The sequence below is a fragment of the Lactuca serriola genome, chromosome 5, assembly GCF_051521515.1.
Source record: "Lactuca serriola cultivar US96UC23 chromosome 5, Lser_US96UC23_V15, whole genome shotgun sequence".
Lineage (NCBI taxonomy): Eukaryota > Viridiplantae > Streptophyta > Magnoliopsida > Asterales > Asteraceae > Lactuca > Lactuca serriola.
The window spans coordinates 172,052,743-172,124,831 of record NC_136412.1 but is presented as its reverse complement, the minus strand read 5'-3'; the positions used below and the strand labels follow the sequence as shown (position 1 = coordinate 172,124,831).

Here is a 72,089-nt window from a genome sequence, read left to right as displayed (position 1 = left end):
GGGTAGGGTTAAGCATCTCCAGCATGCTAGGAGCATAGGGCTAAAAGATGATATTAGTTTTAGTAGTTAGATAAATTATGAAATTTGTAAAGTGTAATTGACATTTGATGATGAATAAAAGTTGTGTTTGTTTATGAGTAAAGTGTTACTATCTTTTGTCAATCGTTTACTATATTTCTTTTGCATGTTTTGACTTCCAGAATATTTATGTTGTTTTACATATTATTCAAAATTATCCACAGTCAGTCATATGTTGGAAGTAGATATGAAGTAAGACTATCATGAGTTGGTTGTAGAGGTCTAAGATGTTGGACATGGCCTCAACATCATGAGTGCTCATCAGTTCTGAGTATTGGATTCAACCCACGCTCGCTGGTATCACTTCATTGAATTTATCTCGAGTGATCGCGAGACGGTAATATCATATAAGTCTTAAAACCTAGAGATATTACTTGTTAACTATGAGTTAGTTATGCATTGAACGTACGAAACCGCATTGGTAACTTGATGTTATAAAACGTGCGTTTGTGTGTAATTTAACAAGTAGTAGAACAAGCATATGTGTCGAAGTTTATTTGTTCCTTCTTGGATTAGAAGCTGATATCTAGGCCCCTCGATGATTTTGTTTTGACCTATGTACCGGGCCCGGTCAGATCTAAGTTAATGTGTTCAATTAAGTTCTATGTCAAACAAATCAGAAATCGGGAAACAAACTGCTGGACAATAAGCGAGACTATGTCATGTGTTTGTCCGGCTGATATCTAGAACAGAGGATTATATGATCCCTTATCTGAAATGGCGTACCATCATCTTCTCAGTTCCGAGAAACCTTGAAAAGAGCTACGATTGTCGATCGGTTCCTGAAGTCATACTTGCAGTTATAGTTATTAGACTTATCCAAGTGGGAGACTGTTGGATAAGGTGTCTAAGTCCATAACTATTTATGTTACGTACTTGACCCGAATCGGCATGGTCCATTTGGGTTGCATGGCACCATGCAATTGGATAGAATAAATGAGAGAAATAACACTTGTGGTTTATTAATATATTATAAGTTCTAATATATTAATAATATTATTTAATTAGTTTGATCAAGAATTAATTTAGAATTAATTAAGTGATCAAAAGATAACTAATTAAATATATGGGTTGATTATGTAAATCATCCATAACTTATATAGTGGGCTAAGAGGCTCCATGGATAATCAAGTTGGGTTGAGCCCGTTGGATGGTCCATGGAGGCTCCATGGGAGTTACAAACCCATGGGTCATGGAAATGAAGAGTCATGACACATTAGGGTTTACATGGTGTAACCCTAGATGTGTCAACACTATATAAAGCTCATGTGTTCTCCCAAAATCGGTTAGACAAGAAACGAGAGGGCTAGAGCCGATTTTTAGAGTGTTATACTTTCTCTCAAAGTTTACTCCATAGCATTTGGTGTTGTGTGAAGCATTTGAGGCATCACACTTAGGGTGCAGGGCTCACAAGGTTTCAAGGATCAAAATCAACAACAAGGTATGTAGTTATATCTATTATTCAAGTTAAAATTGTTCCCCATGTATGCTAGATAGGATCATAGCCTTGGAATTCAACTTTGCATGATCCATTTGCATGTACACTTAGGAAGTGTTAGAATGCTCAAAACCCATCACCTTATATGTGTGCACATTCCCATCCACGCCGGTCTTCTTCTTGAAGATCCATTTGCACCCAAACGTCTTACGTCCGGGCACATTGTCAACCAAATTCCAAACTTGGTTGTCATACATGGACTGAATCTTGCTGTCCATTGCCTCTTTCCATTTAGCAGACTCCGGGCTTGCCATGGCTTCCTTATAGTTGTTAGGTTTATCTAGATTTACTAGTGTACTGTCACTAATATACGTGTCGCCTTCGGTAGTAATATGAAAACCATACAACTGGGTTTAAACTCTAACTCTTTCGGAACGTCTAAGAGGTAAGGATTGGTCAATCGGTTCAACCGGAGTTTCCTCCTCGGGTTGAGCGCCAGCATTAGAGGTTCCTTCATCGCTTGATTCTTGAATCTATTCAAGATCGATTTGCCTCCCACTGTCTCCTAGGCTTATGAGTTCTCGCTCTCGAAAAACCTCTCTCCTCGCAACGAAGACAACATTGTCACTCGATCTATTGAAGAGATATCCAAAGGATTTTTGTGGGTAGCTGATGAAAATACATTTCTCACTACGAGGTTCGAGCTTGTCGTGAGTCTCTCATCTTACGAAAACCTCACAACCCCAAACCTTGATATGTGCCAACGAGGGAGCTTTCCCTGTCCACATCTCGAGAGGTGTTTTGGCAACCTTCTTTTTAGGGACTCGGTTAAGGATATGGGCGGAAATATCTAAGGCATACCACCATAATGAGATAGGCAGTGAAGCATGACTCATCATAGAACGGACCATGTCTAACAAGGTTCGATTACGCCTTTCTGACACTCCATTCAACTGCGGTGTCCTAGGTGGCGTCAATTGCGAAACTATTCCGCATTCCTTGAGATAGTCGTGGAATTCAAGGCTTATGTATTCTCCTCCTCAATCGGATTGAAGTATCTTGATTTTCCTGCCCAATTGATTCTCCACTTCATGTTTGAATTCTTTGAACTTTTCAAACGTTTATGACTTGTGCTTGATTAAGTAGATATACCCATATCTACTATAATCATTGGTAAAAGTCACATAGAAGTGGTTCCCATCCTTTGTGGTAGATCTAAAGGGCCCACATACATCGGTATGTATGAGATCCAATAATCCCTCACCCCTCTCACAAGTGCCAGTGAAGGGTGACTTGGTCATATTTCCAAGTAAACAAGATTCGCACGTGTCATATTCCCTAAGGTCGAATGACTCCAACACTCCATCCTTTTGGAGTTGGCCTATGCACTTCTTGTTGACATGTCCAAGACGACAATGCCACAAGGATGCTCTATCCATACTATTGGAAGAATCCATACACAACACATCATTTCCTAGGTTATCTACAACCATAACAGTTTCATAAATTCCATTACAAGGCATTGCTTCAAAATATAAAACACCATTTAGATAAGCATAAATCGAACCATTCTCATTATTAAACGAATATCTAAATCCTTGTCTAAATAAACCATGAAAAGAAATGATGTTTCTTGCCATATCTGGCGAGTAGCAACAATTATTTAAATCTAAATTCAATCCATTACTAAGCACTAAAGAATACACTCCAATCTTGATAACAGGCGACGATCTTCTGTTCCCCATTATTAGATTTATTCTTCCAAGCTCCACATCCATATTTCTTCCTAGTCCCTGCAAATCAGAACAAATGTGGTAACCACACCCTGTATCAAGAACCCAAGAAATAGCATGGGATGAATCATTAGATTTAATTGTGTATATACCTGCAAAAGATGGCTTGATCCTTCCATCCTTGATGGCTTGCAGAAATTCCGGGCAGCTTCTCTTCCAATGCCCTATTTTGTGGCAATGATGGCACTCTGCCTCTTTTGGGTTAGGGTTGGGCTTAGTAGGACCAACCTTGGTCCCACTAGAAGAGGAACCATCTTGGGACTTTCCCTTGCGGTGGTTCTTCGAAGAAGCCTTCCTCTTCTTGCCCCTTCCCTGCCCAATAGCCAAAACAGGAGCAACAGACGGATTGGGAGATGGTGCAACAGACTTGTCCTTAAGGTTGCTCTCAGCAGTCCTTAGGAGCCCTTGGAGTTTTCTTAGGGTGACCTCTTCCTTGTTCATGTGGTAGGTCACCCTAAATTGGTTGTAGCATGAGGGCAAGGAGTGGAGAACAATGTCGATAGCCAAATCTTCCCCAAAGTTGACATTCAACTTGCGAAGATGATCGACATACCTTTGCATCTTTTGCAAGTGCACGGTAAGAGATTCTCCGTTTCCCATTTTAGTAGTGATCATATTGGTTATGATCTCATAGCTCTCTTGCCTCGTGCTTTGGTGGTATCGCTCCATCAATTCTAGATGCATCTCATAAGGATACATGTCCTCATAGGACTTTTGGAATTCGGAGTCCATGGTGGCTATCATGATGCAATGGACTTTCGTTGCATCACCCTCATGTGTTTCATACACATCCATTTCTTCAGGAGTGGCAGTTTCTGGATTGATCTTCTCGAGCTTCTCATTGAGAACATACTCCTTGTCCTCGTAACGCGCGATCGTTCGAATGTATCTTATCCATTCGCTAAAGTTCGATCCATCGAACGTCACCTTTTGACAAAGGCTCGTTAGCATGAATGAGCTAGCAGCAGCGTTGTTTGCGTTAGACATCTATAAATAGAAAGGAACAAAGTTGATTAGAATTAAGTCCCTAATTAACACCCAAAATGAAAATTTAGGGCTTGGACCCAACAACATTATTTACATATTAGAAAAGGGATGCCGTGATCCAACATGCAAACAATTTGGAGGTAAGTGAATGACGATTCACTAATTCTTCACCATGAAAAAACATAAGCTTTAAGTTTTAAATGTATTGAGAATTCCTAGATTTTGAGATTCATTGAACTTTTCAATGGCATGTTTAAATCTCGATATGCCCCTCTAGTTTGTGAATGGGATACCGAGGATCACAAAGCGGGTGTGAATAACCATGCAAATCTACATGGTGCCTTCATTATTACAATCACCTATTCGATGTTCCGGTAAACAACAACGCTCCACCGAACTATGACAAACAATGAATCACCCTTCGCCACCTTTGCTTAGAACCAATTAGTGTGTCGGTTAACCACACACGCTCCACTAATATCTAAACAAGGGTGCAAAGTGTAATTTCATGGGATTGTATCAATTCACTTTTCCTAAAGTAACTAAGATTGGGAATTTTATAAAATAGTTTAGTTACTTTATATAGATTCATTATACTTATTAATGAGAAGAGGTTTGCCCTATCCTACCCGTTCGGCTAACGACCCTACACCAGTCAAGCAAGCAGTAGGTGTGAGTGTACACCCATTAAGCGCCATTTTATAGCCAGCAACCTTATACCCACCTTATAGACCGGCTTCGTGACCGAGGCCTACTAACGACAAAACTAGCATTTTAATTATACATATATATTCATTATGCTTGTGATAATATATTAGTATCGGGTTGAATTTTAAACTTGTAAAATTCTAGGGTTTGAAATTTAAATTATTCAAATTAAACTTTTAATCACAAAACTTAAATTTCAAAAACTTGATGTACAAGTTTTAAACTTTTCAAAACATAAGGATCAAATAGCAAATAATGCAAATCAACAATTAGATTATCTCAATTTGATCTTATTCAATATTACTTGCAAAACAATTCACCAATTCAATTCAAATAATCAATTATTATCACATAAGGAAATTATTATTTAACTAATTGGTAACTATCTTTTGTTTGGTCAAGAATATACTCATATATATTGTTAAAATCGGATTTTAATGACCCAAAACAGTTAAGGCAAGTTTCCTCAAGTAAAACAGCAAGAAATCCTGAAACTCCCTCTTTTTGATGCTCGAACTCGGCGAGTTCCCACTATGGACTCGCCGAGTCCACAATGGAACTCGCCGAGTTCATCAGGCAGAAGACTAAAAATCAAAATTTTCAAGTAACAAGCAATTAACCAATGCATCAATTCAATAGAAATCAATCAAAGCTCTGATACCACTGATGGGTTTGAGCCATAAGAACTTTCCTGTGTGCACATGCAAACGCTAATTGCTTGGATCTAGGTTTCTCTAATTGAAAATGCATGTATCCAAGACTTCCATTCATAGATCTAGTGTAAATAAACAATTCATAGCATATGAAAAATAGATCTAGAAGAATACCTTGAGTTGCTTGTTTGATACTTCTTCTTCTTGGAGCTTAGAGTCACAATTGTCACTGCTCTAATGGCTTACAAACACCAACTAGCAAGAAGATGATTTGAGAGAGAGGAAGGAGGGTGAGAAATCGGCCCTAGGGTTTCTTGCCTTGCATGAGTGCCGATTTCCCTCACCCTAGGGGTCTATTTATACTATGGGATACTAGGGTTTCACCTTTAACCCTAATTGAATAACTTAGGCCCTAAGCAATCCAAGATCCTCCTAGATGTTAGGCTTGGACGAATTTTAAGTTTCCCAAACCCTAAATTTCGTCCACCCCATTATCTATAAGGATACATAACCCAAAACACAACTATCACACATTTGACAGTTTATGCCCCTTTATTCAATTAACCTCCTTAAGTCACCCAATTAATTCTTAATTAATATATGACTTATATTAATCAAATAACATTATCAATCCTTTAATATATTATTATCATAATATATTAACAATAATATTTCTTCTCTCTTAACAAATCATCCTGTCAAGTTGCTATGGTGAAGGCAACCCAAAAGGACCATGCATAACCGAGTCAAGTACTTACCAAATATAGTTATAGCCTTAGACACTAATCCAACACAAAGATCAACAGGGAATCCTGCTCCATCAAACCAAGTATGTGGAGGATATGCTTGAGAAGTTTGGGTTTCGAGACGCTAAACTTGCCCTGACTCCAATGGCCGAGAGACCCCTGTTATCTCCATATATTGATGGTGAATCCGTAGATCAAACTCACTACAGATCGATGATCGGTTCACTAATGTATCTAACTACAAGCAGCCCCGACATTATGTTTGCAGTTTGTCAATGCGCACATTATTAGGCTAATTCTAAACTTTCACATCTTATTGATGTCAAAAGAATCTTTCGGTACCTCAAAGGAAACCCAAACTTGGGTCTTTGGTATCCGAAAAATTATGAATTTGATTTATATGCATTTGCTGACAGTAATTATGGAGGCTGTGAGCTTGACAGGAAATCTACTTCAGGAGGGTGTCAATTCCTTGGTGACCGGTTGGTGTCTTGGCAGTGCAAGAAAGAGCACACCGTCTCAACCTCAACAACAGAAGCATAATATGTTGCTTCCTCTGCCTGTTGCTGTCAAGTTATATGGATCCAACATCAGCTGTTGGATTACGGTTTGAATTATCAAGGAACCCCAATTTTTTGTGATAATGAGGCAGCAATTCAGATTGCTAAAATTCCAGTCCAACACTAAAAAACCAAGCACATTGACATCAAAATTCATTTTATCAGAGATTGTTATGAGCGTTCGCTCATTCGGCTGGAACAGGCCGCCACTGCTAATAATGTGGCCGATCTGTTCACAAAGCCATTTAACAAAACTTGATTCGATGTGCTTGTGAGCTTTCTGAAAATGATACGTTTTAAGGACTAAATTTTTGTTTTAGGTTAGTTTAAATTTGCGTATTTTAATTTCATTCTCACCGTTGCACAAATTTAGGGGGTCAAATAAACAAAAACCAAACAAAAAATTAAAAAAAAAAAATCCAAAAACATTATAAAATCAGAAAATTAAAAATATGTTGTTGATAGTTTCTGTTTGTAGGTGATGTGATGGGAAGTGATATAAAGAAAGTGATAACAGACAATTTGAATCTGTGTAAGGTACCAATGTCGAATTGTCTAAGCTCTGTGTTCGATGCATTGGTAGTCACGAAGAGTTTTCAAAATGGATTTGACTAGGATCAGATGAACTTAAGGAATCTAGAGACCTGACGAATCAATGACCTAGATAGTTCCATTTAGCCTGACAATATGACGCTTGGGTAGGTTGAGCAGAGAAATATACAAGAGAATCTATGGATACACTAAATGATCTGTATCTAGAACCGTGGATTAACTTCTTCTCGGTGTGCGAATTTTGTCCTTAATTTTGATATTGACGGGGCAACTGGGGAATTCCGATAAAATTAGGTCTGTAGAAAATTATTTTCTTTGTTTCTATATGTTAGTCATATGTTGCTTCCTCTACTGATTGGAAGATATCCGATCTAGAATGCAACATATGCAACTCTGTCTTTCTGCATCTTCTACTATGCTATTCCTCCTATCTGTTAGCCATATACTGTCTCCTTTGCGTGACTAACCATCCGAACTGGTACACAGCATATGCACCTTCTACTTCTCAATCCCTCTAAATTCTAGTTAGTCATATGTTTCACTCTCTGCATGATTGGAAGAGATCTGACCTAAGTGTACATCATATGCATTCTAAATCTGTCTTCCTATTTAATAATTGTCCGCTCATATAAAGTAAGGAGTATTCTGGAAGTCCTTGATTATTGGAGTATACCAGGAAGCGGAAAACACGTTCTGATACAATTAAAATTTGAAGACTTTATGGGTTGTTTGTAGATCTCGCTGCTCATTTTAGGTGGACAACAATCATCTTGGTTGTCGTCAGCTGAAAGGTCTTTTAGGAATATTATCTAAGTTCATAAGATCCAATGTCTTGTCACTTATAGTGTGTCCAAAATTTTTGTCAAAACCTTTCGTGCTTGAGTGGATCACAATACCACCGATCGACCAAACATGGACATGAAGACAGAAGTATCGATAAGTGGATTAAGGTTGTCTAACAACTTTGATCCCAATATCACAAAATTATTATCAGTGTTAGTAAGTGGTGAAATTAGTTCAAGTTCCTGTTAAAAAGTTTAATTTAATTTTATTTTTTACTTTTTATTTTTTATTTTTTATTTTTTCTTTTATAAAATTCTTAATAATTTTTAGTAGTAGTTTTAAATTTTATTTTTATGCTATTTTATTTTATTTTTTTTATTTTGTTATTTTATTTTTGTCCTCAAAATGTTTTTATTTTTATAGGTTTTGGGGTATTGGACTTCTTTTTAAGCATTGGGGATTGCGGCCGATTGCATTTGGACCTTGTATATAAAGACGAATAGTGGCCGAAAACCACTCCACCCTTCATTTTCATGTTCTCGGCCGCAAACTCATTTTCCTCTCTCTCTCTCTCTGTAAAAAAAATCGTGAAATTTTGTGAAATTGATCCGTTAACTTTGAAGGTATACCATTTCCGATCAAGAACATGTTATCCTCGCATCAAACCGACGTGTTTTGAGGGTATAATCGGCGAAAAATGAGTTTCGGCGTTTACGGCCAGCTGTTTACGACCGGGGTTAACGGCCATGGGTTTACGGCCGTAAACTCCTCGTTGAACGTAAACCCATTTTTGGTCAACCCGATTTTGACTTTACAATTGTTGATTCATTTAAAAGCCTAATTGAATTGTAAAATGAGAAAAACATCAATTTTAATTATTAAATACATTGTTTTCTTACTTGGCTTAGTTTAGTGCAAATTGAAATGGCAGAACTCAAGTTTCCTGACCGTCACAATCTGGCTATTCTCTTGGCTGATCCCCTATCGCTCACGGTGAATTCAAATCACTTATAGTGTGTCCAAAATTTCAAGGCCTAATAAAAGAATTATGGAGGTTAGTAGAAGTGAAGTAATAAAGTGATGGATCTGTTTCTGTTCAGGCTACAGTTAAAAATTGCAAAATCATCATCACGGAACAGTTCATCAAGAATGTTCTCAAAATTGATGATCAATCAACCTTTCCCTCTGAGATCGAGATCGCTCAAGTTGAAGAATTTCTTATCAAAATGGGATATGAAGGTGTCTTCCCTCCAACTATGAAGAAGTCGTTGCCACCGTTCTGGAGGTTCTTGGCATACGTCTTTGTGAATTGTATATTCGGAAGAAAGTCTGGAGCAAATGAAATTTCTTTGAGAAATACTGTTGCTATCATCTGTCTGGCTGCGGGTCTAAACTACAACTTTTCCAAATTTATTCTCGATGAGTTGATTGCAAACATCCAAGGAAAGACTATGGACAACTTCTTATTGTACCCTAGGTTCATTCAAGTCTTCATTAATGAACAATTTCCTGAGATGGTCAAAGATGGACAAACCCTCGATATGAAGTCTCTTGGGCCGAACACCGTCGGATTAATGAAGCAAAACAGAAAGGGACAAATCACTTTCCAAGGAAAGTATCCCTTGGTGAACTTCGTCTTGTTTGCTGATTCTTGTGAGGCTTCTGAGTCTCATGTATCATCTGACTGCATGACCTCTGAAGATTATATCATTTCTGAAGATGATGTTAATCCGGTTTCCAATCATGAAGATGATATTGTTAGACCTGCGACCTTGGTAGCTGAAGAACATGACTTACAGTTTGTACAAATTGAGAGTAAGTATCACGAGGGAACGACAGAGGATGCTACAGAGAACGATGGAGACGATGGTGATTCCTTTCTTGATTTGGATCTCACTGGTTTTGATAAGGATGATATCTCCTTGAACTTTAAAGGAAATGAAAATTTATTGTCTAATGAATACCTCGATACATTTTTTGACAGTATCCATGATGTTGCTCATCCAGCAACGTAGATACAGGAAACAAAAGATGCTTTCGAAATGTCGCCTCCTACCTCCAACATTATGGCTGAAACTACAACTCCAATGGAGACAGATTCAAGGATTCCTCCCCTTGATGATGTTCCTCCTACTACAGATCCAATTGTGAGCGAACCAATTACAGCTCGAACCTCCCAGCCTCTTTTAAATAGGAGAAGACGCGATCCAAGACAGGGTGTTTTTATTCCTGAACTATCACAAGGCCTTCCGACTCCACCGATAATTACTTCTTTTGCCGATGCTTCATCTATTCCATCTAATGAAGGACCGAGTACTACTTTTGATGTTGGTGGTTCTTCAGCTCCCCCAAAATCATCTCCTCCCAGGCCTTATTATGAAGCTGTCTCTGAGAGACTTGCTCTGCATCTGGCCCAAGAACAAAGCTCAGAGCCTTCCTCCCGAGCTAAAGGAATTTCTATTGAGGAAGGCCACTTAGGAGAAGATGATCCCACTATTCTTGGACTTCAAAAGGAGATCAATGTGCTTAACCCGAAGAATATAGAGCTTAATATCCGTATGGCTAGTCTTGAAACTGAAAAGGCCCAACTTAAAATTCATGTTGCAGATCTTGAGGCGGATAACACTTTGAAATCAAAACAAATTTATGATCTACAAACACACATGGGTACTTTGTTTGCCTATTATTTTGATCTGAAGAAGAAGTTGGCAGAGGAGCTTGGCGACAAGTTCAAATCATTTGTCCAATAATTCTCTGCCAGCCAGTCATCTGTTCAAGATCCCCCTGTTAGCCCGCCCACTGTTAGAAGAACTCAGGTCGTTGATCGTTTCAAGACCGAACTAGCTCAAGCACCAAATGTTGTTTCCCTTAAACGAGCCAAATTAGCATCATCTAACCAGAAAAAGCAACTATTGTTCAAAAGGAGTTCCCATCAAAATGCTACTGGTGATCAACCCAAAATCACCGTCACTGATCTTTAAGAGAGACGTTTTGGACACATATATGGTGATAGATCAGGAATTGTATCTTGGGGCTTTCATGATACTCTGAATATGTGGCTCGTGAGATGCAAGAGTGGTAACACGAAGTTCTATAAAGATTTTCATGATTTCAGGTCTTGGACCAGGGTTGATCTTTCAGAATTATAAAGTGCTCCTTTCGTAAATCCTTCTGGAGATCCAAAGGCAGCTAACTTCAAGCTTTATTTGGAGAACCAAGTACAGAAGCGATTTCCCACTATGAAGACTGCATAGTCCATTATTAAGAGAAATCCTTTTGTACTGGATCCCAAGACAAACCAGTCGTTCCAGACAATGATGTGGCCTCCAACTAATCAAGTGAAATAGATTCCCGTGCTACAGAATTTTCGTGATGAATCTCTAAAGAATATGCTTTATTGGGTTTTTGATGAAACCACAGCTTCTGCTGTCATAAAACTTCAAGATAATTGCATTCTCTTGTATGACAAGAGAGGTCTACTTCATATTGAAAGATGGGATATTCATCAGTTGTCTCTTCATCAGATCAAGGTTGTTGAAGATATTTTTGAGTGCTCAGCCAAAGAGTACACCTCAATGGTTGCTGAGATTATCAAGAAAAGAATGTGGTACGATGCTATGGGGGCTTCAGATGTACTTCTTGTTGACAAAGACTGAGTCAAAGCTATCCCCAAACCAAGGGGGAGACTGAAGGGTCTTATTAATGGTTTGGGCTAGGCTAAACAATGTATAGGTCTTATTAAGTCATTAGCATGTAATTGATATGTTTTTGGAGAGTTTATGGCCAGAGGTAGTTTACGGCCGTAAACATGTTTACATTCGTAAACCTATTTGCGGCCAAAATAGTTTTCCTATTTAAATGGAGTGTCTGAGTCTGTTGTCGGTTGTTGATGATCCACTGGTGTTTACGGTCATTATTGTGTGTCCAAGTTGTACTAGACTTTTTCTGATATAAATGTGTGCAAAGCTTGGTTTAATCTTCTTATACTCCATTCTTACATTGTTTGATTGTCAGATTGCTTGATCATTGGTTAAGATCTTGTTTCCAGGACCTTACATTCCTAAATCCTTAGTCCTAATCTAGCATGTTACTCTAATAAAGCTGATAATCATAGTATAGCATAAACTTGTATGGGTAATTTGGCAGTACTTACTTGAGCTCGTTTGATTGCATGCACCACACCCTTTTCTATTTTCAAGATTCTTATACTTTCCAAAAATTATTTTCTTTGCTCAAAATCCTTTTATAAACATGGTTTTTCTTTGAAAACTTTATACCACTTCCCTAGTTTGAGTTCAGACACACCCAAAAATGTGCTCGAATCCCTCAAACCAAGACTCTGATACCAACTTGAAACATCCCAAAATATGGTCCAAAAATTTCGTTTTCAAAATCAGTTAATAAACATAAACATCATCACCATAATATCAAATCATAACTCGTATGTCTAAAATGTCATAATATTTGTCATCATATCACTAATCTCATATGAAATATCATAGTAATCTCCCAGGCTAAAAAATTGTGGTGTGTGTCATGCCGTCAACCCGAGCCCTTACCCTTGCTAGTTGAAGTATCTGAAACCAAAACTGAAACTGTAAGCACGAAGCTTAGTGAGCCCCCCAAAAATACTGCATACCTTGCACTTAGCATATAACAAATAACATAACTCTGGGACTACTCCCAACTACATCGGGACGAATCCCGGCATCAGCTTACCCGACATCGGACTCCTGCCCTACATCGGGCTCACACCGGCATCCGACCACATCGGGCATCGGGCTCACCCCTGCATCGGGGTTGCCCTGTCATCAGGCTTACCCCGACACATACACAACATAACATATATCATAAACATATAAGACAATCACATAATCTGCATCGGGCTTGCCCCGACATCGGACCGAAGCCCGGAACACATAACATCTAAACTAGCATATATCGGGCTTGCCCCAGAACACATAATACATCGCATAATAACTAACATACTTCGGGCTTGCCCCGGAATCGGACTGATGCTTAGAACACATAACATATATCATATAACAAGCATGAATCATAAAGACATCACACATACTTAACTACTTATCGGGACCGCCCCGGCATCGGACCGAAGTCCGGAAACATATAAACTGCGTCGGGTTAACCCCGACATACTGCAACTACATAAACATGCCGACATTGGTGCCTTAGACCCGTTCCTACTGGAGGAAAACTCACATTGTGAAGCTGACTGTCTGCTGAAATCTGAACAAGAAATCCCTGTCTGGTGTTCCGGTGACTCCCCGACTATAAATTCAATAAGGACACTTAGTAAAAAATGGATAACTAATCTTAGGGTAAAATGACCATTTTACCTCTGGCCAAAGTCAACATCCAAGTCAAAGTCAACCTCCAGTTGACTTGACTCGCCGAGTTGGTCCACCAACTCGTCAAGTCCCTATCCTTTCGAAATGGCTCTATCCCTGACTCTACTCATCTAGTCCAGCAAGAAATCGATGAGTTCTCCTTCAACCACAACATCAGGACTATTTTCAACCGACTCGCCGAGTTCATCCTTGAACTCTTCGAGTTCATCATCATCATATGAATGTGTCTAGTCTATGACTCACCAAGTTATATGAACAACTCGTCGAGTCCGTCTTCATGGGTTGGGAGATTGCCTTGGACTCGCCGAGTTGCTCATACACTCGCCGAGTCCAATGATTTCCAGGTCCCTAGCTACGTCCATTTTGTTGACCCCCCCCTTCTAGAATCAACCAAATTCCTCAGAACAACAAAGGTTGGGGAACCAATCCCCGACTCGCCGAGTCCCCTAAAGTCCTTGTCCATAAACTCGATTTCTGTGGAGCTCATCTTATCCAAAGGGTAGATCTGGCCTCATAGGGTTGATATAACACGTAAAGTTAAGAACTTTACGTCCATGCATGGGTCCTTAAGCTCAAAAGACCCAAAAATGATGACTACAAGATGCATGGGGATACCAAGGCCATAAGGTTTGCATCTTTATGCCATATAACCCTCCCTAGAACCTAGATCTGAGATATGAATCACTTGGGGTGTCCCAACACTAAGGGCCATGGTTTTTGAGCCAAAACTTTCTTAATATGGAGACAAATAGATTTAAGAGAAATAAGATCAAGTTGGAAGCTTGATTACCCGAAAAGATGGAAAATTTGGTGTAGTTCCTGGATCTACTCCTTCTCCCTTGAGTCTTCTATCTTCCACTTCTTCCACTAGCTTCAAGATACACCAAATAACACTCAAAATAACCAAGAAAGCTCAAGTTCACTTATGGAGGATTAGGGTTTCAGGATCAATGCTCTGGAAGTAATGGAGGCTAGAATAGAAGCCCATAGTGTTACTTAAATAGGGTGCAAACTCTAAATATTTGGGTCTCACCCATCCCGGCCTACTCACCGAGTCTGGGATTTGACTCGTCGAGTAGCCTCATTAAAACTCGCGCTTTTCTTGGCTGCTACTCGACGAGTTAGGGCTACCAACTCATCGAGTAACTCCTATAAAATGGACCTTAATGAATTAAACACATACCAAGAACGAGGCGTTACCACAACCGTGATGCATACACTGAGCAACTACAGTAATGATCTCAATTTCATATAAGGAAAAACCGTAGGCTATCAGGCATCATATAATCAGACAATTCTATCATGCAATTTCTGAAGATCCCTATCCTAGTACTAGCATGCTGTTCTAACATATCATATAAATCAAATGATCTGTTAGGTATTTTGGGGTCTATCCACGAGCTCCGGCCGATCGTACACTTGCATCCTCCTTAAAAGTCAAAGTTAAGTCAAGGTCCACATTCCCGATCCCAAGCCAACAATCAAACAAGAAAATGACAAGAGATTGAGCCCATGCCCCTAACCCAACTCTTTTATTATGATTTATTTTTCAAGAACATTTTGCAAAAACTCTCAGATCCTAGTTTGACACAGGATTCACACAAGTGTCTATCCATTTCACTCAAATTAGGGCATTGATACCAACTTGTAACACCCATAAAACTCAAGTCAATTTAAAACATTTTAAACCATTAAGTTATTACAATTTCTTTTTAAAATAGTTTAAGCATCAGAGTATCCCCATAATCAAGTCATAAAATCAAGAAATATGAGGAGTTGTACGATCACGCCTTCGCCTTCCCATGATCATCAAAAGTACGTGAAACAATAATCGATTAACGTAAGCTCGAAGGCTTAGTGAGTTGCCCTCAAAATATCAACGTCATACATATATAACCATATCATATAAACATATAACCAAATGTAACGCCCAGGTTTCGGGGCTAAGCATTTTTAGACAATGTAATAGCCTAGGTCATCTATTGTAACTCTTTTTGAAATAATAAAAATGAAATATTTGAGTATTATGTGAATTATGTGTATTTATGTGCTTATTACTCATTTATAAATGTATAATAAATAAAGGATAAAAATAAGCGTCAAAATTAAAATGTGAGATAAACTCGATATCTTTATATAAAGTTGTAGTGATCCAAACAAAGATTCCGGAGATATAAAAAACGCCGAAATCCGAGTTGTAACGAAGAAGTTATGACCCGTCGAAGTTTCGTGATGGAACCGACACGATACCGGGAAGCGTAAATAGTGAATTTACGATAAAGCGAGTTTTAGCCTTAAAGGTCTAAACAAAAGTCGCAGAATACGTTAAACCTAGAGCGTCCATAAAAAGAACACCCAAATCTCACTTCGTATGAGGGAGTTATGATTTTTCGAAGTTTCGGCTTAGCAGTGTACAGCCTGAAACTCGAATTTTAGATCGAGCGGTTTTTGGCCTACGTGACCTAAATGAGGATTGAAGATCTCATTAATAGGAACTCAACGGTTAAAAGACAGACGAAAACAGAGTTTGTATGTAGAAGTTATGAATTTTACGCGGACATTTAATAGTATAATCTCCACGTACTGTTAAATTTAAGATCGATCGAGAATTAGCCAACGGAGTCAAAATGAAAGTTGTAGATCTTATTTTTACCTACACGTGGATACAAATAACGTCAGAAACGGAACTCGTATGTGAAAGTTACGGATTTTAGAAGTCGGAAGTGTACTGTGCGAAAATGGGTGACGTGGCACAATCTTGGCCATTGCTTTCTCTCCAAGGCTTGCCGCTAGATGGTGACATGTGGCACCAAGTTCAGCCACATTTCACCCTATAAATACCACCTCTCCCACCCTCATTTTCTTCACACCTTTACCATTCTTTCTTCTCTTTACTCTCTCTATAACCTCTCTCTATCCCCGAAATCCCCCGAAAAGCCTAGGGAACCTCCCTAGCACGAGGCGGAAGCCCCAGAGTGCTCGACGGCTCCGAGAAGAAGAGCTTTTTGGCTCGGGAACGCTGCTCCAAGCAAAGCCTGGTTTTCTATAAAACCCTTTGTAAGTGAGTTACGCCTACGCTATTTTTAATATAGTTTTTATTTAATTATAGTAACGTTATTAGGAACTTATAATAAATACTTGGGCTATTATTATGGGTTATATAAGTATTTTTTAACGCTTATATAATAGTAATAATAGCTAGACTATTAATTAGTGTCGACGAATAATAGACTAAACTCTAGTGGTAATAATACTAGGTTTCGTCGAAGGAAATTATTTTTAAGAAGCGAAGCGCTGTCTGAGTTCGGAATCACCACCTTTTCAAGTGAGTGCATAGTTACTTTCAGCTTACACATAGATATGAAGTATTTTATATAAATTATGTGTTGTGTGTGCATATTATCTGTATACTTGCTATCTATGCTGGATGAACGATTTTATACTTTTTTTTAAATGATATAAACTGTATATGTATTTTATATCTACAAAATGTGTTGGGTAAAACATGGGTAGATGTAATAGTTGTCGTGTGAAAAAATAAAATAATGAGAGGTCTCATTATAGATGTTATTAATGATCCAGTCATCTAGCGGAGTATAGATGACGACCACGGACTATTCTAGACAGTCCAGTGGAACGCTAGCAAGCTCGCAACCTGTAGGTGTTTATTTGAACTGTGTGCTCACCAGGTGTACTCCATCCCCCACATGGTTGCCTTAAGGACATTTATTGCTGAGGAATCCCCTTAGCAGTAGTGTCCATCCCGATGAAAGTCCTTAGACTAGGTCACTTGTGTTAGATGTTTTAGGGACGTAAAGTGAGGATAACGGGAACTGGTAATCGGGTTATTGTTGATTGGTGAAATTAATAAAATTATTTATTGTGGGTTGAAAACCCTATGTGCTCACCAGACTCCCAAGCCTGACCCACTCAGTTTCATGTATTACAGGTAGTGGCATTCGAGCATAGTTGTGATGTGTTGGGATGAGGGATTACGGATATAGGCCTGTAGATATGAAATAATGTAGTAAGGCTTATATTGTATTGTTTATACTTATGTACTGTATCGAACATGACATCCCGAGTCTTTAAATGAAATGCATATCTAAGGAAATGTTTTTGATAAATCTTTATCATATTATTGTTTTTGGACAAATTCCGCAATTTTTTTATTAAAAGGTTACTCTGATTTTGAAATAAAGTATAAACAAAACCAGTCTTTTCTGGCCGTGATTTTGGGGATGTCACACCAAAGAACATGCATAATGAGCCATCAGTCTGACTAGACCGACTCTCGGTCTTCAGTCTATCTGGACCACTCTCCGAGCCTTTGGCATGTCTGGACCACCTCTCGGGGCCTTCAGCCTATCCGTACTGCTCGTTGGGCCTTCGGCTTGACTAGATTTTCCCGGCCCGAGCTTGCAGTCTACCCGATCCGCCCAGGGTGTCTTGGCCTACTGCACACATTAGGACCTGCCTCAACCCTTTCCCCCAAACCAAAAAACATGTACACATACATATAAACAATTAAGCATGCATATATAACATATCACTAATCATGACAACCATCCTATACCCAGGATACCGATCTAACCGATCACGAACACAGAAACCATCCTATAACCAGGATGCTGATCTAACCAATCTCTAACATAGCAACCATCCTATAACCAGGATACATATCATAAAGCATAACGTACAATAACCTGGATACAGATTCGAAAAGGGCCGACATTGGTGTCTTCAATCCGGTTAGTATAATGAGGACAACTCATATGGTACTGCTGAAGTACCGCAGATGAAACTCCAACTATTGGTTGACAGATTACCGAACTGCCGACATCAAACAATACCCAATTAATAATTAGGTTCTGAGCCCAAGGTCCAACTCACACTCCAAAGGACCAATAGCCAAGTAATGGGCCAAAGCCCAACATATGGCCTAATTTTCCAAATTGGGCACAAACCTCTACATGGTCTTTCCTTAAGGCCCATCCAGTTATTCTAGTCCAAACTCTTGGTATTCCCATGGCCCAATATCACATAATCATCAAGGCCCAATTATGGCCCACCTATGGCTAATTTTCCAAATTAGGCCTAAGTCCTTCACATGGGCATTATCCTAAAGCCCATCTAATTATTTTGGTCCATTTACTCGTTCTTGGATAGCCCATCAATAGTCCAATCACCAAAGCCCAATAGGAAGTCCTAATTCAAGTCCCGAGCGAGATTAGGGTTTTCACATGAAATGATGATTAGGGTTAAGTGTTCCTACTTAACCCATTAATGACTTATTCCATTAAGGACTTAATCCCTTAAGTCCAATATTGCCTATGGTTAATTTGCACCTGATTATTAATTATTATTTTAGGTTTAATAAATAATTATCGTGCGGTCCCGATCAATCCCAAAATTAGGGTTTTCCAAACCCTAATTAGGGTTTCTAACCCAAATACTAGCCCGTTAATCAAATGGTTAGGCTTTTAGGTCAATTAGGACTTCATTGGGCCCACTAGGGTTTAACTGGGCTCATTAGGGTTTCATTGGGCCCACTTTTTCCAAGCATCCCCAAACGAGTCAAAATGCAAACAAGGCACACCGCCACCCAACACGGTGGTTGGTGGCGGCAGGAGGTGGCAACCACCACCTCACGGTGGTGGTTATGAGTTTCTTTTCATTATTCCTTTACCAATTAGAATATACAACACAAAAAGACCAATTAAACACACGCACACACAAACACACTAAATTAATCACACACACACACCGACAACCGCCCTGTGGCGACAGGCGGTGGTCAGAGGTGGCAGCCGATGCATGGGGACGAGTTTAATACCCGATCATCTCCAAATTTTCTTCAATGTACACCTTTGGCCCCTCCTTCCCAGTTGCTTTTCATTATAAGGCTATAATTTACAAATCAACCCCCATCATCCAAGATTCATAACAATTCAAGTCCTAAAAGTTACCATATAGCCCCTGAGTGACAAATTCTTTTCAACTTAGGTGTATAATTTACCTTTTTAACCTCAGCCATCCAAAATCCTTTCATATTAAATCCAATTGAGACCAAATACCCCTGGCTTCTAAAATCATTTGCAAAATAAACCCCAAAGGTATACTTTAACCCCCGGAACTTCAATTCTTGTCATTTGACTTCCCGAAACCAACACCCCGCTACATATTATTTGATTTTTGACAGTAATAACATAAAATAATAATAAAATTACATTTCCGGGTTTCGGATTTATTATTTAATTATTATAATTTAAATGGGATGTTACATTTGGAGTAGGTTCCAGACAGCTCAGATTCGGCATAAGAGTTATGCCGACAAGCGCCAGTCGGATTTGTAGTTTCAGGTGAGAGATATGGTTCTCCGGAAGGTGTCACCTTGGAAAGGTGTCATCCGGTTCATGAAGCAGGGAAAGATGGGCCCCAAATATATCGGTCCCTTCAGGGTTTTGGATTGGGTGGGCCGGGTTGCGTATCGTCTATATCTTACATCCGTGCCCAGCCAGATTCATAGCACATTTCATGTATCTCAGCTGCGGAATTGTTTGGTGGGTGATTCAGTCGTTGTACCCTTGGAGGATATTCAGGTGGAATACCGCCTGAATTATGTTGAGAAACCGGTGGCAATATTAGATCATAAGACAAAAACCTTGAGGGACAAGGTAGTGGAGCTAGTGAAGGTGGATTGGCTGCATCGTAAGGGGTCGAAGTGGACTTAGGATCCCGAGGAGGAGATGAGGGAGCATTACCCATGATTGTTCGAGACAACGGACTTCGAGGACGAAGTCTGATTCAAGTGGGAGAGAATGGTAACGCCTGGTTTCTGGTATGATTTTATTTGCATTTTTCCTAGAGAACTCGTCGAGTTGGAAGCCTCAAATCGACGTGTTGAAGTTGTTTTGGTCGCGGAGTTTAATGAGTCGACTCGACGAGTTGAGGTGCCTCGACTCGGCGAGTTGGTAGTAGGGGAGGAAACCTTAATTTTAGGATTTTGCACCCTATTTAAACACCTTAATCGCCAGGTGTTGGTCTCATTTCCAGCCTCCATAGTCCCTAACCCTAATCTCGAAACTCTAGATCCTCTTTGAGTGTTGTGAGCTTATTGTGGGTATGTTTTGGTGTGTTTTAAGCTCATTTAAGGAATATAAGTTTGGTGCAAGGTGGTGATTCAAGCAGGAGCCTTCAGATCTTGATTCTCTGCACCATTTCCTGTATATTTCGGGTATAAAGTTCTATCCTTGCTTAATATTTGATTAGATCTCTTTTTGGGTTAGTTTAGATCATTTTAGTCATGTCTGGGTGGTTGATGGAGTCGTAGGATGTCCAAAGTGCTATCGTTTCAGATATATGATCCTCATGAGCTCTTTTGGCATAAAAGTGCCAACTTTATGGCCTTAAGGGATCCATGCATTCATTAAGTCCATCTTATGGCTTCTTTTGAGCATTCGAGCTTCTTTTAAGCATGTTTGATGGTAAATATGGAAACTTTACCTGGCCTTTCAGCTTTTAGGGCTAGATCTACAGTTTGGGGTTATGCCTTAAGTGGCTAAGTGCTTAATGATTAAGTCCTTGCCCTTTTAAGCCCATGGTTTGGGTTTTGAACCCGTTTTGGTGGTTCTTAGGGGTAAAGTTGGAAACTTTACCTTTCTTGAGGCCATTTCAGTTAAAATCTAAGTTATGAAGCCCTTAGTTTCGTTAAGGACAACTTAATGGATTAATATATTGAAATTTTGGAGAACTCGACGAGTTTATCGAAGAACTAGGCGTGTTGGATCGGTTTCCTCCGACTTTGGAGACTGATAGATAAACTCGGTGAGTTTATGGATGAACTCGACGAGTTGAGTCAACTCGGATTGTTGACTTTGACTTTAATCTTTAACCAAGTTTGACTTAAAGGGCGTCTGGGCATTTTGTGCTTAACTTAAGGAAATCTTTTATGTTTTTGGGCTTGAGTAGAGTCGATATTCGGAGCCGGGATCCGTTCAACTACCTTTCTGTATTCGAGGTGAGTTTCCTTACCGATTTTAGCGGGTTGAAGGCACCAAGGTTGACCCATGTTTATATTATGTTGTTAGTATGCTAGTTGTCTCCCATAACTCTTGCGTGTGTTGTATTTATATATTTTTCCAGGTTAAGGCCCGATGTCGGGCGGAGCCTGATGGATATCTATATGATATGTATCTCTATGATTATTACATGTGTATGTGTTTATTTTGATATATGTTATTATATGTTGGGAGGGGCCCGTTTTAGCGAGCTCAGCTCGATGCTGGGCAGGGCCCGATGCCGAACGGGGACCACTATATGTTTATTGTATGTTTGGTATGTGGTATTTTGGGGGAACTCACTAAGCTTTATGCTTACGATTTTTAGTTTATGTTTCAGGTACTTCTGGTTGTAAACAGAAGAGCTCGGGTTGACTATATTGCACATATACACCATTGAGATTCTGCTATGATGTTTTAATCTGATTTATGATAACTTGATACATTGGTTTTATTCATGTGTTTGGATGTTATGGGAAAAATACTATTTTATTTATTATTAAATGGAAATATTTGGGACCATATTTTAGAATGTTTCACAAATCCTAAACCAACATAATGTTGGATAAGGTGTCTAAGTCCATAACTATTTCTGGTATATTTTATAATGTTTCACACTATATAAGCTTCATGTTCTTCACCAGAATCTGACACTAAGTAAGAAAGGTGAGGGCTAGCCGATTTCAAGAAGTGTTCCATTTCTCTCTAAGTTATTCCAAGTGCATTTGGTGTTGTGTGAGACATTTGAGGCATCACACTTGAGGTGCTAGGCTCACAAGGTTTTCAAGGAATCCAAACTACTACAAGGTATGTTTTCTTGCTTACTTTTATGTTTTAAAAGTTCCCCATGTATGTTAGATAGGATATAAACCTTGGAAATCAAATTTGCATGTATCATAGTAAAACATAGATTCAAGGTTTCTAGGGTTGCATGTACACCTTAGGAGTGTTAGAATGCTTAAAACCCTTCAGTGGTATTAGAGCCTAGGTTTGTTTGCTTGATATTTGATGCAAAATTGTGAAGAAAGTTGAAAATCTTGCTGTCTGGACAGTGGACTCACCGAGTCCATGGGGGGACTTGACGAGTCCAAGCACAAAATCATCCTACTCGTCGAGTAGGTTCCTGCACTCGACGAGTAGGAGCCTTTGACTGCATATTTTCGACTTTTGCTGCTGAAAATGGACTAGAAACATTACCATGTTAAAACTTGTTTTAGATGGTGTAATGGTTGTTCTAATCCATTTACAATGACTAATATCAAAATTTCAAGTTTTATATGGTTTATTTATGATTCTTGAATTTTTTTTATGCATGCTCATGAACTTATGAGATTAGAAGATCATAGGAATTATTTGTAACTTGCGTGTTAGTTTAATTCTTGATCATTATGTGTTTTAATGGAATTCATAATTTGTCTTCAAGTTATGGATTACCAAAAGTCTTTCTTTTAAAGTCCATTAAAGAAACACATAGGTTACATAAAAATAAAAGTCACTCATTTTATTACATCATTAACACATAAGTTATGAAAGATGAAAGGTTTTGTAAAGTTACAAAACTTTCCCTCAAGTTCTGGAACATGTAAAGTCACTTTAAAACTTTAGTTCCAAACCCTAGAATTTTAAAAGTTAAAATTCAACCCTTATACTTTATAATATTATAAGTTAATAATTATATATATATATATATATATATATATATATATAAGATCAAGTCATTTTACCGTTAGTAGGCCTCATTCACGAAGCTAGTCTATAAGGGGGGGGGGGGTATAAGGTTGTTGCCTATAAAATGGCAGCTTAATGGGTGTCCACTCTCACCCACCACTTCCTTGACTGGTGGAGGGTCGTTAGCCGAACGGGTAGGACAATGACTTTAAATTATCATTAAAAGTATAATGATACTAAAGTAACTAAATGTTTTTATAAATTCTCAATCTTAGTTACTTTAGGAAAATGTGAATAAGGCGCTAAACCATGAAATTACACTTTGCACTTTGTTTAAGTTGTTAGTGGAGTGTGTGTGGTTAACCGACACACTAACTTGGACTTAACAAGGTAGGCAAAGGGTAACTTAATGTCTATCATAGTATCGATGGAGTGCGTGTGGTTAACTGACACATCGATTGAGGGGTAAATATTAAGGGTACCAAGTAATTTGCATGGTTATTTCACACTTTGTTTTGTGATCATCGGCATCCTAGCCACAAAACTTGAAGGGTACACTCGAGATTGAAACATGCCATTGAAAAGTTCAATGAATCTCAAAGAATCTAGGAGTTTCAAAACCAATTAAAACATAATACTTTATTTCGTTTTTCATGGTGGAAATTGGTGAATTTTCATTCACCTACCTTCAAATATTTTATAGCCTGGATTACGACATCCCGCTTCTAAGTTATAAAATATTGTGTTGGGTCCTAGCCTTAATATTACATTTTGGTGTTTTATTAAGGACTATCTTTATATCTAATCTAAACTTGTCTTTTCTTTTTCAGATGTCTTCAAACAATGTTGCTTCTGGATCAAACTCTACCTACTCCTTCTCTCTCATGAACCTTTGTGGGAGAGTCATCTTCGATGGTTCCAACTTTATGGATTGGATCCAGAACATCAGGATGGTCACTCACTATGAGGACAAGGAATATGTCCTCGATAATGAGCTAAAGGAAATTGATGAGTCCACTGCTACTCCCCAGGAGATCGCTGACTTTAGGACTCATGAGAGAGATGGCACCAAAGTGGCTTGCATCCTGATGGCCACAATGACAGCTGAACTCCAGAAGTCCTTTGAGGACTATTACCCTTTTGAGATGCACCATGACTTGATGGACCGCTACCATCAAAGTGCTCGCCAAGAGAGGTATGACATCATCTGCTCCGTGATAACAAACCGAATGAAGGATGGTGAACCCATCACTGGCCACTTGCAGAAAATGCAAAGGTATGTGGACCGGTTGCTGAAGCTAAATGTAAACTTCCCCGAGGAGTTGGCAATTGACATCATTTTGCACTCCTTACCTTCTTGTTTTGACTAATTCCGAATGACATACCACATGAACAAGGAGGAAGTTACACTCAACAAACTTCAAGGACTCTTGAAGACCGCCGAAAGTGGTCTTAAGGGTAAGTTGGTTGTTACCACTCTTACTCCTACCGTTGACCCTGTCTTGGCAATCGGGCAAGGCAAAAGGAATGAGAGGAAGAGCCCTCCGAAAGGGCACTAAGGGAAATTCCCTTGATGGCTCCTCTTCAAGTGGAACCGAGAAAGGTTCCATCACTCCTTCTGTTAACCCTAAAGATGTTGAATGCTTCTATTGCCACGAAAAGTCGCACTGAAAGCGAAACTGCCCTAAGTATCTGCAAGATGTGAAGGATGGGAAAGTGAAATCCAACCATGCAGCTATTTACACTATATTGTCTGTTAACTCACCCCATTCTAACTCTTGGGTCATTGATATCGGTTGTGGTATTCATATTTGTTCTGGCTTGCAGGGACTAAGAAAAAGTGAGGATGTGGAACATGGGAAGATAACCTTAATCATGGGGAATAGTAAAGCATCACCTATCACCAATATTGGAGTTTATACTTTGTTGATAAGTAGTGGGTTAACATTAGACCTGAGTAAATGTTTTTACTCGTCTGATATGGAGAGGAATATTATTTCTTTTCATGCTTCGTATAAACAAGGGTTTACCTTTTCTTTTGATAATGAATATGGTAGTATTAATGCTTTCTTTAATAATGTTCTTTATTTTAAAGCATTACATTGTGATGGTGTGTATGAAGCTATGTATGTTGTAGATAACCTAGGAAATAATGTGTTGTGTATTGATTCTTCCATTAACTTGGATAAAGCATCATGATGGCATTGTCGTCTTGGACATGTAAGCAAGAAACGCATAGGCCAACTCCAAAAGGATGGATTCTTGGAGTCATTTGACCTAAAGTCAGATGATAGTTATGAATCTTGTCTACTTGGAAAATTGATAAAATTACCCTTCATTAGTTCTTGTGTTAGGGGTGAAGGTTTGTTGGATCTGGTACACATGGATGTGTGTGGACCCTTCAGAACCGCCACAAGGGATTCTAACAGCTTCTATGTGACTTTTACTGATGATTTTAGTAGATATGGGCATGTATTCTTAATCAAACATAAGTCAGAAACCTTTGAAAATTTCAAAGAGTTCAAGCAGGAAGTGGAGAATATTGGGCAGGAACACTAAGATGTTTCGATCCGATCGAGGTGGTGAGTATCTTAGTATAGATTTCCTTGACTATCTTAAGGAACATGGTATTGTCTCACAATTTATACCTCCCAGGACACCACAACTTAATGGTGTGGCTGAGAGGCGTAATCGAACGTTGTTGGACATGGTTCGTTCCATGATGATTTGAGCTTCGCTTCCCATATCATGTTGGGGGTATGCCTTATATACTTCCGCCCATATTCTTAATCTAGTCCCTACCAAAAAGGTTGCCAAAACACCTCATGAGATGTGGACCGGAAAAGTTCCAAATATGGACCATATCAAGATTTGGGGTTGTGAGGCTTTCGTGAGGCGTGAGACTCTCAATAAGCTCGAACCTCGAAGTGAGAGGTGTATTTTCATCAGGTACCCACATAAATCCTTTGGTTACCTATTCTACAGACCCAGTGATAATGTCGTCTTTGTAGCAAGGAGGGGAGTCTTTCGAGAGAGAGAGTTCATAAGCCAAGGAAACAGTAGGAGGCAAATTGACCTTGAAGAAATTCAAGATTCAAGTGGTGAAGGAACCTAAAACACTAGCAATCAACCTGAGGAGGAAACTCCTGTTGATCCGACCGACGAGTCTGTACCTCTGAGGCATTCCACGAGGGTTAGGAATGCACCTTAGCATTACTATAGTTTCCATATTACTGCGGAAGGTGATACACTTATCAGTGATAACACACTGATTGGTCTGGATGAAGCTAACAGCTACACGGAAGCCATGGCAGGCCCTGAGGCTGCTAAATGGAAAGAGGCTATGGACAGCGAGATACAGTCCACGTATGACAATCAAGTTTGAAACTTGGTTGACAATGTACCAGGTTGTAAAACAGTTGGGTGCAAATGGATCTCCAAGAAGAAGACCAACACTGATGGTAATGTACACACTTATAAAGCGTGACTGGTTGCAAAGGGCTTTTTTCAAACTTCGGGAGTTGACTATGATGAGACTTTTTCACCAGTAGCAAAGAGTAAGTCTATTAGCGTTATGTTAGCCATTGTTGCATTTCATAATTATGAGATATAGCAAATGGATGTCAAAACCGTTTTCCTTAATGGAAAGTTGGCTGAGGATGTTTACATGAGTCAGCCATAGGGTTTTGTCAGCACGGAATACCATAATAAAGTGTGTAAGCTTGAGAAATCCATTTATGGATTGAAACAAGCACCTCCCAGATGGAATCTTTGTTTCGATGAGAAAGTCAAAGAGTTTGGCTTTTCGAGGAACGAAGATGAATCTTGTGTATATGTCAAGGCTAGTGGGAGTATAGTTAGCTTTTTGGTACTGTATGTGGATGACATACTACTCATGGGAAATGACATCCCAACTTTGCAGGAAGTAAAGTCCTAGCTTGGGAAGTGTTTCGCTATGAAGGACGTTGGAGAAGCTGCCTATATCCTAGGGATAAGGATTTTTAGAGACAGGAGTAAAAGACTAATTGGACTTAGTCAGAGTACCTACTTGGATAAGGTGTTGAATAGATTCATCATGCAAAATTCCATGAAAAGAGAGTTACTAATCCAGAGTAATGCCAGATTGAGTAAGACTCAGAGTCCGAGTACAGAGGACGAGATAACTGAGTATGCTTCCGATGTAGGCTCAATCATGTATGCTATGAATTGTACTCGTCCTGATGTGGAATTCGCCTTGAGCATGGTCAACAGATATCAGGGGAACCCTAGCAAGGCTCACTAGACTGCAGTGAAGAACATTCTCAAGTACCTGCGGAGGACTAAGGATTGGGTCCTTACCCTCGGTGGGAGTGATGAATTGAGAGAAGTAGGGTATAGTGATGCTAGCTTCCAGACTTTTAGGGATAATTTCCGCTCTCAGTCAGGCTAGGTCTTTACCTTAAACGGAGGAGCAATAACTTGGAAAAGTTCCAAGCAGCAAGTAGTGGCTTATTCAACTTGCGAATCAGAGTATATAGCGGCAAGCGAGGCAATAAAGGAGCCTATATGGCTAAAGAGAATTCGTTTGATACCTTGGAGTTTTACCAGGTAGAAAGGGTCCTATGGAAATTTTATGTGATAGTGAAAGTGCAGTTGCCTTAGCCAAGGAACCAAGGGATCACAGGAGATCCAGACACATTGACAGAAAATATCATTTCATCAGACATCGTATAGAAGGACTCCTCGTGGTAAAGAGGGTATCGTCGGATGAGAACCCAGCAGATCCCCTCACGAAGGGATTGGGTAGGGTTAAGCATCTCCAACATGCGAGGCGCATAGGGCTGAAGGATGATATTAGTTTTAGTAGTTAGATAGCTTTGAAATTTGTAAAGTGTATTTGACATTTGATGATGAATAAAAAATTGTTGTTTATTTATGATTAAAGTGTTGCTATCTTTTGTCAATCATTTACTATAATTTCATTTTGCATGTTTTAACTTCCAGAATAATTATGTTATGGTATATCACGTTATTCAATTTCTCCACAGTCAGTCATATGTTGGAAGTAGATATGAATCAAGACTGTCATGAGTTGGCTTGTAGATGTCTAAGTTGTTGGACATACCAAAGAGGTGCTACAACACTCAGAGTGCTCATAAGTTCTGAGTATTTGATTCAACCCACGCTCACTTGTATCACTTCATGGAATTCATATCGAGTGACCGTGAGATGGTAAGATCATATAAGTTTTCAAACCTAGAGATATGACTTGTTGCCTATGAGTTAGTTATGCATTGATTATACGAAAACGCATTGGTAACTCGATGTTATAAAATGTGCCTTTGTGTATAATTCAACAAGCAGTAGAACCAGCATATGAGTCAGAGTTTATCTGTTCCTTCTTGGATTAGAAGCGATATCTGGTTCCCTCAATGATTGTGTTTTGACCTATGTATCGGGCCCGGTAAGAACTAAATTGATGTGTTTGATTAAGTTCTACGTCAAACAAATCGGAAATTGGGAAACAACTGCAGGACAAAAAGTAAGACATAGTTCCATGTATTTGCCCAGCTGATATCTAGAACAGAGGATTATATGATCACTTATCTTAAATGACATATCATCATCATCTCGGTTCCAAGAGACCTTGAAAGAGCTACGACTGCTAATCGGTTCCTGAAGTCATACTTGCAGTTATAGTTATTAGACTCATCCACGTGGGAGACTGTTGGATAAGGTGTCTAAGTCCATAGCTATTTCTGGTATGTACTTGGCCCGGTTTGGCATGGTCCATTTGGGTTGCATGGCATCATGCATTTGGATAGACTAAAATGAGAGAAATAACACTTAAGGTTTATTAATATATTATATGTTATAATATATTAATGATATTATTTAATTAGTATTGATCAAGAATTAATTTAAAATTAATTAAGTGATCAAAAGGAGACGAATCAAATATATGGGTTGATTGTGTAAATCATCCATACTTATATAGTGGGCTAATGCTTCATGGATTATCAAGTTGGGCTAAAACTCATCAGATGCTCCATGAATGCTCCATGGTGTTTATAGAACCCATGGATCATGGAAATGAAAAGCCATGCCAATTAGGGTTTACATGGTGTAACCCTAATTGTAACACACTATATAAGCTTCGTGTTAATCGGACACTAAGTAAGAAAGGTGAGGGCTCAACGATTTCAAGAAGTGTTCCATTTCTCTCTAAGTTATTCCAACTGCATTTGGTGTTATGTGAGACATTTGAGGCATCACACTTGAGGTGCTAGGCTCACAAGGTTTTCAAGGAATCCAAACTATTACAATGTATGTTTTCTTGCTTACTTTTATGTTTAAAAAGTTCCCCATGTATGCTACATAGGATATAAACCTTGGAAAGAAAATTTGCATGTATCATAGTAAAACATAGATCCAAGGTTTCTAGGGTTGCATGTACGCCTTAGGAGTGTTAGAATGCTCAAAACCCTTCACATAGCATCCTGCAGCCCTTCATCTTCAAAGTCCTTGTTACTACCTTCATGTATCCCTTTAACAAATTGAGATGCCTTTAGTTTATCATGTTAATAAAACAGTAATTGTGTTAACAATACTAGAACTAACGATTTGATAAAGATTGTAAAACTTACCTTTTTTTTACTGTTACACCTTGCTTGTCCATCCATCCGCACATCAATGTCCTGGGTGTGTTGACTATTTTGACTCTTTTGACTTGTGGATACTGCTGTTTTGTTCATTGGTACATCCCTAGTTAGTGGCCTACCCTTTCTTTTCTTCTCCCTTGGAGGTTGGGGCTTACTTGGATTCCTGTAGGTATTTTGTTATGCCCTTCCCCCAACTGTTATGGCATATAATTGTTCCTCCAACATACTTTATCTTCTTGTACTCTCCATCCTTCTCTGTAACATGTTTCCTTCTTCTGGTTTTAGATCTTTCTGGTATCCTCCTTGTAGGTGGTGGCAGTGGTTTGGCATATGGTGTCTTGGCCCACATTTTACTACCATTTAAAGGCCTCATATTGCCTTTGTAAGTCTCTGCAAACTTCTCTTTGGAAAACTATGAACTGATAAGTGTTTTAGGTTTTTGTGTTTGGTTCATAGTTGCACATGCATGGACACATGGAATCCCATATATTTCCCATAATCTACAAGTGAATAATTGTTCTCCTAAGTCCACCTGAAAATACTCAAATCCTAGTCTCACTTCAAATACATGTGTGTCACCAGCTACAACACTCCACAACCTGTAATTCATGCAATACATCTTAGTGAATATCGAATAATGTTACCTCATATCTTTACACCAGTCATCCGGATCTGTCAACATTGTAGGACATACATCTCCCCCCTATGTTAAGTGTATTATAGACATCTTATAACACCTCTCCATAACATACATTATGAGCTCCTCTAACATAGTAAGAAGTGGTTTAGTCTTTTCCTCCAGAATTACTGAATTGAAGCTCTTTGATATGCCATTTTCTACTGCATCACATGCTCTACCTTCCTTATAAAATGCTCTGCTCCAACTCTCTGGGTTCCTTGCCATGAGGTGTTCATAAGCAATCACATTCATTTCTTTGAGTTCCTCCACTGTCTCAGGAAAATATGATTTTGTGGTTGACATTGAAGCTGCCCAAAAATGTCTATTGTAATATATCCCATTATACACCTTTTTTAAAGTTGACATACACATGTCTGGCACACTTCCTATGCTAAACTAATGGAAACTTCTCCTTGACAACCTCTACTAAGCCCTACATTCAAACAAAAAACTATAAAGATACAAAAAAGAGTAACCATAGATAAAAGATTAAACAAACAAAAAAGAGTAAACATACCTTATGTTGATCATAAATTATTTTTATCCCTTCACCAAACTCTAAGCCAAGGTCTCCCACAAGCAACTTAATAAACCACTCCCAGTTGTCCTCGATTTTAACATTAATCACAACACAGGTATTGGGTATACCTGGTTGTTCCCATCCTTACCTATTGCAGTGAGTGGCTCCCATATGCATTGCCCTTTTAGAAAACAACCATCTAGTCCAATGAATCTCCTGTACCCCCAATCCACCCATCCTTTATAGCCTTAAAACATACATAAAATCTTTTAAAAACACCGCTACCATCTTTTTTTGATATAAACTCCAACCTTTGTTGTACTACCAGGGTTTGATCTGATGATCTCTCATCCATATTCCCATATACAAGCATAATACTCTGATAACTTTCCGGTTAAAATCTCTAGTGCTATCTTCTTATCCATATATCATTATCCCTTAGACACAATGCATAAAAATTTATTCTTAATTTCTTCTTTCATCTTTCTGGCTTTCATTTTTGGTCTAACACACAATTTTTTCAAGAACTGTTTGGCTATCCAGTCAGGATTAACCAATGTGGCATGCTTCTACTTCCTAACACAAGTATGCTTATTAGTAAGTCCCTTAATTTGAAACGATTTCTCTTTGTTCATCCAGGATGCCCACAACTTGAAGGTACATCTCTTTCCTTTATTGTCTGAACCACATTTTACTTGAAGCCTTGTACTAGAAGATTTGGTCACCTTAATTAGATAACCATTGTGAACTGCATAGGTAGTCAGATAGAACCTTAACACAATTTGATTAGCATACTTTTCACCTAAATGTGGTTTCATTTTCTTCCAATGAACAGAAGGGTCATGAACACTAAATTTGGTTGGATTTTGATTAACCTCATCCTCGTCATCTTTAATTTCATTATCAGAATGACCTTCTTCTCTATTGATTTCATCATCAACATTTCCTCTCCTATTGTAAACATGAACATTACAGAAATCATAAAGGAAGGCATCAAAAGGTACCTTCAACTGTGGAAAAGTCGTGTGTTCATCTGTATCACAGTCACCCAATTCTTCATCGACATCAAATGCCCCTTATGATTCGCTATCCGATTCTAAATTTAATTCACTTTCTTCGAAATCAGAGTCGTAATTGATGGGTTTTAGCCATAAGAACTTTCCTATGTGTGCATGCAAAACCCTAATGCTTGGATCTAGGCTTTCTAATTAAACATGCTTTGAATCCAAGACTTCTAATGACTATTTAAGAATAAGAACAATGATAAACCAGATCTAGAATCATACCTTTGAATTCCTTGTTGATCTTGTTGTCTTGGAGCTTCTAGAGTCACAATTGTCACTCCTCTAATGGCTTACAAACACCAATAGCAATAAAGATGATTTAGGAGAGAGGAGAGGGGAGGAAATCGGCCAGGGTTTCTATGCTTTTTATGAAGTGCCGATTTCCCTTGCCCACGGGGTCTATTTATACTTGTAGACTTCTTAAGGGTTACAACCTAAACCCTAATTGGATAATCTTCTCTTAAGGCTATCCAAATCCTTTCCATAGATAAGTCATTGGACGATTTTGAAGCTATCATAGCTTCTAGAATCCGTCCACTATATATCCATAAGGATTTATAGTCTAAAGCTTAACTATCAAACAATTGATAGTTTATACCCCTTTATTTAATTAATCTCTTTAAGTCACCAAATTAATTCCAATTAATTCTATGACTTATATTAATCAAATAACAATATATTATTCTTTATATTATTCTAATAATATATTAATAATATTTACTCTCTCTTAATAAATCATCCTATCAAGTTGCTATGGTGAAGGCAACCCAAAAGGACCATGCACAACCGGGTCAAATACTTGCCTAATATAGTTGCAGCCTTAGACACTATTCCAACAGTAATATGGTCCCTTTTCCATTTCATCAGACGGTTGTGCTCTCCTTATCTTAGGTCGTGGTTTCCTCATCGTAAGCTTTCACCTTTCTTCGAAGTTATAGAGGGTAGAAACTATTTGTCCTATTTTTGCATGACAAGGATTTTAGTAGGATGATAAAAAGGGGATGACATGTTAAATAAGGGGAAAGGGGTGACATGGACGATGCCGCGGATAGGTATTAAGGGCAGGTAACCGGTTGACCGACTGTAATAGGTAATATGGTTACATTTAGTAAAAAATCAATAACACAGTGTCAAAATCGACAAAAAAAAACACGGTGTCAAATTCGAATTTATGTGTAAACTTAGTGTCTTTTTATGCTATTTACCATTCTTTAAAAATTTAAATATTAGTTATATATCCACATAAATTTTAATATTACATATGTGGAAATACGTCTTATAAAAAATATAATTTCTACAATGCTATTTTGTCTTTCCAAACAAGATCTAAAAATAGATTCGGGTCTAAAAGAGGCTAGAGGCGTTATAGTGGATTATTAGGTACACAATATACTATTTCTTGGAGTGCAAGTTCTTCATTTTTGAATGGTAAAAATCGTTCCTTATGGCAAACCTTTTCCCTTTTGAAGACAAAACATAGAGAGTTCTTTTCTCTTTCTTAGTGTTATCTTTTGATTGTTGGGGTGTTTTCGTGATTTCTATAACCAATTTATAAGTCGATTACACAAGTTTTTCAAATTTGATGATTTGATCGAAAATCTTTTGTGATAATGGTCACCTAAGCAAGAGAGTTTTGAGGCATGGATGAAATCAAACATGTCTAATTAAATTTGTTATTACTGATCCCATAAATCTAGGAGTTATGTTGTAGAATATAATTGATAATCGATATCTACCGGGTTGAATTTAAATGAATGGGATAAAGGTCACCTAACCATTTATTTGTTTTGCAACTTGGATCCTAGACATTGATAGTTAATGTTTTTGGAAACTAAAAGAGTTCTAATTATTAAAAATTAAATAGTGAAAATACCAAGCAAAATTTTTAAAAAATTGGTAGATATATAATCTACTATCATAACCATGAACTGTCATTTTCTTTAATGGTTTGATGAAACAATAACATTCAATAGATACAACTTCAATGAATGAGTTCATGTACTGAGAGACAATCTCATGAAAGATGTGAAATTGTATACACTTAAAAGTCATAGTCCTAAACAACTTGCTTCGAACAATAAATTTGAACATGATACCTAGTAAATGCATCACTATGATGCTCAAGATGCTTATAACATAACACTAGGAATAGTTATTCTTGACTTCCATAAAGTCTTGGAAAATTTAGATGTATATCTGATGATATAACAGTAGGGGTGTTAATCGGGTAAAAATTTTGGGTTTCGGGTAATTCGGGTTTTTCATGTTAAGAAAAATACCTGTTACCCGACCCAAATTAAATTCGGGTATACCCGATTTTTTAATGGCACCTAAAAATAAATTTAATGAAATAAATATGTCGTGCTCAAACTTTGAACATTGAGATTTTTTAGTCAATAATACTTGAGATATCAAGTAATTGTTTAACAATTTAATCTAATCTAATAAGATTTAAAAGAAACAAATACTTAGAGATCTTAGTTTAAAAGTTGAATCTCATGATAGAATCAAAAAAGAGTTTATATATAAACTAGATTTATTACTCATTCTTTTAGATGGAAGGACTCCTAAATGGATCTAATACCCTCCCACTAGTGCTAAAAACGGATTTCGAAGCCACCGTTGAGACAGGATGGCGAACACATCTCTTGTCGTCAATGATAGAATCGGGAATCTTAGACTATTCACTTTCCACCAATCCAGAATATTAAACATTTTTGAATCGTCTTCAACACTTTTTTGCAAATACTTTTCTAACTCCCCATTTGATTCAACTATGTTCGTCTTCATCTTTTCTCTTAGTTTATTTCTCAATGGGGGGTTAGGTGCCATAAAATTCAGGTTTTGGCATTTCCCTAATATCGATGATGAAGTGTAGACTCGACAGTACTTGAAGTAGAACTAGGAGAATGAATTATAATATAACCATTATATAATTCATACATAGAATCCATGATATTTTTTTTTGCCTCCACCCCCTTTTCTCCATAACGATCATCAAGTAGTATAATCAAATACTTTACTTTGTTCCTCGGATCAAGAATCAAAGCAAAGTAGAGCAATAAATTCATTTTTTCTATGTCGCCAAAATACTTATCAAACTCTGTTTTCATGGCCAATGCAATATCACAAAGATTAGAATCGGAAATAGTATCATCCAAGAGCGTATGAATGGAATATATATCTTCAATGCACGTATTTGATGTCACATGGTGTCCTGAAAATCCTCAAAGTAACATCATGAAAAGGTTTTAAAAAATGACATACATTCTTAACCCTTTCCCAATCGAAAATGAATGTATCGACAAACCCGCCTTTTCAATTTTGTACCGAAATCAAATTTCTCAAGATCATATATCTCAAAAGTTTTTTCGTAAGCTTGGGCAATTTCCAACATATGGTAAGTAAAGTTCCATCTTGTTGGCACATCTATCTTCAAGTGTTTTGTTATACTAGGATTAGCCAACTTAGAAAACACGGTAAACCTATGAATTATAGAAGGCGATTGCCTAATCCATTTAACCACCCATTGAACTATCTTAGTCGTCTTATCAACTTTTTTATGTCATCTTGTACCACTAAATTTAAAATGTGGGCAATACATCGAATGTGCATCCACTTCCCATTTAGAAGATACCTGTTGGAGTTTTGAAAACTTTTTTTTTTCAAGAAGTCAATTGCCACATCATTCGTACGTGCATTGTCAACAAAAATTGTGAAAACATTTTCTATTTCTCACTCCATTAAACATTTCTCAACCATTTTTCCAATATTAACCCCACGGTGACTCTCTTGAGAAGAAAAACACAACACTTTTGTTTTCAATTTCCATTCGTTATCAATAAAGTGGGCGGTGAGACACATATAACATGATTGTTGTTTAGAAGTCCACGTATCGGTGGTCAAACATACTCTACCAACGTTTTCTTTAATAAAGTCACAATTTTATATTTTTCGCCTACAAACAATTGGTAGACATCTGTTGTGCTTGTACTTTTACATGGAACTTTAAACAAGTTGAGTAACACTATTGTAATGCATAAAGCCCGCACCTTCTACAAATCTAAAATGAAGTTCGTCAACTACCAACATGTGGGCTAAAGCCTTACAACTCTCATTTTGATCAAATTTCCAAGTTGACAATTTGATTTCATCACCATACTGGAAAGCTAGTTGTTTTTCGCAACCACTAAGTTTAGCCAAGTAAGCTTTACATTTAGTTAAATGATAACCTAGATTTTTGGTCTCATAACCATCTGATTCGCACTTGTAATTCCCACCATCACCATGCTTACATTTGCATCTTTGAACACCCTTTTTGTCCTTATACCTTTCAAAATTCTTTCCAAACTTTTGATCTTGGTTGATTCTTTAGTGTTTTTTTTTCCTTTTTTTGTGGAACTTGATCATTGGTTGGGTTTTCAACTTCAATTGTTTCATCTTCCACTTCAATATAATAATCTGTTTTTGACATCTAAAATAGAAAAAAAAAAAAAAAAAAAAAAAAAAAAAAAAAACAGAAAACTGTTAAAAACATAAAAATCACGAAAAAAAAAACAGAAAAACTATTAAAAGCATAAAAATCAGGAAAAAAAACAGAAAAACAAACAAACAGAAAAGATGTTAATTTCAAAGTAAATATCCATTAAAAGGGTTCATGACAAACTAGCTAGTGTTTCAAGATTGTGTCTATGTGATAATAACATGACAAACTATCAATTATAGAACAAACATTTATAAAACATGGCATAATTATAGAACAAGCATTTATAAATCAACAGTCAGGAACATCACTAATTAATTAAAAGTCTGAAATAAGTGTTCGTTTCAACTTTCAAGCAAAGAATTAAACAAATAATACTCAAGAAAATGAGGACAAAACATGAAATAAACTTTCGTTTCAACTTACCGGTTCCTATTTGACAATTTGTCTTTTTTAACGTCGATGAAATATTATACAAATAAAATAACCAATGGAGAACTTACAAAGTACAAAAGATCACAATAAGAATAACAACACCAAACTAAAACATAGGTAGATATAGAGAGAAAAGTGCACCTATAATCACCAATGAGCTAGAACACTAATTAACAATAAAGTCAAAAAACATTTTGGAAGACGAGACTTGTTTAGGAACTTTGGACAAATCATGACTTGAAATAGAGGTGTATCGTACCAAAACTTTAGCAAATATGAGACTTGTTGAGCAACTTTTGGCAGCAAACAGTAAATAACATTAGCAACAAACTTTAACTCAAATAGTCAAATGAGAATTTTATTAGAAACTCATGCCAAGATGAGCAAAACAAATAACATATTTACACCACATGAATAAGAACCTGGACAGTTAAGTATACTTGACCATTAGATAAATCTAGAATAACAAATAGCATATTTACAGCAATGATGATGATTCATGAAGTAGACTTTTTTAGTATAAAAAGCAGGTGATTTTTGATGCTGCTAGTGGCTTTGTAGTGATAAAAGTCGTATTTTAAAGTTGTAGGATTATGGTTATTGTTGTTTCGTTGTTGGGGTAATAGTGGCTTTGTAGTGCTAAAAGTCGTATTTTAAAGTTGTAGGATTATGGTTACTGTTGTTTCGTTGTTGGGGTAATAATATGTTGGTTTTCTAATTCATGCCCAAGTTATATATGAAAAAGATTCCAATGAGTAATCGTCATCTGGCATTTTAGTATCATCCAAATTGACAAAACAATAGCAATTATCCAATGTTAATATATGGAAATTTGCAAAACATATCTTGTAGACATAGCAAAATGTATAGATAAAACATGAATTGTAGACATAGTAATTATCCAATGTTAATATATGAAAATCTGAATTCATTCTGAAATCATAACAGGGAACGATTAACTAAAGACGCTTATTGTATCTAAAGTGCACCCGAACACCCGATGACCCGGCGAGGAGGTGTCAATGATTAGCTGAACCTAATTGACCGGTGACGAACAATGACGAGCGGACCTGCGAACGGGGGTTTTCTTTTAACATAGAGAAAATAAAACGAGGGGAATTAGGATTTGGGACTAACTGGGGCGGGTAATTCGGGTAACGAGTATTTTCGACAGACCTATATAAGAGTTTAAACAATATTCCAATAAATACAATGATATTTGTTTATGGAGCGAATATCTTTAACCCCAAGAAATCCAAGAATGCCCACATAGATGAACCATTTTTCATTTGTGGAGAAACTGGACACTGGAAGAGTAACTGCTCCTCTTATATGAAAAGTAAGCCTGGAAAAGACTAGTACTTCATGTATCTACTAGATAAAACTCATCATTTTCATATAACACTCAACTACTTGGTACTTATGTAACATCATGTTTCCCGTCATTTCTTATTTAAGGCTGTGGGCAGGAAGTCGTTGTGTAAAGGCTTTGGGCCTTAAGGAGGTAATGTTTAGACCTTTTGGAAGGAGGCATTGATGGTTATGAGATATAAACCTTTAAATTGTGTTTTGGACTGAATGGTAGAACGGAAAAGTCATAGGTCAGGTTCTTGCATGAAATATGGATTTCTATTCGATGGGGTTGTAGAGCTCCTCAATGCCTTTCCTAGATATAACGAACATCGAAAACATAGTTGAAACAAATAACTTACGGCTGTTTGAAGTTATGACGATTTTTGGGTTAGCCATGTACCCTGGGCGTACCTCGTACGGGGAGTATGTTGGGTATACACGCTCAGTACCCAAACCCTATTTTCATGGTTTGAGCCCTATTTAAGCTCCTTAACTTCCTAAAACTCATTTCATTCTTAGCCTCCACCTCTCCAACACCTTCCCTTGAAACCCTAACTCTGGTTTAGACATTGTGAGCAAAAAGAATGTGTTTTTGAGTGTTCTTGGTGCACCTTGGAGAAGAATGAACTCATTGAAGAAGCGTTGGTCGCATTGGAGTTTGTAGATTCAAACCTTGTTCACATTGATCTCTTTTTTTTAGGTATAAAGTTTAAATCTTGATGATGAAAATGTTAGATCTAGCTAGTTTTGGGTGTTATAAGTTTTTGGTCACTTTAAGAGCATACAGTTTAGATCTTCAATGTTTATGACCTTGCTATGGATAAAGTTGAAAACTTTATCCATCTAAACATCTTGATTCATATTTGAAGGTTAGATACTTGGATTTAGTTTATTAAGTTGAAAAAGATGCATTTTGGTCCCTTTGAAACTTAAATACTAGATCTTGTTGGTTGGAACAATTCTAATGGATAAAGTTGGAAACTTTTGTAAACATTTCACACCAAATTTGGGATTGTTTTGTAGCATCTGGATTATTCATATCTGGATGATGTAGAGGCTCTGTATGAATCTGTATTTGAATGATAATTTGATGTTTGCTCAGACATCTAAATATCTTTCTCTTAATGGTGAAAATGACAATTTTAACCTTCTGAACTATTTGTTATTGTTTAGTTGGACTGAACAACTGTGATGAATGATATTGAATTTGTAAATAATTATAAATAAAATACAAAACTTCATATAAAATCCAAATTAAACATAATCTTCAGCATACAACTTTAAAGTAATTGATTAGCAATTTGGTTACGCAAATTAGCCATATATTCATTGTCTTGGTTACCCCATTGAATGTCGTGTACGCTTTGATCATCACTTCCTCCACCTACGTCAACAATAAACATAGTGTCCTCTTCAAAGTCCATAAATAATTGATCACGAATATTACATTTCCTTATAAAATTATGGGTTGCAAAAGAAGCAAGCACGATGTCTCTTTGTACTGGAAAAGGATAAGGAGCCATTTGCTTTAGGATTGAAAATCTCGCCTTCAAAACTCCATAAGCACGCTCAATATGCTTACAACTCAATTAGATTTCACACAGATCATTCACCCAAAAACAAATTGATCAGCCAACATAGCAAGACATTAAGAACATAATAATAACAAAACACATTATTATTTCATTTCCAAAAACAAATTTAAGAGAGAAAAACTCTGTAAAATTCGCTCCAATGATTGGAAGAACTTACCAGCAAAGAGGGGGAGGTAGCACAAGTGGAGGCAAACCGATGTTGTAGGACGATCCGATTGCAAGCTGAGATCGATGGATGAAGGTGAGGAGGCACATTTTTGTTGTTCGCTGAAGTAGAAGGAAGAAAAAAAGAGCCAGACGATTAGTGTAAGGGCATCAAAGGAAAAAGTTTCATCCAGAGTCCCTATGATATCTTGATATCTGACCGAATAAGACATTTTTTTTAATATCTGGTTGATTAAGAGGCTTAAATAGTTTGATCCAAACGCTCTGATCTAAATGATTTTTGGGATCATTAAGAGGTCAAACAAACAGCCCATTAATTGTTTGGTTCCAATAAGTCATGATTTTTGGTTTTTTGATTTGAGAGTTTTTTTTTTATTTTTTATTTTTATTTTTGCACAACTTTGAACGGACGTAACTTTTTCATACGAGCTCAAAATTAGTTGATTTTTCCCAGGTTGTAGCCCTCTGTTTTTTCTACAATTTTGGTAAAAAAACAATTGAATCGGTTAAGAAATGGCTAGGTTACATAGCTCTAATTAGGAGATATCAGGGCTGCTAGTTTTTTCTCAACATTCTTTATAATTTATATCAACTTTGAACGACCATAACTCCTTCATACAAACTCAGAATCAGCTGGGTTTTTTCCCAGCTTGTAGCCCTCTATTTTGGCTACAATCTTGGCTAAAAAAACAATTGAATCGGTTAAAAAATGGCTAAGTTACATAGCTCTAAACAGGGGCTGTTAGGGCTGTCAATTTTTTTCTCAACATTCTTTATAAGTTTTATCCAACTTTAAAACTCCTCATACGAACTTAGAATGAACTGTTTTTTTCCTAGGTTGTAACTCCCTATTTTGGCTAAAAAAAACAATTGAATCAATTAAGAAACGACTAAGTTCCATAGCTCTAAACAAGGACTATTACAGGGCTGCCAGTTTTATCTCAACATTGTTTAACCATAGCTCCTTTTGGTTTGGTTTTTCAATTCCCATGTTTACCCATTTTTGGTTTTCAATTCTGCATTGATGAGTCATACGAAGAGAGAATATGAGTCATATGCCATATATGGAAATGCTCGCCAAAACTTCATCGATAAAGTGTTCATGATTACCATATAATGAACCCTTTGACACGAGCCAATCGAAGTTTCTATGGTCACATGTACATATATAAAGCGGACTACTTAAAGAAATTAATCAACTTATTTCTTTCATCAACATAGTAATTTGCAAAATCTTTTGTCGCAATAACAAAACAACCTTCCTTTTAAGTGCGCTAAGAGCATCTCCAACCCACTCTCATTCTTCAATTTTTCTCCCATTTTTTCCCCAACCCTACCCCATTTATTCACCCATTGTGGGGGAAATGAATAGTATAACACCAAATATGGCGTTATACTGGTCATTTCCCCCAAAATGGGAATGAACTTTGAGTTGTCGGTTTTAGTCCCTCGTTTTATATATTTATACATTTCTGGTTTTTTTATCTACTAATTATTATTTAAATGTAATATTTTATACTTATAATATTGTGTTGTATATTAAATTATATTAATTAATTATAAATATAAAGTTTGTTTTTTGTTTATCAAATTCATATTAAAATTTAAATACATCTTGAAATTTTAAAACACAATGTATTTTACAAAAACTTATAATTACGTATTATAAATATAATCTTATTTATTTAATATTAAAGTAATGAAAAAAATAAAGATTATATATTTGTTAAAATCAAATTAATAGAAGGGGTGTGTTTGATAATTTGTATAAGTTATAAGAATGGAATATATTTTTTGGGGGTAAAAATTGGGTAAAAAATGAAGTTGGGTTGGAGATGAACCAAAATTTACCCCATTTTTTACTCCATTTATGGGGGGGAAAATGGAATTGGGTTGGTGATGGTCTAAGACTTCATTTTCACACTATATGGATTTCCTTTTTTGCAGCTATTAAAAAGTTTTCTTAAACTAGGTTGTACCGTTCATCCACATGTTTACTTTGATAGTCACGGAGGAAATCTTGCATTTTCCATACTTATTCATCTCCTTCATCGTCTTTAATGAAGAACGCATCAAAGGATTTCCAACAATCAAACCACTATTTCCCTTCCTTAGCTTGTAGTTTGTTGCACATTGTCTTCTTTTTGTGTGTTTTCAACAAAAATACATCATCATCATCATCCTAAAACACGTTAAAATTCCAATCATTAACATGAATGATATACAATCTCCATTAGGGATGAACATAGGCGGGTACTCGCCTCATTTTGTTGGAAACGGAACAAGCGGTTCCTATGAAGTTAGAATCAGAACCAGAACCAGACTAGTGGTTCTAGCTCCAAGCTCCAGGACCGAGTAACACCCTTACGTCATATTTTTAGATTCGTTAATACAAAATGATTCTTCATTGAAAGAAAAAGTAAATACTATAACTAGTTCATTACGATACAAGTTACAAACAACAAAAATAATTGTTTTAAAAGATAATCCAAGCTGCTAAATATAAGTCATAAACCAAAATTCATGTTCTTACCATCAACCTATTAATGTTATTTAACATGATATCTTTGCAAAAGATATTATCATCACTTATGTTCAAATTGTTTTATTTTCAGACATACACATTCACATTAGACCGTTTGTTTTGGAAAAAAAAAAGTTGCAAATATGACTAATTAGAATGTTACCTCCAATATCCAATTAGATCCTCCTAAAAATTGTCTTAGTCATCAACGTTGTTAAGACCAATTTGTTTAAGTATCAAGTATTTTTAAATTTTAATATTTTGGAACCGGGTCCAAAGGGTAACGGTTCCTAAAAGATGGAAACAAAACCAAAACCCGTCTTTGGCGGTTCCCACTTTTAGGAACTAGCTAGTGACCTCGGTTCCGGTTCCAAAACCCACTGTTCGAGGCGGTTCCAGTTCCAAAAACAGGTACCCGCTATCCATGCTCACCCCTAATCTTCATGAATGAATAGGCATCATAAAACTTGAACAAAGTCAACTTGAATGCTATATTCTATTCCAAGAATGAATAGACATTAGACATAAACATAAAACATAGTTAAACAAAATTGATAAAACTTAAATGTTATGAAAAACTTGAAAACTTACTTGAGTGTCTTACGGATTTATCGACAGAAGCGGGAATCCGGGCACTTTTTGTTCCCCTTACGGGCTTAATCAACCCTTCACCCAAGCACCGAAAATATCGATACCCAAGAACTCCATACACACAATAACTGAAACCGAAACCGATTTTCAGGTTTTGGGCGACCAAAAACCAAACCGAATTGCATAATCAATTCGCATGCGGTTCCAGTTCCGCTTCAATTCCAACAGTTATTTTGCTCATCCCTAGTGTGAAGTCTATGATGTCTATAACATTAAGACTTTGTGTGACCAAGTTTCTTGCAATGAGTGCAAGTCAAATTCTTCCTAGATGAAATATAAGTACTTTCATTAGTATCATTCATAGCAAAAAAAACTTATCATACCTGGACTCCTAGTTTTTAATTTCTCTTTGTTTTTCCTCTTAAACCATTTTTTTCGCATTAAGTTGAAAACACACTCATAAATAGCTTACGAGCTGATTAACTCTATAAATTCACATTAAAAGCTTAACTAAAAACCAGTTTTTAAGCAATAATCCCTCTTTAAACACACGATCGACATGTACAAAGTAACATAAATCCAAAGGCCCAACACAACTCAAAAACACAAAACCTACATTTCCCACAACTCATGCTCAAAGACGAGCCCAAAAACAAACTGTTACATGATCAGTTAATAAGTGACAGTTACAGTTTGAAAGAGTTTCTTGGAAGCATATGCTTGGCCTCAGTTTAAGACTTGACAAAATCTATTAAATTAAATTAAATTTATATACTACAGAAAGTGGAACCTGAACAATTCTCTCCCTTGTGTGTTGCATCCACCTATTCCTCAGTTTCAGATTCAGGTTTAGATTCCTCTCTGAAACAGGATTCCCACAAAACCAACTGTTAAGTCAAACTCATACATCAAATGGACAAAAATTGAAAACTTGTTTAAACTTTGGTCCATAATTATAGTAAATATCTGTAAAGCAAATGAAATTAAGTAAAAAAAAAAAGTTTAACTATTACTAAAGTTTTCAGGATATGATTTTTCATGTGGTTGGGGTGAAAAAACATTTGATGCTAATATTACATAACATTTGTGTATTATTTGAAGTTAGGATTGAAGATGGCTTTAGAAATGGTTTGAACTTACTTGGGGATGAGTTTTTCCAAGTCCATTACAGCTGCCTCCACTGCATGAAGTGCCATTTTCTTCACCTGAAATTAATTAATTAGCAGCAGCATCAACCATTTGTACAACTTTAATAATTTATAACAAATTAATTGTAAAATTAATGGAGCTAATAATATTATGAACATCTAAGATTATCTCATTGTTAATAAACTAGGGTTATATGCAAGATTAGAAACAGAAGCTCTCATTTTTACAAAGTACAATGTTATAGAAATACATGAAAGTAGGATCCCTAAATAAACAAATCAGCGGAAGTACATTGCTATTTATTGCACTTAACTCAAAATAATAATCTGGTCATTTATTAAAAATATGTAGGAGTTTGAACACACATGTTGTTCATGTTCAAAGATTGATTCGAAAGAGAAAAGATGATTGAAAAGAGTTTTTCTTATTATTCACTTCTTTGAACTACTACTGAACTTACATATATGTACAAAGAATAATATTACACAACAGAACTTCTAACTGACTTGTAACGAACTAGAAAATAGAAAATGACGAAACTACCCCTGGTAGTTAGAAATGATTAACTGACATATTAGCTAGCTAACACATGTGCATTGATTCAACAAATTACCCTTTTTGCTATTTTTCAAAATTTGCCATTTTGATCCAATATATGTAAGCATATAATCCAAATTTATTGTGAAATGAGATAAAATTGCTAACTATAACACTCGCATCAAGTATGCAGCCAGGTTTGAAGAGGGACTTTAGAACTCATGCTTAATGAAAGATTTAATATTGCAGAATATAACAAAGAGATTGTTTACCTCCAACTTATCTTCTTTAGCCCTATGATTTTGAGGAAGAACACGGAAATCCTCTGTCAATTGGATGCATTCACCAACATTTTCAGGAGAAACAAAGTCCAGTGCAACTTTTATACATGACTGAAAAAAACGTAATTACACACTTAATAAACTGATAAATTGAGAGACAAAGACAAGTACAACAAAACAATAGCAATCAAGACAACATTTTTAGAATGATACACAATTGTTAAACATGCTGAAGCAAGACAAGTGAACGTTTATTGAACATAATTCATTAAAGAGGCATCAGCTACCCAGCATTTGGTAGTATTGACAGTAGGTGGGAAAAAATGTCACTTTACAATTTATATTGGATGTAATCTCTTTGCTGGAGGAGAGTGAAGTTCCACATAGGTTGTCATATGGTTTGTTAATTTCCAAATTCCATTTGATATATTTGAAGGGGCAAGATAATGAGAGAGAATCTAAGAACTAGTAGTTAAGTTACTAACCTTCAAATTTCTAACTTGATGGGCACAACCAGCAGGTATAAATACAGCATCTCCAAGCTTCTGGACAAAAGTCCATGCTTCAATTCCTGATGACAACCAAAAACATTAAGCACAATTCAGAAATTTTATAACAGTGAAATCTGATACAGGGCCTTGCAGATGTAACACTAACCAAACTCTTCCTTAAGCTTCCTTTTATGTTCCATGGTTAAGTAAAATGTTTGGTCATGAATTGGGTGGATAACCTGGACCAAATAAAACACAATGGAACAGTTTAAGAGATTATTATTTAGGAACGTAATGCTACACATACAGGAATTTCAACTAAAAGTACTAAGGACTACCTGCTCCACTGGTCGACAAAAGATATGTCTAAACTCTTTAAAGTGTTTTCTGAGATATTCCTCAAGTTTAGGCGAATCTTCCCTCCTAAATATGTCCCACAGAGCACCTCCATCTCCCAAATCAAATCCATCCACACAACTACCTGAAATATCATCAAGGTTATCAACTTCTTCAAGAGCTTCTGTTTCCTCATTATTGCTATTTTCTTTACTATCAGAGGATATCACTTCTTTCCTGCCCCTCTTTTTAGATCCTTTATTTCCACTTTGTCCCTCATCCTTTTTCATGGAAGCTTTTCTCTTCCCAGTGTCAGACACAGCTTCTTCACAACTTTCCACCTTCAATGCACATTCATCTGATTGATCACTAGTACTTGTCCCAAGACAAGAATCTGTTTCATGCCCACTTTTTCGCTTGCCTCCACTGTTAACATGGTCGCTTGTTTCTTCCACATTGTCATCACTCGTGTTTTTTCCAACTTTAGATTCAGCAAGTTTTTTAACTAGGCGCCTTCTTTTTTCTTTCAATTTATTTAATTTCTCAGTAGTAGCTTTCGTGTTATCAACATCAGGCTGTGTCCTCACTGCCAGTCCAAATAGTTCCTTATCATCCTGAGCCTTGTGCAGCTTCTTCAACTCCTTTATCAATTTACGATGTTCAAGGTCAGGGGTCACATCTGCAGTATGAGTCAACACATTCACCTGCATGTCACCAGAATACATATTCAGGAATGAAAATATATAAAATCCAAAGCAGGTTAGGTGTGCAAAATAGAGAATATAATTAATATATCTCTTTGAAATTATTCTTCATAAGAAAATCTGACTTTACAAGTTAAATCTTCAGAAAAGCCCAGCACCCACAAAGAGCCCAATCCACATTGGAATCGAATCTCCCACACTGTGGCTGCTGAGACTAGAACCCGCACCAGTTTCTGCAAACAATCTGAAACCCTAGGGGCAGAACCGGAAAATTCAAGCAGAAGAATCTGGCATGACCAAATAGAAGAAGCATACCGCATCAGACATGTCACAATGAAGTTTAGTGACAGAGTCTCCACGTCCCAGTTCTTGATGAACACCATAAGCTATATATGTTTTAGGACCCATGTCTGGCTTACAAGATTTTGGAGGCAACTTCACTGCAAGATTAAGGTATCCATCACGTGGATGTGTGTATTCCTTGAAGGGTAAGCAAGTGATAAACTCAACACCATGACGTGGCAACCGTTCATCAAATAAACTTGATGGAGGCCAATCTTTCAACTTTAGGATCTTAGGCCACCCAACTTCATCATATTGACCTTCCGTATACCAATTAAAAAAGTTACGAACATTTATATCAACCTGCATATCATGAGAAAACTTGATTACGTATATTGTATACAAGGGAAAAAAAAAAGTAAGGTTGTGATAGAGAGAAATACTTAACATACCTCACACCAATCCAAACAATTAAGAGCAGCTACATCCAAGAGCTGATCATGATTGAGATTTGAAATCTGGCGAAAAGCACGCCACATAACCATGGGTTCCCAGCTCAACCCGAGTGTAGTTTCAAGAGCATTGCTGACAATTACAGGCTCCCCTTTTGACCAATGCCACTGAAAATGCTTTAAATCTCCAGGTTTAATGTCAATAGCACGTGGGCAATACAAGTAATTGTCATTTGAATTTTCACGAGAAGCAGCTTTTCGTAACTGCTGATCACCACCATTTGAAGAGCATGTGCACCATTTCTCAGGCATATCCCTCATATCTTCCTCCAGTTTGTGCATCTTTAAGAGCTCTTGTGCTTTCTCCAACAATTTTGAAACAGTATCCAGTGGCTTTATGTGCATCAACTCTAAAATCCCACAACCACAACCACCCATACTTTCTGGAGGACAAGAGATTCTGCCATCATCCAAAGACTTCCATTCATGACTTTGCTTTTCCTTTGGTGCAGCATTCACAAAATTACTGACCACATTCCTTGTATCCCTCTTGTTCTTAGACTCACCAACAGACTCCTTCCCCCCATGTAAGTAATCTAGACCTGGATCTTTAAATTCAAGGATAACCTCTTCTGTGTTTCCCTTAGGGTTGCCATCTCGCAATTCCCAGCAACATTGAAGGCAGAGGTCATATTGACAAGAAGGGCAGCTTCTATGCAAGTCAAAAATTGATGTTTTACAGCAGTCACTGCATACATCGTGGGACAACCAAAATAGGAAATCATTATAAATCAACATTCTCAAATGCTTGAACAATCATTAAAATGACATACCAGTACATTCGCTCATCTTGACTGCACTTTGCCTTCTTCAAATGTAGCTCTGATAAAAAACAACCTGCCCAAAAAGGAAAAATTTAGGAAAACCTACATAAAGTATGCCTGATTGATGCTTATCCTTTGAGAACACACTTTGAGTGAAAAAACTCATAGTATCACCATTCCAACCAAGAAAAAACAATCGGGTAAGAAGAATAGACAAGAGACCATTTTCACATGATTTTACTCAATTTCAAAAGGAAACCAAGAAACAATTACAAAGAATTCAGTTAACTCAACCCTAATTTTCATAAGAATGAACCAGTAATCATCATAAGTCAGGATTCATATATGTGGCAGTACTTATTTAGATTAGCTACAGAGTGACTCCCATGATGAATAATAATAAAAAAAATACCTCGAATTTCAGACTCAATCGCTTTCTCCTTTATGTGCTCCTCATTGAGACGCTTCAAGAATGGAAGAAGCACATGTAGGATATAAACAGAATACCGGATTTTCTGATCATCATTAGGTTTGAAATTGATCTTATCTTTAACCTGAAAAAAACCACCAACAGATTAAGTATTGCATTTTTTTTTGCCTAAGAGTAAGAACAAAAACAAGTTCCATAACAAAAGATAAAGCTGCAGGAACCAACTTTAGGGCGCACATCACGCAAGCAAGATTTACAGTTGCACTTGTCTAAGCAAACAGGGCAACACTCAGCAAACATTTCCTCTGTCATATTAGGATACCTACAAGACAGGGTAAACAGAGAGAATAAGATGAGAAGGATGTAAAAGAAAATCAAGTATCAATTACATTATTAACCAAGCTTCCAGATGACATCATAGTTTTAAGGCAATATAGATGGTTCCAAGCACATATGCAACAATTAGGAGGCAATGACAGGGTATATGTATGGATAACCAATCTGTATAAGACAAAAAATTCTACAATTAGACATCAAGTTAGTATGCTATGGATTGAAAGCATAATACAAATTCAACATACATGGTCACAGAGGTCAATGATGACTACTCCTTGCACCAACAAGGATCTAGCAACTCATATGCATTGAGACAGGTCTAAACAGCTAAGGTTATGTAACAAGTCAACTAAATTGAACATTGCAAAAACAGGCATTCAATACATTTGCTTAACTAAAAAGGAAGAAAATTATTGACCAATCATACCATCTTGTCATGCAAGGCACACAGTAACGCTTTGTAGTGCATTTCTGGCACCTAACAACTCGTCCCTTGTCGTTCCTTTGACACTGATGACACATTACTGATGGTACGAGAACTAGATTTCCCTGCCAATGAATGGAAAAAAAGAGAGAGATGATGTTTGATCAGATCTGTGCAAGAGAAATCAAGCAGATTTATTCAAATTGAGAAAGAGGGAAACCAGGGACACAGAATGTGTTACATTTTCATCTGGAACCTTGTGCTTTGCATACCACTTTGGCCCTGAACCATCCTTCTTGCCTGAGCTTGAAGCTTTTTGGGTTCTCTTATCTTGTTCCCCTTCACTCGTATTTTCTTTCTTAGAAGCTTTCTGGCTTCCCTTATTTAGTTTCAAAATCTCACCATAACTGATATCAACCTTCCTAGTACGTCTTTGGGGCCTCCCACTCTCTTCTTTTACATCTTTACTGTTTATTATTACTTCATTGGTAACGTTTCCCTCTCTATCAGAAGTAGCAATTGCAGTTTCAGCATCAACCATACCTTCTTCTGTTTCTTCTGATGACTTGTTCCCATCATCACTTGACCTCACAACACCACTAGTCATCTCCCTTGCTTCTTTTGCAGAAACACAGAGTTTCTTACGTGGTTTAATCTTCTTCTCTGGAGATTTAGTAGCAATACCAGTGTTCTCATTCTTCGCTTTCCGACCTCTTTTCCTGCCTTTATTCTGAACACCCTCCTTCCCCTCTGCTTCAGATTTAGTACCCCCATTTTGTTCTAAACGTCCATCACCATTATCTTTATCTTGTTCCTCTTCACCGCTCTTTTTTTTCTTTGGAAAAGATAGCTGGTGTATCTTCTTCCTTACATCCTCTTCATCATCAAAATCATATTCGAAAATTGCATAGTTAATTTTGTTTTTCGTGCTACTTCTTTTGGGCCTCCCGCTATCTATTTTGTCCTCTTTGTTGTTTACTATTTCGGTGGTAACATTTTCCTCTCGATCAGGAGCAGCAAGAACAATTTGAGCATCAACCATAACTTCTTCTGTTTCTTCTGGGGACTTGTTATCATCATCACTTGACTTCACAACACCACTCGTCATCTTCCTTACGTCTTCCGTAGTAACAGCCTGCTTGGGACGACCACGTGGTTTAATGTTCTTCTCTTGAGATTTAGTAGCAGTATTACTGTTCTCGTTGTCCCTTTTCGGACCTCTTTTCCTACCTCTTGGCCAACCTCTCTTCTTCCGAAGACCCACTTTCCGCTCAGATTCATAAATACCGTTTTGTTCTTCACCCCCATCACCATTAATGGAATCAGATCGTTCCGTTTTTGTTTCTTGGTTTTCTATCCCTTCAGCCAAGAGTCCCTTCGTGCTATGTTCAACATCAGAACATGAAGAAATAGTATTAAGTTCTACTTTTTCGTGATTGAGAGGCAGTGTGTGAGAAGAAGGCAAAGACGAAGGTACACCGCTAACATCAACACCGGCACAACATCGTTCTTGATCATCAACAGCATCCTCAATATCCATCAACAAGTCATTGACGTTTCCACCATCTTCGGCCACAACAAGATTCCCGTTCTTTGTAATCGTTGTCGCCGGACATAAAGACATAATATTGGTTTCTACTACTTTTTCGTGGTTGAGAGACAGTGTATGAGAAGAAGGCAAAGACGAAGGTTCACAGTCAACAACACCACCAACGCGACATCGTTCCTGGTCATCAACAGCAGCCTCGACATCCATCGCCCTGTCGTCGATTTCACTATCCTCTTTGGCATCAACAGGATTGCTGTTCTTTGTAATCGTTGTCGCCATAAAAAAAAATTAATTACTGAGACTCGACGAAAAAACAGCTATTTTATACAGGATGAAGAGAAACAGTGGGTGGAAGTGGAATTAGGGTTTTGAAAACAGTGGGGGATTGCTGTAGATTCAAAAGAGGGTTTCCCGCCTGTTGAACTCCACTTCGCGGGTTTCATAAACACAGGTCGCAACTAGGGTCGAGGTAAATAAGGACCATGAACAGCCAGCGGAATAAATTGAAACCCTACTTTAGGTTTTAACGTTATCAATTTCTGGATTGACTTCAAAATTATTATTAGATTAGCTAAATAAATATAGGGTTGATTAAAAAAAATCTATTTTATCATATAAACATTATCTTTAGTTATTCAATTATTTATATCGGTTGAAACTACATTATCATTATTTAGTTTTTTTTTTGTGATTTTCTTCGATAAATATAATAACTAAAATCATAAGTATATTATCTATATCTTGTAAAACATAAAAGGACTTTGTAGATTTATCGCAGGAACATATATTTCTAGATCACATGCTATTTCATTGTTGAATTTACAGGTCTTTTGTGTAAAAAAATTACCATAAAAAATACAGTTTATCGAAGAGTCTCTCACAATTGAAAGACGCTTCAGAAAATCAAGGTTTATCGGATGCTTTATTCATAAATAGAGCTCCATTGTACACATTATGTGGCCTAAAACAAGCTCCTTACGACAAGTCAATAAAAAATCTATTAATGGTATTTAACATGTATTTTTATAACCATTGTAAACAACTTGAACTTACCTTCTAAAAAATAAAAACTCTCTTAATTGTCATTCTTTAAACCTAAGTTACTTTTTTACATCTAAACCTGAAAATTCAATAATAAATTTAATATGTGGCTTAGAAATACGTTCCATACGACAAATCAATAAAGTTCTCTTAATGGTATCGACTTTGTTGATTTGTCGTATGGAACGTGTTTTTAGGCCACATTTTATCATCAATGTTGAATATTCACGTATTAAGTGTAAAAAAAAATAAGTGGCTTATGTGTAAAGAATGTCATAGAGAGAGTTTCTACTTTTTTAAAAGTGACCAAATTATGTTCAAGTTGTTCTACAATACATAACTTAAATACAACAAAATGGTTATATATCGAGTTACGACCAAATTAAGTTCAAGTTGTTCTAATAATATAAGTATTTATAGTTGCAAAAAAATGTTATATGAGTTATAATCCTTATAAATACACATGCAAAAAATGATATATAGTTATGATTTTAGTTATGATATTTATCGAATAAATAAACAATAATGATATAATGTGATATCCTCAATTTTCAGGCTTAATAAAACTTTTTTTCTATATGCTTATTTAAAACAAAGTATTTTTTAAAAGAATATTTTATTGCGGAATTGTCCAAAAACATTTTTATTTCAAAAAAAATCAATACCAAATAAAACGTTTGGTTTTCATTAATATTAAAACTTCTGGATGCCATAATCGATACAAAAACATAAGCATAAACTAGTTTTTACAGACTTTTACAATTGTTTATTATACTAACGACCATAATATCCTAAAATACTCAGCGGATTACGTACGCTCAGAGTCTCAAAACCCTAACTTTTAGGGTTTAGCCACTATATAAAGAACATAACACCCTGATTATCAGCCTCCCTCTCATGTTCATACAGCCCCCACGAAACCCTAATCCTCTTTGAGTGTTCTTGGAGCTTGGAAGGCTTGGTGAGAGCATTTTGGTGTTTTGGATCCACTATTCAAAGAAGCAAAGGTCAAGGCAAGGTATTGGTGCAAGGGAGAAGGTTCAGATCTGGGATTGTTGCTTCACTTCAAACCTTTTTAAGGTATACAGTCATGAGCTTGATGATTAATCTTTTAGATCTCTTTAGGGTGGGTTTATGGACTCTTTTAGTCCAAAGGATGGATCTTTGTGAGGAAATCCTATTTGTGAGCTTAGGGTTGCCACCCTCAGAGCTAAAAGAGTCCTTTAAGCAGTAAAGTTGCCATCTTTGAGGTCTTAATGAGCTCATGCATGAGTTAACACTATTTCCATGGAAGTAGAAAGTCATTTTTGAGTTTGGTCTAGTTCGGGGCATGCAAAGTCACAAAGTCAGTGACTTTATGGATTAAGACATGGAAAAAGACTTGGATCTGAGATTGTAGCTTCTAGATCAGAGTATCAAGCACTTAATGAGAAAAGGGCTTAACAGGGGGTTACGCTGAGCGTACGTGCAGGTACGCCCAACGTACTCTCCATTTACTTAGTACGCTTAGCATACGTTAGTGTACGCCCCGCGTACTTTAGCAGTTTGGGCTTTGAGTTATTGGGCCTCGGATTTGGCCATGCTTTGGACTTTGGGCCTTAGTGGGCCATTAGAAGGCAGATAGTATGGCCAAGGAAATGTTTGGGCTTGGGGTAAGGCCCATTAGAGGAATTGGGCCTGATTTAGCAAATAGGGGCACTAGTGGGCTTGGGAAGCTTACTTAGTATTGGGCCTTAGTTTTGGGCTTTAGATATGGACCAAGATGGACTAGGGGTAGAATGGTCATTTTACCCTAAGAAGAATTATCGTATTGGACTAAGTGATGTTTGGCATTGGTAGTTCGGGAAGCCGAAAGGTCAGCAGTTCGGGAATCTGCCAGTCAACAGCCAGAGGAGTATCATCAGGGTTCAGCAGTGCGAGGTGAGTCTCCTCATTATGTGAATGGGTCTACGGCCACAATTTCGGCCCGTGTAGTTTATGAGTAGGAAGACACGGGGGTTAGCCCTAGGCACTGTATGCTGGTATGTGATTCCGGATTAAGGTCCGATGTCGGGCGGGTACCCGAGGAATGCTTGCATGATAGTTTATACTTGTTGTCTGTGTGATACTCGTATGTGCCTGGTAGGGAGGTGAGTGTGGGCAAGGTCTCGTATCTCACCAATTGTAGAGTATGGACGGGGTTCTGTATCTCATTAGTAGCAGATCAAGGGCGAGGCCCGAGATAGGAGAGAAGTGAGTGTGGGCGGGGTCCCGTATCTCACTATCAGCAGGAGCATGGACGAGGTTCCATGACTCGCTAGTAGCAGGATAGGGGCGGAGCCCAAGATAGGCGAGACCTTAGTACAGGAATACAGTAGAGTGTTTAGTTTATGTGTTATGTGCTATGTTATATGTTTGTATATGTTTAGCGGGCGAGGCCCAGAGACAGGCGGGGCCTAAGAGAAACAGATATGTATACCGAGCGGGGCCTGATGCCAGGCGGGGCCCGATGTCGGAGCTAGTCCGATGTCGGGCAAGTCCCGATGCAGCGGGCGGAGGCCCAATATGTGGTTATGTATGTGGTATGTGGTATGTTGGGGAACTCACTAAGCTTCGTGCTTACGGTTTTTTGTTTTGGTTTCAGGTACTTCCGGTAGCGGAGGGAGGAGCTCGGGGTGATCATGATGGGTTTTAGCCATAAGAACTTTCCTATGTGCGCATGCAAAACCCTAATGCTTGGATCTAGGCTTTCTAATTAAACATGCCTTGAATCCAAGACTTCTAATGACTAATTAGGTATAAGAACAATACAAAATCAGATCTAGAAGTTTACCTTTGAATCTCTTGTTTGATCTTGTTGTCTTGGAGCTCTAGAGTCACAATTGTCATTCCTCTAATGGCTTACAAACACCAACTAGCAAATAGGATGATTTGAGAGAGAGGTTGGGAAGAAATCGGCCAGGGGTTCTTTTCCTTTGAAGAGATATTGATTTCCCTTGCTCAAGGGGTCTATTTATACTTGTAGACTCATAGGGTTTCACCTTTAAACCCTAACTGGATAATATTTCCTTAAAGCAATCCAAATCCTTACCTTAGATAAGCTTTGGACGATTTTGAGCTATCCTAAGCCCTAGAATCCGTCCAACCCTTATCCTTTAAGGATTTACAGTCTAAAGTGTAACTATCAAACAATTGACAGTTTATACCCTCTTATTTAATTAATCTCTTTAAGTCATCAAATTAATACTAATTAATTTATGACTTATATTAATCAAATAACAATATTATTATTCCTTATATTATTCTCATAATATATATAAATAATATTTATTCTCTCATAATAAATCATCCTATCAAGTTGCTATGGCGAAGGCAACCCAAAAGGACCATGCACAATCGGGTCAAATACTTGCCTAATATAGTTGCAGCCTTAGACACTGTTCCAACAGTCTACCACTTGGATAAGTCTAGTAACTATATGCACAAGTACAATTCGATTTGCAATTGTAGCTCTCATAGACGCTGTCAAACTCTGATCTAATCAATCTTGTCCTTTAGATAAGGGATTGTACAGTCCTCTGTTAGATATCATGCTGACAATTCTATGGAATGATTAGTCAAGCATTTTGGTTTCTCGATCTCCGATTTATTCGACATAGAACTTAATCGAACACATCAATTCAGTTCTGACCGGGCCCGACACATAAGTCAAATCAAATCATCGAGCGGCCGATATATCGCTTTTACCTTCTTAGGATAAAAGTTACAGATAAACTTCGACTTATATGCATTTACTTATTCATTAATCAACTATACACAACAATGCATTTTATAACACCGAGTTACTGATGCGTTTTTGCATTATCAATGTACAATCAATTAACAAATAACAAACCATATATCTAGGTTTTAAGACTATATGATATTATCGTCTTGCGATCACCCTTTTATATCATATTCCATAAGGTGATTCCAGCAAGCACGGGTTTGTTCCAATGCTCAAAACTAGCTCATAAGCACTCATGAACGTCGCAACAATCTTTTGCCATGTCTAATACCATTTAGACAATCTACGCACCAATTCATGACAATCTTCTTTCATATCTACTTCCAACATATGAACGATTGTGGACAATTTGAATAATTCGATTATTCTTAATAAATTCAATTACTCTGGAAGTCAAAACATGCGAAATGAAACAATAGTTAAACAATTAACATAAGACAGTAACATTACTCATAAATAAAACTCCTTTATTTAATCATCAAATGTTAATTACATTTATCTATTACACGTTTCTACTACTATCTAATCTATGTTAATATCATCCTTCAACCTAATACTCCTAGCATGCTGCAAGTGCTTAACCCTACTCAGTCCCTTCGTAAGCGGATCTGCTGGGTTATCTTCTGATGATATCCTCTTCACTATGAGTTGTCCTTTTTCTACACGATGTCTAATAAAGTGATATTTTCTGTCGATATGTTTAGATTTACCATGATCTTTTGGTTCCTTGGTCAAGGCAACCGCTCCTTCATTATCACATAAAATATCCATGGGCTCCTTTATGGCGGGTACAGCTCCAAGATCACCGATGAAGTTCTTCAGCCATATTGCCTCCTTCGACACTTCGCTCGCTGCAATGTACTCTGATTCGCACGTTGAATCAGCTACGGTTTCCTACCTGGAACTTTTCCAAGTCACTGCTCCTCCATTAAGGGAAAAGACCCAGTCCGACTGCGAACGGTAGTTGTCCCTGTCGGTCTGAAAGCTGGCGTCACTATACCCTCGCACCTTCAATTCATCACTCCCTCCGAGGACTAAGAACCATTCCTTCGTCCTCCGAAGGTACTTAAGGATATTTTTCACCGTAATCCAATGGGGCTCTGCCAGGATTCCCTTGATATCTACTAACCATGCTCAAAGCAAAGGCTACATCAGGGCGAGTACAAGTCATAGCGTACATGATTGAGCCAACTGCGGAAGCGTATGGTACTCGGCTCATTTCTGCTATTTCAGCCTCGATACTCGGACTTTGAGTCTTACTCAACTTGGCATTACTTTGTATCGGTAATTCTCCCTTCTTCGAGTTTTCCATACTAAAACGTTTTAGTACTTTCTCTAACTAAGTGTTCTGACTAAGTCCTATTAGTCTCTTACTTCTTTCTCTCACTATCCTTATTCCCAAAATGTAAGAAGCCTCTCCGAGGTCCTTCATAGCGAAGCACTTCCTGAGCCAGGACTTAACTTCCTGCAGAGTCGGGATGTTATTTCCTATGAGTAATATGTCATCGACATATAGAACGAGGAAGCTTACTATACTCCCACTGGCTTTGACATATACACATGATTCATCTTCGCTTCGTACAAATCCAAACTCTTTGACTTTCTCATCGAAGCAAAGATTCCATCTGCGAGATGCTTGATTAAGTCCATAAATGGACTTCTCAAGCTTACACACTCTATTCAGATGCTTCAGATCCACAAACCCCTCTGGCTGAGCCATGTAAACATCCTCAGCCAACTTCTCATTAGGGAAAGCGGTCTTGACATCCATTTGCCAAATCTCATAATCATGAAATGCGGCAATCGCTAGCATCACTCTAATAGATTTTATCTTCGCAACTGGTGAGAAGGTCTCGTCATATTCAACTCCAGGAGTTTGAGTAAAGCCCTTCGCGACCAATCGCGCTTTATATGCGTATACGTTTCCATCCACGTCGGTCTTCTTCTTGAAGATCCATTTGCACCCAACGGTCTTACGTCCGGGCACATTATCAACCAAATTCCAAACTTGGTTATCATACATGGATTGGATCTCGCTATCGATTGCCTCTTTCCATTTTGCAGACTCCGGGCCTGCCATGGCTTCCTTATAGCTATCAGGTTCATCAAGGTTTATTAGTGTACCATCACTAATATACGTGTCCCCTTCGGTAGTAATATGAAAACCATAAAACTGGGGTTGAACTCTAACTCTTTCGGAACGTCTAAGAGGTAAGGACTCGTCAATTGGTTCAACCGGAGTTTCCTCCTCGGGTTGAGTGCCAACGGTAGAGGTTCCTTCATCTATCGATTCTTGAATCTCTTCAAGCTCGATCTGCCTCCCACTGTCTCCTTGGCCTATGAGTTCTCGCTCTCGGAAAACTCCTCTCATCGCAACAAAGACAACATTGTCCTTCGGTCTATAGAAGAGATATCCAAAGGATTTCTGCGGGTAGCCGATGAAAATACATCGCTCACTTCGAGGTTCGAGCTTGTCGTGAGTATCTCATCTTACGAAAGCCTCGCAACCCCAAACCTTGATATGTGCTAACGAGGGACCTTTCCCTGTCCACATCTCGTGAGGTGTTTTGGCAACCTTCTTAGTAGGGACTTGGTTAAGGATATGGGCGGCAGTCTCTAAGGCATACCCCCAGAATGAGATAGGTAGTGAAGCACGCTCATCATAGAACGAACCATGTCTAACAAGGTTCGATTACGCCTTTCTGCCACACCATTCAACTGCGGTGTCCTAGGAGGCGTCAATTGTGAAACTATTCCACACTCCTTTAGATAATCGTGGAATTCAAGACTTAGGTACTCTCCTCCTCGATCGGATCGAAGCATCTTGAATTTCCTACCCAATTGATTCTCCACTTCATTCTTGAACTCTTTGAATTTTTCAAAAGTTTCTGACTTTTGCTTGATTAAATAGATATACCCATATCTACTATAGTCATCGGTAAAAGTCACGTAGAAGCGGTTTCCATCCTTCGTGGTTGATCTAAACGGTCCACATACATCGGTATGTATTAGGTCCAATAGACCCTCACCCCTTTCACATGTACTTGTGAAGGGTGACTTGGTCATCTTTCCAAGCAAACAAGATTCGCATGTGTCATCTTCCCTAAGGTCGAATGACTCCAACACTCCATCCTTTTGGAGTTGGGCTATGCGTTTCTTGTTGACATGTCCAAGACGACAATGCCACAAGGATGCTTTATCCATAATATTGGAAGAATCTATGTTCAAAACATCATTTCCTAAGTTATCAACAATCATAACAGTTTCATATATTCCATTACATGGTATAGCTTCAAAATAAAAGACACCATTTAGATAAGCTAAAATAGAACCATTCTCATTATTAAAAGAAAATCTAAAACCTTGTCTAACAAACCATGAAACGAAATGATGTTTCTAGCCATTTCTGGCGAATAGCAACAATTGTTCAAATCTAAACTTAAACCATTCCTAAGCACTAAAGAATACACTCCAATCTTGGTCACATGCGACGATCTTCTGTTCCCCATGATTAGATTTATTCTTCCAGCCTCCACATCCCTATTTCTTCTTAGTCCCTGCACATTAGAACAAATGTGGTAACCACAACCGGTATCAAGAACCCAAGAAATAGCATGAGATGAATTGTTAGATTTAATTGTGTATATACCTGCGAAAGACGACTTGATCTTTCCTTCCTTGATGGCTTGCAGGTACTCTGGGCAGCTTCTCTTCCAATGTCCTATCTTGTGGCAGTGGTGGCATTCTGCCTCCTTTGGGTTAGGGCAGGGCTTAGCCGGATCAACTTTGGTCCCACTAGAAGAGGCACCATCTCGGGCTTTAACCTTACGATAGTTCTTAGATGAAGCCTTCCTCTTCTTTCCCCTTCCTTGTCCAATAGCCAAGACAGGAGCAACGGGTGGATTGGGAGTTGGTGCAACAGACTTGTCCTTGAAGTTGCTCTCAGCGACCCTCAAGAGACCTTGGAGTTTGCTTAGGGTGACCTCTTCTTTGTTCATGTGGCAGGTCATCCTAAATTGATTATAGCTTGGAGGCAAAGAGTGAAGCATCATGTCGATCGTCAAGTCTTCCCCAAAGTCAACATTCAACTTGCGAAGGCGGTCGACATACCTTTGCATCTATTGCAGGTGCACGGTAAGAGACTCTCCATGACCCATCTTAGCGGAAATCATGTTAGTGAAAATCTCATAACGCTCTTGTCTCGCGTTTTGGTGGTATCTCTCCAATAAGTCTTGATGCATCTCGTATGGGTACATGTCCTCATAGGACTTTTGGAATTCGGAGTTCATGGTGGCTATCATGATGCAATGCACCTTCGTTGCATCGCGCTAATGAGTTTCAAAAGCGGTCATTTCAGCCGGAGTAGCGATTTCAGGGTTATTTTTCTCGAGCTTCTCATCGAGGACATACTCCTTATCCTCATAGCGAGCAATGGTGCGAATGTATCTTATCCATTCGCTAAAGTTCGTCCCATCGAAAGTGACCTTTTGACAAAGGCTAATCAATGTGAAAGAACTAGCAACAACGTTGTTTGCGTTCGACATCTACAAATAGAAATGACAAAGATAGATTAGAATATGAATCCCTAATTATCACCCAATAAGAAAAATTAGGGCTAGGATCCAACAACAATATTTACATATTAGAAAAGGGATACCGTAATCCAACATGCAAATAATATGAAGGTAAGTGAATGACGATTCACTAATTCTCCACCATAAAAACATAACTTTAAGTCCTAAATGTATTGAGAATTCCTAGGTTCGGATGAGATTCATTGAAACTATTCAATGGCATGTTTAAATCTCGATATGCCCCTTTTGTTTGTGACTGGGATACCGAGGATCACAAAGCGGGTATGAATTACCATGCAAATTTACATGGTGCCTTCATTGTAACGATCACCTATTCGATGTGCCGGTAAACCACACACGCTCCATCGAACTATGATAAACAATCAATCACCCTTTGCCACCTTTGCTTAGAACCAACTAGTGTGCCGGTAAACCACACACGCTCCACTAGAGATGCAAACGGGGGCGGATATTAGCGGGGATTGCATAACCCATCCCCGTACCCGACTTCCATTGCCCATACCATCCCCGCGCCCGCCCCGCCAAACACCCGACGGATTCGGGTAAAAATATCCCCGTCGGATACGGGGAACCCGATGGATACCCGTTTAGTATAAAAAGCACAATTACTTTTGTAATTCTAAAAATATAGATAAGCATAAACAATGATCGTGACAACGAAAATGTTCAAAAGTTCATACTTCATTTTCATAAATGATACAATACAAAAAATCACGACATTTTCATGTTTGTTAAGAAACTAAAAAATAAAACAACAATTATAAATTTCATTCTTGCGTTCTTGTTCAAAAAAAATTTTATCTTCATCGTCATCGAATCTTTATAAACTAATTATCAAAATCTAGCATGCTTGTATCCACAATGCTTGTATTGATAATGCAAATGTGTTCTTTTTCCCACTTAATTGTTTCCTGCAATAATAAAGAAGATGATATTCGGTTGTAAAAGAACGAATAGTAAATATCAATGTGCAAGTATTTTTCTTATATTAAACAACCCTCGAGAGTCCAGAGGATATGGATTAAAAAGTTAATGGAATACATATTCAAAATATTATATAACAACAAATAGCAAACGAAAAAAATCCATATTTTTGCACAACACTAAATATATATCAGTTATCAGTGGCTCTTAGAAAACAATGCCTTCAATATTTCTATTACTCCTAATTGGATCGATTCAATAAAAATAAAAATAATGTGCAAGTATTTTCTTATTTTATACATATAGGAGCAAGCCATTAATTCTACTGATTTCGTTAAACCACAAAAATGGATCGATTATTGCAAAGAACTATTGAGTTAAGTAAAGGAAATCGATATTGCAAAGACCAAGTACATAAAATCGAGTAAAGAAAACATATTTCAAAAAACGATTACTTAAAATCGGTTCAACCAAATTGAAAAAACGATTATAGAAAATCAAGTACAAGAAACCTATTAAAGAAAAGAAAAACGAGTTCGGTAAGGAAAAGAAACATACTTATCCGATAGAGGAGAATCGTTCACAACCATACTTGAAGGAGAAAAGAAAAAAAATGAGTTTGGTAAGGAAAAGAAGGGGAAGTTGAGAAATAGAGTATGGATGCGGATTTCTTATGTTTTGAATCAAAGAATTTTACTAGAGAAGTAGAACTGCAGAATCGAAATGCAGGAAAAGTCTTCGACATTAATAAATGCAGGAGAAGTGTCGAGTTTGAAATCGAAATGCAGTGGATGCAATTGGATTTCTCACAGGTCACATGCTCACAGATTACTAAGAGACACATGACGGTTCAATAGTCTATGTGTTGTGAATTGAAAAATGAAAACAATTAATAGCAATTAATGAAAATTAAAAACTGATTTTGATATATATATATATATATATATATATATATATATATATATATATATATATATATATATATATATATATATATCGGGTCTAAAATGGAGCGGATAGTATTATACCCGTCCCTGCCCCGTCCCCGTTTCGGGTAAGATATATAATCCCCATCCCCGATCCGTTACCCGTTAAAGCGGGGAATCCCCGATCCGTTCGGGTCGGGTCCCCGCGGGTCGTGGGGAATCCCCGACCCGTTTGCATCCCTACGCTCCACTAACTTCTTAGCAAAGGTGCAAAGTGTAATTTCATGGGATTGCATCAATTCACTTTTCCTAAAGTAACTAAGATTGGGAAATTTAAAAAAAAACATGTAGTTACTTTGTATTTCATATTATACTTTTAATGAGAGGATGAGGCTGCTCTATCCTACCCGTTCGGCTAATGACCCTCCACTGATCAAGCAAGCGGTGGGTGTGAGTGTACACCCATTAAGCGCCATTTTATAGGCCGCAACCTTATACCCACCTTATAGATCGGCTTCGTGAATGAGGCCTACTAACGGTAAGACTAGCATTTTAGTTATATATATATATATATATATATATATATATATATATATATATATATATATATATTAACCTTTATTATATTAGTATAAGTTTGTATTTTAACCTTTAAAAAATCTAGGGTTTGAAATTTAATTTGTCTAAATTAAAACTTTTAATCACAAAACATAAATTTCAAAACTTGAGGACAAGTTTTAAACATTTAAAACATGGAGGATCAAATAACAAATAATTTTAATTAACAATTAATTCCATAATTATCCATGTTTGATTTATTCAAGATTTCTTGCAAGATAATTACCAATTTAATCAAAATAATTAATTAATTATCATATAAGGAAATTAAATATTTTATTAGTTGATAAATATCTTTAATTAGATCAAGATTATACTCATATATATCAAAAAATTGGATTAGGCTTGATCTAATATGATAAAGGCAAGTTTCCATAAGATAAATACCAAAAAATCTCGAATCTGGCCCTTCTTGACGCTCGGACTCGCCGAGTACCCATTATGGACTCGCCGAGTCAGGCCAACTCGACGAGTCCACTATGGGACTCGCCGAGTCCATGACTCAGAAACACAAAAATTGAATTTTGCAAATAAGATTCAAACAAACAAGCAACAATTTAATAGAAACCAATCTAGGCTCTGATACCACTGATGGGTTTTAGCCATAAGAACTTTCCTATGTGCGCATGCAAAACCCTAATGCTTGGATCTAGGCTTTCTAATTAAACATGCTTTGAATCCAAGACTTCTAATGACTAATTAGGTATAAGAACAATACAAAATCAGATCTAGAAGTTTACCTTTGAATCTCTTGTTTGATCTTGTTGTCTTGGAGCTCTATAGTCACAATTGTCACTCCTCTAATGGATTACAAACACCAACTAGCAAAGAGGATGATTTGAGAGAGAGGTTGGGAAGAAATCGGCCAGGGGTTCTTTTCCTTTGAAGAGATATCGATTTCCCTTGCTCAAGGGGTCTATTTATACTTGTAGACTCCTAGGGTTTCACCTTTAAACCCTAGCTGGATAATATTTCCTTAAAGCAATCCAAATCCTTACCTTAGATAAGCTTTGGACGATTTTGAGCTATCCTAAGCCCTAGAATCCGTCCAACCCTTATCCTTTAAGGATTTACAGTCTAAAGTGTAACTATCAAACAATTGACAGTTTATACCCTCTTATTTAATTAATCTCTTTAAGTCATCAAATTAATACTAATTAATTTATGACTTATATTAATCAAATAACAATATTATTATTCCTTATATTATTCTCATAATATATATAAATAATATTTATTCTCTCATAATAAATCATCCTATCAAGTTGCTATGGCGAAGGCAACCCAAAAGGACCATGCACAATCGGGTCAAATACTTGCCTAATATAGTTGCAGCCTTAGACACTATTCCAACAGATCACATGGCACCCACCATTGTTTGTTTAGCCTGGGATGTTTTACTCTGATAAAATAAAATAATGTTTTAGACATGATGCTCTGATATGATATGTTTTGAATGAATGGTTGACACTTATGGGTTTTTATTAAATTAAAACGAAATTTTTAGTAATCATTTTTGGGATGTTACAACTACACATAAATCTAGTCAAGTTATTTTATCTAACATAAATATCATAATGAAGACGCGTAACAATTAAGCATTTGAATATTTTGTATCTATGTATAAGATAAAAGTAGTTATGCACTCACCTGGTTATAGGTGAAAGACTTATGGTTAAGTTAGTGTTTTGTCTATCTCTTTAGCTTTTCCTGTTAAAAGACCTTTATATGAATATTACTAAATTTTCAGTTATCGTTTGTATTATTTATGACTATAATAACAATATTTTGAATTCATCAATAATCCCAAATGATTATTAAGTTCTATCGGATAAGGAATGACCATGTAAGATCATTATGGAGGTAGGATTCGTTTGTTAAAAAAATGTATCGTTCATAAAATCCACTTTAAACACCTCACAGATCAAGCCTAGACATCACTCCCGTAAGTAGATCGATCAGTATAACGACTGTTATTACTGATAAATCTTATATATAAGTTCATAATAACGACTACGAATATAAATATAAGTTATACTTAAAGCATAGTAAGTATAACTCAACTTACAGGTTTTCTAGCGAAAAATCGGAAGCTGCGGGGGCAGAACTTCGATACCAAAAGCTCTTTTATCAGGTTTTATGCTGCTTCATAACTTCGCTACTAACACTTGAAAACTCATAAAGTTGGGCCTCGGGCGTGGGTAAAGTTTCAGGAGAGTTTAGGTGTAACTTCCTATTTTCACAAACAATTTTTTCTTCATTATTAATTAAGGTAAAACACTATGTTCATAAAATCCAAGTTAAGAAAACTCATTTGTTCGAAATACTTATATGAACACCGGAAAAATATAAGTTAAATGCGGAACTCCAATGTTGTTGATAAATGTGTACAATCACGCATTCACCTTCCCACAATCATAAAAGGGTACCTGAAAAAAATTCAATCAACAACTGAAAGCCAGAGCGTAGTGAGTTCCCCCAATATACTACACACCACAATATACATACAATGCATGTACACGTGAGCCTTCAGTCTATCTAGACCGCCTCACAAGGCCTAAAACATACCCGGACTGCTCACCTGATTATCAAGGTTTGTAGTTTGTAATTTTCTTAAACTGCATTATGTGGTGCAGTTTGCGGTTTTCAACTGCACAACTACGATTTAAACTACACACTGCATGATAAGATCAATGTACTTTTAAGTCTTTGATCAATCATCAACCACTACAAGTTAGAGAAAAGCAGCACATACAAATAAATAAAAATTGATGATGTTGGACAGATTGACAATGCTGGAGTATTTTAATCATATCCGACTCCCCACAAAATTGATGATGCTGGACAGATTGACTATTATGGATTATTTTAATCATATCCGACTCCCCACAACTCTTATTAAGGTAATTTAAAATGATCTAAAAAGAATACACAACTATCTACAACTTCTATTCGTTATCTTTGTTATAATGAGCATGGAAGTTTGAATCAATGTGCTAATTAGGCATGAGCATATGGACCGTTTGCGTAACATACCGAAAATACTAAGTAAAAAAAAATATTTTTAAAACTCCCAAATCATATAATTTTTTTAAAGTCCAAACAGAGTAAAATATATCTCTCAACATTAGAGTAAATCAAAATATATAATGCGGAAATAAACTCCAAGGGATGCAGTGAGATCAAGTCAAGCCCTTCCCTTTGGAACCAGAAGGGCCTGAAATGTTTAAACCACAAAAACCGTAAGTATAAAGTTTAGTGAGCTCCCCAAAATACCATATACCATACAAATCAGTAGGCAAAACCCTGAGGTATATTCCTGTAACATCCCAAAAATACGGTCCAAAAATTTCATTTTTAATTATTAAATAAACCATAGTTATCAAACCATTCCATCAAAACATGACTCAAAGTATTTCAAAACATTATTATCAGGGTTTCCAAATCAAAACATCAGAGTAAACATCCCAAGCTAAACATCACGAAGTGTGCAATGCAGTCAACCCGAGCTCTTCTCTTTGCAACAGGAAGTACTTGAAACCAAAACTGAAAACCGTAAGTATGAAGCTTAGTGAGTTCCCCATACTACCACATACCATACACATAATCACATATATTGGGCCCTTGCTCGACATTAGACAGTGTCCGGCATCCGGCCCCGCCTGACATTGAGCCCCGCTCGGTATACAAATTTGTTTATCCCAGGCCCCACCTGTCACTAGGTCACGCCCACTATACACAAATAAACATTATCATATAATCATGCTAGCACATAAAGAAGTATACACAGTATTGCATGTTCCAATCCTAAGGCCTCTGTGACATCCCCAAAATCACGGCTAGAAAAGACCGATTTTGTTTATGCTTTATAAAAATCAGAGTACTTCGTTTCATAAAAATGTTGCGGAATTTGTTCCCAGAAAAACATGATAAATACGTTATCAAAACATTTTCGAAGAATCATATTTTATTTATTTTAAAACGTTTGGGATGTCATCGTTAATACAGAAACATAAGCATAAACAGAACTTACTGGTGATCTACATCTCTTTAATCTCTCAGTGTAATGTGACTTCATGACAACACCTGTGACATAAATAAACTGAGTGGGTCAGGTTGGGAAACCTGGTGAGTACATAGGGATTTCAATCCCACAATGTTATACCATATATATAGTTTAAAACTCACAAAATATACCATTTCACCATATATATAAACAACTCTTATCCCACCCCGTCGATCCTCACAACGATACTATCCATATTCTCGGACCTAAGGTTAGCCGTTTTACCTAATCCATACTCTCGGATCGGATAAACGACTTTACCTAATCCATACTCTCGGACTAGGGACAAATGACTTATCCATACTCTCGGATTAATGATGAATGATTATGCATAATCCATACTCTCGGACTAGGGACAATGACAATGTCTAATCCATGCTCTCGGATCAATGACATATACTAAAGTTCTATTTTCAGGGTATAAGTCACTCGTACTCGTAAGAAAATACTACCCAATATTCCTCATAATTAATTTAGGCTTATTCTTCATCCTAAATCATCATATATAATCAGGTATGTTCTTTAACATGTATTTCAGGCAACATCAATTAACTCGCACATAAACATATAATTAATACTTCAATCAATACTTGTATTAAAATCATGTCCATGAAAGGGACTATGCACTCACCTGGGGAGGTGGTGAATCGGCACTCGGACAACACTTCGTTACTCTTAAAACAACTTCCTCGACAAAACTTAGTATCATTACCACTAGAGTTTAGTATGACGTTAACCGCGACAAATTAATAGTTTAGCTATTATTATTATTATATAAGCGTTAAATAACACTCAATATAAATCATAATAATAGCCCAAATAATTATTATAAGGTCCTAATAACATTACTATATTGAAACATAAGTTGTACTAAAGATAGCGTAGGCATAGCTTACTTACAGCGGGAAGTCCTCGTGCCGAGTGGCCCAAAGCGGACAATATTGTGATACGTGCCAGAGGGGGATGTTACAGCCTCGCCTATCATGGGGCCCACCCCTACTCTACTAATGACGAGATATGAAACCCCGTGCACACTCAGCTAGTGATGAGATACGGGACCCCGCCCACACTCACCTCCCTACCAGGAACATACAGGTATCACAAAGACAACAAATATAAATAAACATGCATTCATTCATCGGGTACCACCAGGCATCAGACCGTAGTTCGGAAACAAACATATAAACATTCCTCGGGCCCCGCCCAACATCGGACCGTAATCCGGAAAGCATACAGACATTCCTAGGGCATCGCCCGACATCGGATCGTAATCCAAAAATACATAAATATAAATACGGGCCGACATTGGTGCCTTCGACCCATTCAACCAGGAGGAAACTCACCTTGCAAAGCTGAATCTCACGGTAAGGAATCTTTAACAGCTGCTCCGACGACTCCCTGAAATATCATTACCAAAATAACACTTAGTCAAAAACCAATAACCCTTCTTAGGGTAAAAATGACCATTTTACCCCTGATCTAATTTGGTCCATGCCTAAGGCCCAAAACCATAACATGAAAGGCCCAATACTAGGTAGACTTCTTAAGCCCACTATTAGCCCGCTAATGGCCCAATCTTTTAAAATGGGCCTTACCCTAAAGCCTAAACATATTCTTATCCCTAATTATTTGCTTTTTGATGGCCCACTAAGGCCCAAAGCTAAGGAGTCCAATGAATGGACCAAACCGAAGCCCAAAACACAACTAGTCCACTGACTAAGTATGCGGGACATACTCAGTTGTACACTAAGTGTATAGGTTGTTTGGCTTGTACGCCCAACATACTGGCTTGTACGCCTAACGTACTATCATGTTAAGCCAAAATCCCAAAAAGAGCTTAATCCTTTAAGACCTGAAGTCCCAATCACAGATTTTGTAACGCCCCATTCTAAAAGTATTTATTTATGGATTCCCGAGATCAAGAGTATGGGCGTTTCGGTCTTTTATGGGCAATGGGTTTCAATTGAGAAGGTTTCGGACCGGGGTGTGTTTCTAGAAGCGTAGGGGTTCTCGCCACCTTTTCGTGGATATAAAGTTCGTCAGGAATGGACTTAGAATAAAGGAGTTATGACACTTTGGAGATATTGACATTTATGGCCCTTAATGGAAAAAGTGGATGAGGAAGGCCATGCATGCAATTTGGGACACGCATGGGTACGGACAGTGTAGGCTGGGTTACGCCTAGCGTAATAGAGTAAATGATCGCGGGTGCAAGGACGCGTACGACCAACATACGCTAAGAGTCATTAAACCCTAATTTTAGGGCCAACCAATATATAAGGAACATAAGGGATCAACCCCAACCTCCTTATATGTTCCCTTATCCTCATAAAAACCCTAGATAGCCGTTCTATCTCCATTGTTGGGTGTGTTTGGCCTTGTGGATCTTAGTTTATCAAAGAAAAGCTTAGAAGAAGAAATAAGAGGTTGGCAAATAAGGAACCTTGGTGGCTGGAGCTTGTAGATCTGAGATAGCATCACCTTTTGCAACTATTTGGAGGTATAAAGTTCACAACCTTCCTTATAGAAGCATAGATCTAGTTGTAGAGAGCTTTGGGATCTTTTTAGGTCCAAATATTTGACCTTTATGGTGTAACCTCGTCCCAAAGCTTGGGATCGCCACCCTTAGAGCTTAAAATGTCCCATGAGCAGTAAAGTCTCGATTTTGATGGTCCTATTAAGCCCATGCATGAGATCTAGTTCCCTTTATGGATGTAGAAGATCGCTTTGGAAGTGTGAGTTGATTTGAGCCATATAAAGTCACCAAGTTAGTGACTTTATGGTTTATGGCGTGAAATAAGACTTGGATCTGAGTTGGTAGCTTCTGAATCGAGGTATTCAACTCTTAATAGAAAAAGGACTCAACAGGGGAATTACGCTGAGCATACGTGCATGTACGCCCAACGTACTCGCCATTTTGCCTGTACGCTTAGTGTACATGGGGGTACGCCCTGCGTACTCTGTCTGTATGGATCATGAGTTTTGGGGTCGTGGTTTGAGGCGTGTTTGGATATTTGGGCCTTAGTGGGCCATCAGAAATCATATTATATGGGCCAAGGAATATATTTTGGGCTTAGGGTGAGGCCCATTAAGGGATTGGGCCCAATATAGCAAATTGGGCCATTAGTGGGTCACTAATGGGCTTGACAAGCTTACCAAGTGTTGGGCCTTAGTCATGGACTAGTTTGGGTTAAGGGTAAAAACGGTCAATTTACTGTTAAAAGGATATTGTTTTGGGCTAAGTCTTGTTGTGGCATTGATAGTTCGGGGGAGGTAGAGGAGCAGCAGTGCAGGGATTGTCAGATAGCAGCCAGAAGGGTACCAGTAGTGTTTCAACAATTCAAGGTGAGTTATCCTCTGTAACGCCCCGATTTTCAGGTAATAATTTAAATAAAAACGTTTTTGGGTTTTGGCCCTACTCGACGAGTTGGTTTCCCTACTCGTCGAGTACCAGCGGGTCGGATCGCGAATTAAATGGCCTACTCGGCGAGTCCTTTGTTGGACTCGGTGAGTAGGAGCTGGAGAGTGAAACCCTAAGTTCCGGGGTTTGCACCCCTATTTAAAGAAGATCAAGCCTCTCTCAGTTCTTTTGCAGCCCCCTTTGCATCTCTATCTTGTGTGTGTGTGCCCCCTTTGTGTGTTGAAGTTTAAGAGAGGATTTTTGGTGGAAATGTTTGGTGAATCAAGTGATTTAGGGTTTTTGAAAGGGGATCAAGTTGGTATGGCAATCTATGGGCTAGATCTGAAGTTGTAACTTTAGATCTGGACCCCCTTTGGATTATTTGAGCATAAAGTTCTAGCTTTAGTCGAGTGTAAGGTCCCCTTGGTCCATGAGCACCCATTAAGGGCTTGGTTTTGGAATTTGGAGCTTGTAAGGCAATGCATGCACATAAAGTTTGAAACTTTACGTGATAAGCAGGCTTAAGGAAGCTAGATCTACAGTTTGGGGACCTTGCCATGACTTATAGGCATCTGGATGTTAAGTTGACTGAAGGAACTCGGCGAGTCATATGAAGATATGCATTGGACCCGGCGAGTTGGATGAACAACTCAGCGAGTCAGTTGAAGGAAGCCGTGAACTCAATGAGTTGGTTGAACAACTCAGCGAGTTAGATGAAGTTAGTCATGAAACTCGACGAGTTGAAGAACAACTCGGCGAGTTGTATGAGTTTTAGCCAAGGACGTGTTTGCATGTATACCCGTCGAGTTGCAATGAGGAAACTCGACGGGTGGCCTTGAGACCTGATCATGATTCAAAGGAACTCGACGAGTCACCCCGATGACTCGGCAAGTTGGTGTGTGCTTCAAGGACTCGGCGAGCCGCTGAGTGTACTCGGCGAGTTGAGGTCAACATGAACTGTTGACCTTGACCAAAGAATTTGACCTTGATCAGGGATTGACTAGTAGGTTATGGGGTGTCTCATAAGAGTAAGAACTTATGAGTATATTGTGCTATGGTTATAGGTGGTGGAGCCGGTGTCAAGTAATCCGATAGTTGGAGTTCACATTTCTATCGACATCTGCGAGGTGAGTTATCTTCACTATATCAATAGGGTCTACGGCACCAAGGCCGACCCTTTATGGTTTACATCATGGGTTAGGATGGTTGCGTTGATATTGCCATGTTAGATTTCATCCTGGTTTAGGATGGGTGTTATGTTATTGCTTTGCTAGAATTTATCCTGCTTAGGATGGTTGTTACACTAGAGATCGGTAGTTACGGTATGCTGCATAAGATTCTGATCTGTTGGATTGGAATCAGGATATATAGTATGTTATGTTTATATGGCCTGTGAGGATTGGTATGTTAGTGACCTGTTAGGTCGATACTCTAGCTATGAATGAAACTCTATGATTGACGCTCAATGAGATAGAAATGTTTGCTATGTGTACATGCCAATATATGATAGTAT

General features: G+C 37.6%; 1 protein-coding gene across 9 annotated transcripts; it reads right to left on the bottom strand.

The window, feature by feature from the left end:
• Positions 1-39,757: 39,757 nt before the first annotated feature.
• Positions 39,758-51,725, bottom strand: LOC145053274 (lysine-specific demethylase JMJ27-like). 9 transcript variants are annotated; one of them, XR_013684413.1, is made up of 17 exons: positions 49,933-51,725; positions 49,695-49,816; positions 49,157-49,253; positions 48,914-49,055; positions 48,511-48,574; positions 47,678-48,425; positions 47,259-47,588; positions 46,242-46,943; positions 46,070-46,142; positions 45,898-45,983; positions 45,404-45,523; positions 44,586-44,650; positions 44,236-44,306; positions 43,446-43,769; positions 42,592-43,350; positions 40,323-42,512; positions 39,758-40,154 (listed from the first exon to the last, which is right to left on the bottom strand). XR_013684413.1 is itself a non-coding variant. In XM_079001288.1 (13 exons), exons 1-13 carry the CDS (start codon positions 51,517-51,519, stop codon positions 44,270-44,272), a joined length of 4,173 nt encoding a protein of 1,390 aa, XP_078857414.1. In that variant the 5' UTR covers positions 51,520-51,725; the 3' UTR covers positions 44,041-44,269. The 9 variants fall into 9 exon arrangements, 1 of the variants encoding a protein (XP_078857414.1); XR_013684415.1 differs by lacking the exon at positions 42,592-43,350 and having other exon boundaries at positions 40,323-41,346; positions 42,310-42,512; XR_013684412.1 differs by lacking the exon at positions 42,592-43,350 and having other exon boundaries at positions 40,323-40,432; positions 42,310-42,512.
• Positions 51,726-72,089: the final 20,364 nt, after the last annotated feature.

What these genes read in the sequence shown, in the direction of transcription:
- LOC145053274 (XM_079001288.1), bottom strand. Translation starts at nt 51,519, where the DNA reads ATGGCGACAACGATTACAAAGAACAGCAATCCTGTTGATGCCAAAGAG. An exon ending in ATCAAGTTAGAAATTTGAAG is followed by an intron (nt 45,524 to 45,897) that starts GTTAGTAACTTA and finishes CGTTTTTTTCAG; the next exon opens with TCATGTATAAAAGTTGCACT. An exon ending in CTAAAGAAGATAAGTTGGAG is followed by an intron (nt 44,651 to 45,403) that starts GTAAACAATCTC and finishes AATTAATTTCAG; the next exon opens with GTGAAGAAAATGGCACTTCA.